Genomic DNA, 72,089 nt, shown 5'->3' on the forward strand with positions numbered 1-72,089 from the left:
AATCTGTAAGGGTATATACCTATATATTAAAAAGAGGGGAGTACACAAGGCAGCCAGAAGAGCAAGAGTTACCTTCGAGTTACTAAAGTGCCAGGTTAATGTTGAAGTGTATTTTCAACCTTTCCAAGAAAGTGACAGCATAGATGGGCAAGGCAAACGTTAAGGCAAAAACTTTAAAGAGGAAGAAACGTGAGATAAGAAGACAAATGCACAGGAAAACTTTATCTTGCCTTCACTGAGTTTTAATATGTCTAGGGAAAAGAAGCCAACACCAAGATGAATAGCATGTAAAGGAAATAAAATACAAAACCAGACCAAACCAAACTCAAACATCTTTAAAGGTTTAAGGGTACTAGACTATCCACAGCTGACAGGGCAACTGGAACACAATTACACAGGAATGATCAGTACTAAAGAAGCCTGCAGTACTGCAGCTTCTCTAGTGTTTCCCTGACTGGCTGCGGTGAAGCGAGGTTCTGTGTGGTCTTCCTCTCATGGTGCCGAGAGACACCTAAGAACAACACTGGAAGTGCTCTCAACATATAGTGACATTGGTGACCTTCTAGTCAGACCTGTCGTGACTTGCCCACAAAGTATGCAAAGGAGGAAGCATTGTACTTGTTTTTTAGATCTGGAAAAACTGCCAACATCACCAGGAGGCCCCTGCTCCAAGCCTGCTTGGCACTGAGGCATCCTCTGGACAGAAAACCTACAGCTGCTTCTGAGTGGACAACCGTGAGCAGAACATGGGATTTCACATTTCATTGGACTGCATTTGCCTTTCAGTGTCCTGCCAAGAAATAAAGCAAGTTCTTGGGTAGCTCAGAGGTAAAATTCCAGAGGGTGTTGTTTCCCGAGTCAAAACTCAGAGCTGTTCTCTAATGCTCTGGACAACTAATTTGATATAGTGACCAAGGACATGAGCCTTTGCCTTCCAGACTGGAGATGGTGCCACAGGTAGGCAGTTACAACTTTAAGGTAGTCTTGAGTGTGTTGGTAGAGAAGACAAAATCTAGCTTGCTTGAGGGGAAAACATAATTCCCCACCGAATAACCTTTATGCTCATAAACCTTGAGAGATAATTAAAAATGAGGGAAATCTCAACAAGACTTCTCTGGTTTTTATGTTAGGAATAGGAGCAATGACCTAGAATCTGATTTTCCTGCACCTGAAGCTGGCATCCTCTGCACAGCTTCCACTCAGTGAACTGATGCCCCAGCTCCCTGACCAAACAAACCCGATGTTGGCACCAAGGCCTTTGAGGGTTACCTGAAAGAGATGTGAACAGTTTCAGCCACCACCCAGAGCAGACTGTCAATCACACACAAATCATTGTTCATCCGGTTCAAAGCCCTTCTTCCGACTCTCTATACAATATGCACAATCTTTCATTTTGTGTATTTATAAACAGAAAAGACTCATCTTTCAAAGAAAAGACATATTCTGAGGCTCCATAAAGTGCAGCTAATTTAAGGCAGATTCATATGAAATATAAACAGTGACTTATTATCTCTATATATACACTTTCCAACTTTAAAAGATAAAGTCTCTTCCCCTCAAAAACAGGAAAGAGATAGAGGGCTTTATTATTTTTCTCCTGGCAACTTTTAAGTTACAAGATATTTCTGGCTTCAGGAAATCATAGATTTCCAAACATCATAAGTAAATTTTTTTAAAAAAATAACTTTTTTAAATAGCATTTTCAAACAAGTTAAAAGGTGGCAATGTGTCTGCTACAATAGTGTGAAGGGCTGGAAGGCTGATGGATAAGTCAAGAGGTTTTTTCTTTTAGGTAAGTAGATTTTAGGTAGTCCAGGGTACACATCCATTTCAAAATATGTCTGTCAATACTAGATACCTAAAGCTGCTCTTAGCTCTTGGAAGGAGTATCTCCCATCTCCATTGGAATCAAAGGCTCTCAAGCTCTCTGGTCTTGGCATGCCAGAACCTAGGGAATTCCAGATTTCTTGATAGGTCAACATCCCATCCACCGTATCTTGACCAGCCTTGTGGAATAAATCCTGAAGGTCTGTTAAATAGGAATTAAAAAGCAGACATTAGATGTTTGTGCACACAGTTAAAAGCAGCTTCAGCTATCTCCAAAGCATTAAAAGAAAAGCTACTTTGCCAGGTGTGGTGTCAAATACATTTAATGGTAGCATTTGGGAGTGGGTGGGTAGAGGCAGGCAGATCTCTTTGGACTTGAGAATAGCCTACATAGTAAGTTCCAGGCCAGCCAAAGCTACATGGTGAGATCTTATCACCGTACAAACAAACCTTTCCCCTACAAAACAAAACAGTTCTCCCAACTTTGCTTCAAAAAATGTTCTTTGGGGCTGGAGAGATGGATCAGAGTCAAGTGCTACGAGGGCATGATGGCCTTTCTGTATTCCAGCCTCGAAAAATGGTGACAGGATCCCCAGAGCAAGCTGGTTATGGAGACTGGCACTACCGACCAGCTCTGGGTTTGGCAACAATAAATGATTTTTAAACATTTAGTGACCAAATGTTAAATAAGAGTCATATGCTTAATAAGTCTGAGGTGTTTTGGGGAGTGTTAGTCTGCAGGACACAATTGTACTGACACATAACGTGTACACTTTGTGTGGATGTGCTGTGTTAGTCTGCAGGTCACAACTGACACATAACGTGTACACTTTGTGTGGATGTGCTGTGTTAGTCTGCAGGTCACAACTGACACATAACGTGTACACTTTGTGTGGATGTGCTGTGTTAGTCTGCAGGTCACAACTGACACATAACGTGTACACTTTGTGTGGATGTGCTGTGTTAGTCTGCAGGTCACAACTGACACATAACGTGTACACTTTGCACTGCATGTGCCCTTGTGCCACACACCACCAAATGCTGCACTTTGCTTTGGATTTGAGACTATTGTATGCTGTGAACTGCAGTGTTTTTATTGTATATAACCAAGTTTTCTCTTCTTATAGAAACATAATGGTTTGTAGAAAACAAAGGCTTTTAATGTTTTCTTGCCATTATTCTTTAGCATGTATAAAATCAGTACATCTTTTGATTGTGTTGTGTTAGAATGTTTGATTTTTAAAATTGCTATTTGAGTTGCTGACTTGAGTTTCCAATTTCTGAAATGGTCCTAAAGATACTTTTGCTATATTGTACTACATATTTATGTGAGCTGCATTCTCAGTACTGCTGATTATAAAATACAAAGATCAACCAACTTTGAAAAACACTGAAGTGTATCAAATATGGTTGGGCACAAATTTTCATATTACCTAGTAGGGCTCTTTCTACTATGTAGCATTGTCTTTCTGGATCCAGAAATTGAGTAAATCAAGAATCAGGGACTTGAGAGGGAAATAAACACAGGAGGGAGGAGGATAAAATTGGTAAGGATATCTGAAAAAGTCAAAAGGAATCATACATACTATTAACTACTTACCTAAACAAACCCTAAAATATACATATGTCTTGTGTAAATATACATATATAGTTTGAATGAAATTTTCTCATCTGGGCTGATAATGCTCTCTCCAAAAGCCAAAGACCACCCAGAAAAACCTCAACATCAGGCATAAGAAGTTCTCTTTTGGTTGGTCGGTTTTGTTCAAGGACTCCCCAAAACATACGGGCTACTGCCACTGCCCTTGGTTGCCCTCCCCCACCAGAGGTGGACGGTGGTAGTCCACATTGCTGAAAACACTGTGCACTTCAGGTGCAGACTCCAGAGGCCCTTGAGGTGGAACTGACCCAAAAGCCTCCTTCCTAAGGATTTGCTTTTTTGGTACCAGAGGTGCCAATTAAGCTTCCAAAGGAAGGAAGCAACCAAGAGTGCTACCCTGCTATGATGCCTACGAAACACAATGATGACCAGCACGGCACAAGAACCTCAAGAGCGCAGTAGTGGCATGGATACCTTGGCAGTAATCATCAGCTCTCTAACTCGACTTAATAATACCTGCTTAAGTTAGGAGGGAAATTATGCCTAGTATTGGAAACTTAGTCAACTACCTAGGCCTAGTAAAATCATGGACTTTGGAGGAGAAACTCTAACCAGCATAATTCCTAACAATACTCTAAAAATGTTTGTCCTTATATCTACAGGTAAGGGTAGTAGAAATTTCTTTTATCAAGGATAGTTCTCTTGGCAACAAGCAGAAAACATTAGTGAAAACTACAACCAATAAAAATGCAGAGTTGCGGAGCCCAGTCCCAGTGGGTACAAAACAACTCCCATATCTAAGGCTCAGGGAACACTGCAGAAGACACACCCATAAAGCCTTTTTTTTTTTTTTTCTTCTGGTTTTTCGAGACAGGGTTTCTCTGTAGCTTTGGAACCTTGGAACCTGTCCTGGAACTAGCTGTTGTAAACCAGGCTGGCCTCGAACTCACAGAGATCCGCCTGCCTCTGCCTCCTGAGTTCTGGGATTAAAGGTGTGAACCACCGCCCGGCTTTATAAAGTATTACCAATAAACATGCTTAAATATGAACTGAACAGGATAACAACAATAGACATGCCAAAGTGGATGGGGAAAGCCCATGAAGCTTCAACCATACAAAAGAACTCCAGGCAACCAGGGAGTGCAAAGAGAAGGAGAAATAAACTTTCCAGGGCCGAGCATACCAATTGGTTATTTTAGACCAAATGGTCACTCCTGAAAACACACACATATGAGTAACATTATACAGACTGAGCAGGTTATATTTAGAAACACACCCACACACATGCATGCAACAATTAATGAAAAAAAGAGGCCATAAAGTTGAAAGAGAACAAGGAGGGAAATATGGGAGGTTTTGGAGGAAGGAAAGAAAGGGAGGAGTTGATGTAATTATAATCCAAAAATAAAAGAAATTAAAAAAAGGAGGGACTCAAGATCACAAACTGCTTTATGACCACTAGCACAGCCGCCATCAAGAAACGTAGGGAAAGCGGATTGATTCATTATACATGGCTACTGGTAGACACATTTCCAACAATGGTTTGGCAGTTCAAGAATTATGTGACCTAGATGCTGAAAAAGCCTTTGACAAAATACAACATCCCTTCATGATAAAAGACTTGGAGAGAGCAGAGATACAAGGGACACACCTAAACATAATAATGACGATATACAGCAAGCCAACAGCCAACATCAAACTAGGTGGAGAGAAACTCCCAGCGATCCCACTGAAATCAGGAACAAGACATAGTTTGTTTATTCACTCTCTCCAAATCTATTCAATATAGTACTTGAAGTTCTAGCTAGAGTTAAAAAAAAAAAAACAAAAGGAGATCAAGGGGATACAAATTGGAAAAGAAGAAGTCAAACTCTCACTATTTGCTGATAATATGATAGTTTACATAAGCGACCCCAAAAATTCTATCAAGGAACTTCTACAACTCATAAACACCTTCAGTAATGTAGCAGGATACAAGATTAACTAAAAAAAAAAAATCAGTAGCCCTCCTGTACACAGATGATAAATGGGCTGAGAAAGAAATCAGAGAAACATCACCCTTCACAATAGCTACTAATAGCATAAAATATCTAGGAGTAACTCTAACTAAACAAGTGGAAGACCTGTATGATGAGAACTTTAAATCTTTAAAGAAAGAAGTTGAAGAAGATACCACAAAGTGGAAAGATCTCCCATGCTCTTGGGTAGGTAGAATTAACATAGTAAAAATAACAATCTTACAAAAAGCAATCTATAGAGTCAATGCAATCCCAGAGAACCTAGACAACAAAGGGAACCCTAAAAGAGACATACACAGATCTAAACTACATGGGACGTAGAAAAAGACAAGATCTCCTGAATAAACTGGGACCATGGGGATAATGGAAGAGGGCAGAAAGGGAGGGGAGAAGTAGGGAGGAGAGTAGAGAAAAATATATAGCTCAATAAAAACAATAAAAACTAAAACAAACAAAAAACCAGAATGGTTAATTAGGACAAGTCAACATTTAAACAATCATTCTGGCTGATACATTATTCTATAGAACACATTTTCTATAGAAAACAGTCATTTCTTTTTTTTAATTTTTTATTTTTTTAAGAGACGGGGTCTCGCTATGTTGCCCAGGCTGGAGTGCAGTGGCTATTCACAGGTGCGATCCCACTACTGATCAGCACGGGAGTTTTGACCTGAAAACAGTCATTTCTTGACTCAAAATGAAGAGGTTTGCTTTTGAATGTGATTGCTGTGTAAAGGCAATGATAAGTCACTGTGTTCCTCACAGACACCTGAGGACAGACAACTCATCAGAGCAGCTGAGCAGGTGACTGTGGGAATGATCAGGAGGCAGACTGTCTATACCTTGTTCATATAGAACTTACTTCGTTTAATGAATTCCCTGCTTTTCTCTTAGATTATTCTTTAAGACATCTGTTTCTACTGGCCACTCTTATGAGTAAGTCCAAACTCTAGGAGTCACTGGTGTTTAGACATTTGTAGCATGCTGGAGGACATTATATCATATACATTTGTACTTAAAAGTATTATTTATGATGAAAATGTTAAATATGTGTTTTAATTGACAAATTGTATGATAAAATTTAAAATTATACCTATGAATAAAACATCAATTTAATGAAAACAAAATAAAGAATTATATGACCTAGCAATTTTATTCCTAGGCACTGAGTCAGGAGAAAAACATGTTTCTATAAAATCTATGCACTCATGTTCACAGCAGCATTAGTAATTGCACAAAAGTGGAAACAGCTCAACTATCTGGACAGATGAACCACACGTGCATACACCATAATGGACTATTACTCAGTCATAGGAAGTACTGCTTCACGCCACAACATGAAAAGAGCGCTCTGATGAAAGGGGCATAACACGAGGCCATGTATGATTCCACGTCTACGAATGAAACAACCCAAATACATAAATCCAAAGAGACAGTGCTTGCTAGGAACCAGAATGTGGTAACTGGAGAACAATTTAAATATTTCTCTTACTTATTGATTTACTATTTGTATGTGTGTATATGTATACGTATACATGGCAAAGCACACATGGAGAGCAGAGGACAACTCGTGGAAGTGGGTTTTCTTTTCCCCACCATGCGGATCCAACTTAAATGGCCAGAATTGATGCTAAGTATTGAAGCATCTGGCAGGGCTCGGGAGGAAGAGCTGAGTGTGAGGCTTCATTCTGGGGTGATGGAAACGCTATGGTATTAGACAGTGGTGACGGCTAAATAGCCTCGAGAATTACTAAGGCCCACAGATGATACAGTTTAAAAAAGAACCACAGGACTCTCTGCCTGTCTCTGTATTTATTTTTTGTTGGTTGATGCCACTAGTCAATTTGTGTTTAAAAAAATAACTAAGGTATCAGTTTCCAACAAAAGCCTTTAACATTTACAAAGGATCTGAGCCAGGTGTGATAGTGTATGCTGTAACCCAGAGTTCAAGACCAACCTTAGGTATATAGAGTGTTGAGGTCAACCTGGGCTACATGAGACTCTGTCCCAAAACAGACAGACAAAACCAAAAATAAATAAATAAATAAATAAATAAATAAATAAAGTAAACCAACAAAAAATCCAAAAGGGGTTTAGAGGGATTGCTCAGTGGTCGGGAGTGTACTACTCTTCCAGAGGACCAGAGTTCAGTTTGCAGCATCCTTGTTGGGTGGCTCACAAATGCCTGCAGCTCCAGCGCCAGGAAGATCTTATGCCTCTGGACTTGGAGAGAGTACACACCATTAAGAATTGTGTAAAAATAAATAATGGAAAAATTTAGAAGTAAAAAAGAAAAAGGACTCGATTGAGTTCTTATGCTTACTTCATAATACTGAAGAAGTGAAGGTTTCTGGGCTGTGTTTCTTTAAAAGCCTTCCTGAATATTTTCCATTAGTTATTCAAGATCACACTTGGACCCCACAGGCCTCTTGCCATGTGGTACTGGGGAGGAATGAAAATGTGCCAAAGGGAGGAGGAGCAGTTTCTGTGCGAGACCTGCTCCACCGAGGATTTCCTACAAACTTCCGACAGGCCCTCTCACTGCTGCCACAGGCCAGCAGTGCAGCTGGTGAGGCCTCAGAGGCTCCTGGAGCCGAAGAGCAGATGGGATACTTCCTCCCAGTGCCCAACAGTACATGGAAAGTCTTTTTCTTTCTTTTTAAAGAAAATAACTTATTCGTGTAGTGTGGTGTGGTGTCACACTCCTTTAATCCCAGCAATTGGAAGGCAGAGGCAGCCAGCCTGATCTACAGAGTGAGTTCCAGGATAGCAAGGGCTATTATACAGAGAATCTCACAAAACACAGAACAAAAAATGACTTATTTAACTTTATTGTATGTGCACTGGTGTGAAGGTGTAAGATCCTCTGGAACTGGAGTTACAGACAGTTGTGAGTTACCATGTGGGTGCTGGGAATTGAACCCTCGTCTTCCAGAAGAGCAGCCAGTGCTCTTAACCACTGAGTCATCTCTCAGCCCCAGAAATTCTTTTTAAAAGAGAGTAAATACAATGACTGCCCTTACTCGCCAGAAGACAAAGGAAAACCAGAGGCAGGGGAAAAGAAGAGCATTTAAGCGTTAATGAATTGCAGCACGTAAGCAACTCATTCATTCAGTCACACAATCATGTCTACCAGGCTCTGACCTGCAGGTTAGGGAGTGAAGAGGACAGATACTTTACTCATGGAAGCTAAATTTTGTTTCTTCCCAGGGAATTTCAATAGAGTAGCATATGCAAAGTAGGAACAAACAAAACAAATCATAATGTATAGGAAGTGCCTACCCCAGACCTGGGACACAATGCACAGGGCATCTAAGGTAAAGTGAAGAGCCAGTGGAAGTATGTGACCAGAACTGGGTGATTTCCAGCCGGCCCAAGAACCGCAGGAGGCCTCAACCTTATAATGAAGAGTAGAAGGCCTTACTGGAACGAGGCAAACGTCATCCTGTGAAACTCAGCATTTTATGGGTATTTATTTTGCTCATTGCCTTCCTTGAGGGTCGTGAAAACAGTCAACTCTGACTTGTTTTGCTAATCTCACAGAATGGTTTTGGCTTTTTTCTGTTCTCTGCATTAGACAACATATCCACGAGCAAAGAAAAGACTTTCTTTGGAGACACACTCTTACTATATAGCACAGGCTGGCCTCAATTTCTTTATCTTTGTGCCTCAGACCCCTGAGTGCTGGGATTAGAGATGTGTGCCACTGTGTCTGGTTCAGACTGTATCTTACAGTGTATCCCCATTCTTTGACTGAACACCTTAAAACACACTGAAAGACACTATGGAGGCTTTGGAGACAGCCTCAGTTTGAATTCTGTCTCAAGCAATCATCTACTGATCAGATTTCTGTAGCTGGCCCAATAATGTGGGCTGTAAAATGTGTGTAATGTGTTCCTGTGTGGTATTATGTGCGGGTGTACACATGTCACGTGTGAAGATCAGAGGACAACTCCGGAGCCATCTCTCTGCTCCACCTTAGTTGGTTCTGGGGCTTGCACTTAGGTCACCAGGCTACAAATGCTGTTACCCACTGAGCCATCTCTCTGATCCCTGTTCACCATTTTTGTTTTTGAGAAAGTATTTCTCACTAGCTTGGAACTCAACAAGTAGGTTAGGCTGGCCGGACATTGAGCCCCCTAGGATCCGCTTTCTCCACATCCCCAGTGCTGGAATCGGAAGAGTGTGTGCCACCACACCTGTTTTTTGTTTTTTTTACACGAGTTCTGGGGACTGAACTCAGTCTTTACCACTCTCTGAGCCATCTCTCCAGTCCATTAGATAGGCTTTTGTTTTTAAACAAGAAACCATTAAAAAGCTATAACAGTTACAGTGTTGAACATTTCCATCATTAACGTTACCTTTGATGCTAGAAATCCCTGGTAGGGAGATAGGTTTTAGCTGGGTCTCAATTTGATCTCCAAGAACGTGTGAAAATTTTGGCAGCGTTGATGGATCTGATGTGAAGTTCTGTACTTGCTCTGTAACAAACATACACACTTTTATTATAATCAATTCTAACACCAAATTAAACTAGTATTGAAGACCACCTTTTAGGACAAGAGTACACATATCCAACTTGAGAGTAGCTGAGAGTTAAAGACTGAGGGACGTTTGTGGACAAGTCAGGAGGAATCAGTATTACATTAAGGTCTGAAACAGAACCCGTGCACAGGTTGCGTAGCCCTAATCTGAAATGCCCCCAAATTCAAAGCTTTCAGAGTACAGACACAGGCGGGAAATTCCACACGACTTCATGTGATGGTCACAGTCAATTAAAGGTGACCTAAAAATACAAATAAAATTAACACCAGGCCACATGTATATGGATAATGCATATATGAAATATGAATGATTTTTTTTCAAGATGGTTTTTCTGGGTAGCCTTGGCTGTCCTGGAACTCACTCTATAAACCAGAACTAACAGAGATCTGCTTGCCTCTGTTTCTCGAGTACTGGGAATAAAGGTGTGCACCACCACTGCTGAGCATCAAAGATTTGTGTATTTAGACTTGAATACTAACTCAAAGAAAACCTGCTAATACCCTCCAAAAAGGAAAGAACCCCAAATTGATAATACTTTAGGCCTCATAAGTAATAATGAGGATATTATTGGATAAGGAATACTCAAGCTATAGTACAGCTGCCATCATTTAAGCTAGATGCTAAGACTTTAGTTGGATAAGTCTTTTGACTTCTTGGGAAACAGGCTGTTAAGTCTGATCTAGGGGACTGAGCCATGTTACCATAAGATAATGTTAGGGGAAGGCCTTCAATGTACTTCTGTTTCTCACAGGAGAGAATCCTAGGGAATCTATCCTACGTCTCCAAAGCTGAAGAATGCTTGAGGCAGGGAGTTTAAAGCCAATACTGTCTAATACCGTGTTCTATCCTCACAGGGCCTAAATCAGTAGATGGTTAATTAATGCATCTGATAATATTGATTGTGTCCTTACCTACAGCCAAGTGGCCTACAAATGGAATAATTCCATCATTACATGTTAATGACTTTTAGGAGGACTAATATTTATTTTTAAGTAAATTTTAATGCACTCACAATAACAGAAACATAACATTTAGGGCTGGTTTAATATAAGCTATGACAGTAACATTTTTGCCTATAATTGGATGCAGACAGCATGGAGAAGTCTATTTCCAGCTAAACATTACCAGTTCTCCCCTTAATAGACTGGAGTACAAATCAAGTACAAAATGGGCTTTTGCTAAATGAAAGTGAAGTGCATCAGCCTCATCTCTGTGCGCTCAGGCATCACTCACTCGCTTTCATCAGTGCTGGCGGACACCGTCCCTACTCCCTGTGCGGGAGGCAGGCAGGCTGCCCAAGCCTGCGTGAAATATTCAGAAGCCAGCTGGCTGCTCACCTTCCTCTGCGGTCTCTGGAGGCCTGTTGCTTCCAGGTTTGTTTGTGAGAGCACTGATCAGCTGCAGTTTTTCTCGCAGCTTGGACACCTGAGAATTTGAATTATCTTCTTTCTGCCCAAAACAAAGATCAGAGAGGTTTAAGGTAGAAGTGACTCCTACCTGGAGACTCCGCTGTATTCCCAGAACACATTTTGCATGGAGAGTCTGGCCTTTACCAGGGTCCCTCTAAAGTCAATAATGGACGGGCAACTACTGGGCTGTCTTTGGGGCAGCACTGATGAGTGTGTAGCTGGATTTATGCTAGACCATTAAGGACACATTATGTTCTCCACGATCTGTTTCACCATGAACATCCCATTGATAGGGGAAGGCATGCACGTGTCAGCAGAAAAGAAAGATTTTCTTCTTTCAGTAAAGAAAATGTGCCCTTTCTCAGGTGCCTATGCTGCACCTGCTTCCTAGATGATGGGGGACACTGTTTCCTGGAGCTATTTTACACTAACTAAAAAATGGCCTCAGATATCACCTTATGACCATGTCATCTGAAGAAAACTTAAAAAAAAAAAAGGCAGAGGAACTCAGTCAAACCACAAGCTTTTACAGGATCCAGCCAACGCCCCTACTGTAAAGATCCAGCTGGTGGCAGGAACTGTCAGAGACAAGAAAAAGGAGTTGGGATAGTTCTAATTTAACTGTTACTCGAGTTTGCCTTCTTTCCAGCTATTTCTAGAATGGCATATAAAAAAATAGATTAATTGCAAAGAGAGAAGCCTGCTTTTCCTGTGGCTAGTGTCTGCTTACTGCATGAAAAGGCCTGGTCCTCTGTTTAGGAGTACCACTGCATCCCATTTCTCACATATCCCTTTCCTATCTTTACTCCTACCTTACTAGCTGCTGTGCAGTGGATACTTAGCTTATTTAGGGAGATACAATAGGGGCATATGAATGAAACTAGATGCTAAATGCTTACTGCCAGGAGAAAATGAGTCTGGCTAGGATGCTTTGATGAACTAACATGAAGAGATTGATCAACTGGCATAAGACACAAAGGATCTAAAAGTAAAGCGGAGAGATTTAGGCAGAAATGCAGTGTGTCCTGACCTGACAAAGTGTGACTTACTATGGAAATCATGATGTGGGATGTCCTTCTGTACACTGTATCCTGACCTGACTGTTGTGACTTATTACGGAAATCATGATGTGGGATGTCCTTCTGTACACTGTATCCTGACCTGACTGTTGTGACTTACTATGGAAATCATGATGTGGGATGTCCTTCTGTACACTGTATCCTGACCTGACTGTTGTGACTTACTACGGAAATCATGATGTGGGATGTCCTTCTGTACACGTGTTGCTTTTATTGGTTGATGAATAAAGCTGTTTTGGCCAATGGCTAAGCAGAGCAAAGTCAGGTGGGAAATCCGAACAGAGATATAGAGAGAAAGTAGGCGGAGCCAAAGAGACGCCATGTAGCTGCTGAAGGAGATAGACACTGCATCCTTACCAGTAAGCCACAACCTAATGCTGATGATACACAGATTAGTAAAAATGGGTTAATTTAAGAAGTAAGAGTTATTTAATAGAAGCCTAAGCTAATAGGCCAAGCAGTGTTGTAATTAATATACTTTCTGTGTGACTATTGGGAAACAAGTGAGTAGTCTCTGCCTATAAATTGCATGCCAACTGTGAGGCAACTACATCCACATAAAAGCTGAGAGAGCTTGGGATGGAAATTCTAGACACAAAAGAACAGAGTTAAGCACAGCTTCTTGGTAGCCGCAATTTTTTCAGATAGGCTCTGTTTGCTGGCAGCAAGCAGAGGCGCAGCTCCTCTAAGAGAAGGCTTCCTGACTCAGCATTCGCAGTAAAAACTGCACGGCTTCCCACTCTTAGCATGAACTCTGGCTCCATAATGAGGTCCTGCATTTAAATGGGGGTTGTAAGCATCATGCTACAACCTGCTTAATGATAACATAGACATGCTGCGTCCCTGGAGCTGGGGCAATGAGCAAAGCTTGCAGGAAGAGGCAGTGAACGTACTTCCACCATATTAAAAGGCCAAGAGAGGCAGAACCAGCATCCAGGACTGCCGTGATCACACTGCTTACCATTTTAAAATGTTACTTGTCAGAAAAGGATTTCAGATACATAACAGGACAAATTCAGACATAAAAGACCTCTAAATGAGACACCGTGTGTTTAAAAAATGTACGTAGGTTTGAGAGAGAGAGGAAAAAGTATATTATATAGACAGTTATAAAAAAAAGTAAATAGTTTTAAAAAATAAAACAAAGTCTTTACAGTGACAGCAAAAGTAATATAAAAAGAGTACAGACAGTCATAGATTAAAGGAATAAAAAAAATAAGCCACATTAAGATGGAATATATAGTCTGGATTATGCATATTATTGTATTTTCTTTGAATTTTTGGCTGCAGAAAGTTATATGATTGTGGGGGCTGCTAAATTAAACCAACATATATATTTTAAAAGTATCTTGACTTGGAAATTTGAGTCTGAAGAATATGTTGCTTTGGAAAAGAGGCTCTGCTTTTGTTTCTACAAAGGATGGGAACCTGTGGATTCCATCCAAACTAATGTGGTTTGATGGAACAAGACCCTCCTGACAGGTCTCCATGAACCCTAAAAATACTTCTCCCAACAAAGAACAGGAAGCAGTTTGGAGAGAACAACTCCCAAATTCCCAAAATTACTGTTTATAAATGTTTGTTTTCATTTAAAGGGGGTTGATTATAAGTGATTAATGTTCAGAGTCAATATCTAAAAAAAAAGTGGGGAGATATAGAGATGAATACTTTGCATTGGTATGGATCTTGTCTATTGATACAAATTTAAGGTTGATTTTGTTACACTGTGTTTATGTATTTTTGCTCTTGTTTAAGGTATTCTGTTTATGTAGCTCATTTAAAATGTATATTTAAAAATACAGAATAATAGATAGTTATCTGTAATAATCAAAATGGTAGTCATGTTAGTCAGGTTTTCTGGATGTACAGAGACATATTTCAAATGGATAGGCATTCTTCATATCTTTCAAATACCTATATAATATGGCATTTAAAATGTTTTAAGAATTTAGACTTTTTTTCAACAGTGAGACATGTCTGCTTCTGGCAGCACCAATTACTTCAGAGAGGTTGATAGGCATTGAAAAAACTCATTATGGAATTTGTCTTCAATGTGACAAGGCTAGCCATTTGGGTAAGAAACTGCTCTTGCCTGGACTTATTTATGGCATGCTGTATGAACTGGACATGCAGGACCCAAAGAAAAGTGACTGCTAAACATTACAAAAGATGGGATGATCCTTCAGGGTTCCAGACTCACAGAAGAAACTGCTAGACACTCTTCTGCAGAATACAGAAGAAAGTGACTGATGAACTGCCAAGATAGGCAAAACAGCCTTTCAAATTTCCTGCTTCATGAAAAAAGTTTGCCAAGTACTATGGGCCTGTAGGTTGAAAAAATTGAGTGACCACCCAGGCAGCAAGATGTCTCTGCCAATTCTAGAACTTTGGAAGTTGCTTACAATGCACTTCCTGTTTACTTAGGTAATATTATACCCTTCTAGGGTCTTTGATGGAGTTGAAAAATAGATAGTTATAATTATAGTTTTCCTTAGTTATGATAAAAGATAAATTAGATATGAAACTTTAGACTTACAAAGATAGGATATTATTTTCCTTAATTTGACAAATGTATATGCACTAAATATTATAACTGTAATTCATGCTTGATACCTGTTTTGTTATATGTAATTTTACTATGTTAAAGTTAAAACCTTCCTTTTTATTTAGATAGAAAAGGGGAGACGATGTGGGATGTCCTTCTGTATATGTTGCTTTTATTAGTTGATGAATAAAGCTGTTTTGGCCAATGGTTTAGTAGAGCAAGCTAGGCAGAAATCTGAACAGAAATACATATACAAAGAGTAGGAGGAGTCATGGAGACACCATATAGCTGCTGAAGGAGACAGATGCTAGAACCTTACTGGTAGGCTACAGCCTCGGGGTGATACATAGATTAATAAATGGGTTGATTTAAGATGTAAGAGTTAATTAATAAGAAGCCAGGGCTAATAGGCCAAGTAGTGTTGTAATTAACATAGTTTCTGTGTGATTATTTGGATCTGAGCAGTCAGGAAATGAGCTAGCAGTCTCCATCTACACCTTGAGTTTACACATCCCTATCTTTACTCCTACCCCACTAACTACTGTGCAGTGGACACTTAGTTTATTTAGGGAGATACAATATGGACATATGAATGAAACTAGATGCTAAATGCTTTGATGAACTAATATGAAGAGACTGACCAAATAGCATGAAGTTATCAGACGCAAAGGATCTAAAAGTAAAGCCGAGAGATTTAGGCAGAAATGCAGTACTGTGTTCTGACCTGACTGTTAAAGTGTGACTTACTATGGAAATCACTACTAATTTCTAATAGTAACCATCTGTTATTTTGTGTGTGTGTTTAACCTTTAAATATGGCTCTTACAATCTTCTTGTCATTCTCTAAGTGAGGTTTGAAAAATGCATAGAAACAGTTTAAAAACTTAACAAAAACCCATGCATCAAAATCTTAAATATACACAACTTTATCTAGATAATTGCCAAGGATAAAACTGCTAGCTAAAATCACTAAGGATGAAAAAGTAGATAGAAAGCTTTCCATCAAAAGCTTCCATAACATGACCAGCCAAGTTCATCTCCTATGAACTTCCTATCCTCTGAACTCAAACACTGTGTGCACCTCAGATGACGCTGTAGACACTGTCACTCTTCCTGCTTTCCCTTCATCTCAGCAGGTCTTAAAAGGCCCACGAAAGTGTTGAGAATGCAATCTAAATGTGAAATGAGTTTTAAGCTGGACACCATTTTTAGATTATCTATGCCTCTGTCCCTTACCATTGGTTTAGATAACTGTGCTAATAAATTTTTGTCAAGTAGATAGAAACTAGAGTTTCCTGGGAAGAGGGAACCTCAGCTGAGGAACTGCCTCCGTTAGACTGGCCTGTGAACATTATACAGGGCATTTTCTTAATTGCTAATTGAGGAAGGAGAGCCCAACCTATTGAAGGTGGTGAAATCCCTAGGCAGGTGGGCCTGAACTGTATAGAAAAGGAGCTGAGCAAGCCAGAGGAAACAAGCCAGGAAGTGGTGTTCCTCCGCAGTTTCTGCTTCAAGCTCTTGCTTTGGCTTCCCTTGATAATGGACTGTAATCCATATGATGTAATACACCTTCCTCCCGTGTTGTTTTCAACCATGGTCACAGTAATAAAGCAGACTAGGATAATAACTGTCTTAGCTTAAAAGCCGTTTCCTTAGGAAAGCCCACCTGATCCCTACGCTTACCTGACTTGTGATTAAGAATCTGTTCAGTTTTGTGGGCTGTCCCACAAAAGGGGCCACATATCTGCCTTACTCACTGTGGCCATCCCAGCTCCCAGTAAAGTGCTGAGCACAAGGTAGGTGCCTGATGTCCTATTCATTCACTCACTAATATCCCAATGTACTAACCGCTCTGCCCTGGAATTTATCACAGGAGATCAAATGCTCCTCTTAGAGGGAACAGCTTACAGATTCTGATGCATTTGTTTTACTTTATGGGAGCTTCCTGTTTACTGTTATGCTTTGGGCCTTTACAGAATCAATTCTGTTGCTCACCAAAGACTTTCTTTTCAGAGTGGCAGCCCTATTACTCATCTTAGAGGGTAACGAAAAGAGAAGAAAAGGTTAAGGAGAAACATTAAAACTTGAATGACATAAAATACTTTTGTGTGTTTGTATGGTGTACATATGTGTTCATATGAATATGTGCATGCACGCGTGTGTGTGCATAGGCAGAGGCTGATAATCATCAGTCACTGAACCTAGAGCTTGCCATTTTGAGTAGGGTAGCTGGCCAATGAGCTCTAGGAATCTGTCTGTCTCTGTTCCCTCCAGAACTAATGGGTTTCAGATTCATGCCACTGTGCCAGCTTTTATGTGGGTGCTGGGGGTCTGAACTCAGGCCTTCATGCTTGTATGGCAGGCACTTTATCAACTGAGCCATCTCTCCAACCCTGACACTTAACACTTCTTAAACAAATTGGTCAAGTTTATTGAAAGGATCGGAACCACTTTAAACGCAGATGGCAAAGGAGTAGGAGAACAGAAGAAAATGAAGACGGGCACAAGAAGACAGAGCGGAAATAGAGGCTTCCAAACATTTTAGTCACAAACTTTAAAACTGAAGTATAAAAGGCAACAGAACTTCTACCCAGATCCAGGCTTGGTCTGATGCTATTGGAAGAAATAGCAGGACAGATGGCTACTATTACCAACTATCTTTGCTGGATTAAAAATAAGAAGGGGGTTGGGGTGATAAGTTCTCACAGTAAGCCTTGAAAACCCTGCAAGGCACATTATTCATCAAATCATTCAAAGTTCTCAGCTCCTACTTAGCTTAGCTGAGTTCAAAAGGGCTTTAAGAACTAGGACTCCTTTAATCTTCACAGCTTTGTAGTAAATTACACACTCTTGTAAAGCAGGCTGGCTAGGCGGAGGGGGACAGGTCTCCCTACCCCACCTTTCAAAGCCATACTCGGGCAGCTTGCCAAAGCTCGCTGTGGCAGAGCCAGCTCAAGCATTCCTTACCATGTGCCAGGGCTCGACTTTACATGTGGGTTAGCTTCCAGCTTTGGCGGTTACTTGAATTTACACTACAGTTTTCTGTATTTGGTTTCCATCAAAAAAAAGTATCATGTCTTTGCTCTATTGTACTTTTAAAAGTGAGACCTATCTCTGTTAACGAAACGATCCACATGAATCACATACAGATGAAAAACAAACACACTCTTTTCATGAGTATGAAAAGCAGTGACCCTCAGAGCCAGCAAGTGTGCACCACCACCACCTGGCCTGACTTCACCTCTTAAAAAATGTTTTAATTAGCAAATATTAGTTCTACATCATGATGGGTTTCATTCTATTTTTACCCATATACATAATATATTTATCAGCATCACCTCCATCCACTCCCCCATTAGCCCTTCTGTGTTCCTCCCACGCCTGCTAATCTCCTCCTCCCATCTAATTCCCCTTTCCTCTCATGTCTTTCCTGTGTGACCCAATTGGTTTCATTAGGGTTTGTTTATAGAAGCAAATTCATCTGTTTTAAATGATTTTCCTAATATTATATGCAAAAGGTTTCCTCTAATATGCAGACAGGAGCAGGATGAATCTGAAAGCCAAGTTCAAGGTTAAAAAAAATGGCACAAGATTGTTATATCTACCACTTTTACTACTTCTAACACCTGAAGAGAAGAGAAAAGAAAGGAAAGGGAAGGAAGGAAAAAGACTTCCTTTGGAAAAACATCAAGTTTCCCTACCTGATGGGCCATTGGCAACATTGTAAAAGACTTCATTCCTGCCAACAAGTTGTAGTAAGTTGAATGATTACACTGACCCTCGATCTCACCCCTTTCAGACACACATGTCCTGTGCACTTCAGAGAGCTATTATATGGATTTAAGCAGACATAAGCACAGAACAAATGCATAGCCTCTTAAGTATGCCAGACCCTGCTCACACAAGGAGGGGGATATCATCTATGTACAGACAATACACACCAACACAGAGCATGCCACAGCAGATCTGAAAAGGCTTACCATACTGGAGGTCAGGTTTGCTCTTTTTTCTGCCTTGCTCAGTGCAACCACATCACTTTCTACCAGGCTGAGTCTCTGTGTCAGGCTACTGAGTGTCTCGTTCATCCCCTCGAATTTAAGGTCACTCTGTCTCTGGTGTCCCACTACAGTACTGTTGATCTCTTCTAAGGAGTTTTGAAGGTACAGGATATCCTAGGGTGGAAATAAACAAATTTGGGATCCCAGATACTGCAGCTAGACAAGCAGGACAGGAGCAATGCAGCAACCGTTATTTGCATCAAGGAGTAAGGAACTTTTCCTGGCTGCGGAACTGCCTGAAACTGCTTTGCTCTTTCTTCTATCAACAGTTCGCCCTCTCTTGCATTGCTTGGCCTCAGCTAGGCAGGAAGGGGAAGAAGAGAAGTGACTGCAAACTCCCAGTCCAATCCCTCAAAGCGGCGAGTTTGGGAATTAATTTCCTGATGTTTACCTCACTTGCTGGCAGGAGAGCATATTGGGTTATTAACTGAAGTCCCATTAACTTAATTGGTCAGAACAAAACTACCTTAGGAACAATACCAATTACTGAATTGGCTCATGTAACAAAAGCACAGCAAGTAGTGCATTATTTAGTACAAGATTCAATTATTTTTATTGACATCGTCTAGTACTGATTGCTACTTAAAAAGGAATGATGACTATAGGTTTTGAAGGGCATTAAACTCAGGACAGAAATTCTTCTTAGAGAAGCTTTCCTTTATTTTCTTTAATGTGATTCTGAACCCAGTATCCCTGCCTCTTCCTCTCCAGCCTTTTCCCTTTAGACTTCAGAAAACACCAGTTTCAAGGATATGTTTCTCAACATTCTTACCAGAGTTTTCTAAGGCTCAAACCAGCCATCACTTTGGATTTTGCCTAGATTGCTATTTGCATATGTCTTTTCTGCTCAGTTCTCAGACAGGAGGGTGATGTATGAGGCACCTGCTGGGGCACTGTATGCTAAGCCCACATTCCTCAAACTGCCTCTATAGCCCACCCAAGCAAAAGTACCTGTTTTGAACTTTCACTGTGGGTTTTATTGTCAAGTTCTGATGTAGCTGAAGATGATGGCATGATTTGGTTGCTTCCATTAGTCTCCTTTAAGAAATGTTAACACAAATGAAAGTTAGTACATAGGCAACAATTAACTACTAGGTTACTTAACCATCTTAGATGGTCCCCGAACAGTCTTGCCTCCCTAGGATGTAGCCATGGATTAATCTACAGTAGTTCCCCAAAGCTTATATTATGAGCCATATGAAAGGTGTCATGGCTATCATGGACTTCTGAGAGTGTTCAGCCTGAAGCAGAGGCTGGATAGCAGCACCCAGATTACTCCAGGAACCTGAGCTCCTCCTAGTATGCCTCTCAGTTTCCTACTGGGATGAATTCTTTTGAAACTCCTCTCTCCTCTCCCCATTACCTGTAGCACAGCCAGTGAATGTGCACACAACTGCTTTCCTTTAACACACGCTGATGTCTGTGTCAGAGGTTGACTTGTCCCTCTAATCCCTGCTGCTCTCGTCTCTCTTTGCAGACACTTAAGTATAACATGCTTAGATATATTTTCACCCTTTACTGGGGGAAAACTATAAAGCTGATTCTTTTGCAGCCCACAACTATGGTTTAGTACAGTGTGCTAGTAGGAAGATCACTATTGGCAGTCATGGGAAGTTAAAAGATGCTGATCCAATTACAACGATGTAATTGGCAAAACAGTGTTCCTTAAAATCTGAACTCCTAGGTATTTATTAACCTTGCTTTCATACAAATTGAAGGTAAAATTAAAAAGAAAAAGATGTAACACCCATGGTTCTAGGAAGCAGAAGGTATACAATTAGGAAAAAGTATTTTACGAAATGGGTCATTACTTGAGAGCACCTGCAAGATAAAGGAAATGGTGAGTTATGTCTTTATTACCATGGGTCACAGAGGTTCTCAGTTACCATATTTACCAAAGACCTAGTTTTCAATCCTATTTACCTTCACGGTTTGACGTACAGATGGCAGACCAGTGAGTACACATTGCTTGTTGGAGAGTTTTTGTTTTGTTTTGTTTTTGTTTTTTTAAAGCAGGCAGAATAGGATCTGCTTAGTTCATTGGGATCATGACTCTGACACAGGAAACGGTGAGCAGGCGCATGCTGCCTTTCTCTCATGTTAACAGATCTTACCATACTGCTCTGCAGTGATTCCAAGGTTTTCTTGTGTTCATCCACAGTTTTCTGTATCGCCTCCACAGCCAGATGGACACTGTTTAAAGTATTGCCAATGGAAGCTACGCTCTGAATAGAAAAAGAAATGTAGGAATATCAGTTTTCCCTTTTAAGAGCTTTACTAGTAAGTATAACAGACATGCAATACATTCACATATTCAAAATGCATAATAAATCTGTGAAACTATTTCCATAATAGAAGCAATAGACATTACCCAACCTCAATTTCTTCATGCCTCTATGTAACTTCCCAAGACAACCATTTATTCACTTTCTGTTACTATATATCAGTTTGTATTTTCTAGAACTTTACATAAATAAATATATACTTTAAAAAGCTTTTTTTTAGTTTGTCTTCTTTTACTAAGTGCAACTGAGATTCATTTATGTCTAAGCTGCTCAGCATGTTACATGCCATTGTATGGTTTTTATCAACTTGTTTATTAACCAATCAATGGATGTTTAGCTATTTTCAGGATTCGACTATTACAAATAAAGCTGTGATAAACATTCATGTGGAAGTCTACATGCAGACTTGTGCCCTCATCTCCTTTTATACTTTCTCGTTGTCACAATACACAGATCCACAGCTGTGCAGATCTGTCTTAACTTACAAACTATCTTTTAAAATGGTTGTGTCATTTTACAGTCTCATTAATGGTTTAAAAGGGTCCCCACTGCTCCATACATCCACAAATACAGGTGATGTTAATTTAAAAAATTTTCCATTCTAATGGCAGTGTAGTGGTATGCTATGATTTTAGTTTGCACTAAAGCACTAATTAAATATAAATCAGTATTTTAGTTCTTTCAACTATAGTCAAACTATGAATTCCATGTAATTTATACTGAAACAATTAGCAAAGACAGACACATTCGTTCTTTCTATGAATAGTTTCCCATATATAAAAATCAAGCCATTTTCTCAATTAAGAAAATCCACAATCTTCCCTAAATAAAATACATTTTCCTAAAAAAGTATTTATAACAGTCAAATACTGGAAAAGGAACACTAAAACAATAATCTGGGACTCACAGACAATATGCCTACCCCTAAACTATGTATGATAAACACCCTGCAGGCAAGCAGATAACCAGTCAAGGCTGTTGACTGTCAACAGTCACAAGCATTAAGCGATGACTTTTGAGCAAAATTGGGTGGTATGATTTTTTTTGGCTCTAGGAAACCCACCTGGCAGTAGAATTTTGTCAGCAATGACTGTAGTTAGGCAACGACTTAGTGTTAAGAATATTTCTTAAGATGAGCCTCTCTGTCGACGCAAATAATTCCAATCAGACCAAATAAAAATGCCCATGTTTAATGCAGCGCTCCCGGGTGGCACCAGGAAAGCATGGCAGAGGAAGAGAGAGAAGGGCAGACCACACAAAACCTGGAGACCATGTGTTCATCTCTGGGGGGCAGTTTAAGTAGCCTGTGGGAGTGGTCTTGACCTTCCCTGGGGAGGAGTCACCCTTTGGCAGGCTTTCTTGGAGGTGGAGTTTGGACTAAGGCAACTCTCACGGGAGGGGCTTGAAATGGAGTTCCTGCCCAGTATTCCAAAGATGGGTGCCAGGGGCTGGGATGAGGTTTCCAACTATAATATTCCAGACTCTGTATAAAGGGGTGTTAGGAAGCTGGGGTGATGCTTTTGACCAAACACTTATTTTGCTCATATTAGTCCTAAAGAACCCAAGTATGCAGAGGGCATGGTTCAGAAGTCATCTTTAAAATAAATTAAGAAATTATGCCCATTTGTATGAGTGTATGTGTAGGTATGTGCATGTGAACGCAAGTGCCCATGGAGGTCAAAAGATGTTATTGCATCCTCTGGAGCTAGAGGTACACGAAGCAAACTGTGGGCCTTGGCAAGAGCGGTATGTGCTCTTAACTGATGATCTATCTCTTCAGTTGCCATGAGTTACTTTTTAAAAAAATCCAAAAGAATGTTATTATTTGGTGGGTTTTATCCTTTTATTAAGACATACTGACGATTTACAATGTGACAACAGTACTTTTAACGAAAGTTATTGTATTGTTTTGAGGTGGTCTCATATAGCCCAGGCTTGCCATATAGCAAAGGATGACTTTGAACTTATGATCTTCCTGCCTCTACCTTCCACATGCTGGGATTATAGGCCTGTATCACCACAACTGGTTTTATGAGGTACTGAGGATCAAATCTAGGGCTTTGTGCATGCTAGGCAAGCACTTACCCAACAGAGCTGCATCCCCAGTCTCCAAGGTAACAATTTTTTTTTTTATTTTTGTTTTTTGAGACAGGGTTTCTCTGTGGTTTTGGAGCCTGTCCTGGAACCAGCTCTTGTAGACCAGGCTGGTCTCGAACTCACAGAGATCTGCCTGCCTCTGCCTCCCGAGTGCTGGGATTAAAGGAGTGCGCCAACACCGTCCCGCCCAAAGTAACATTTTAAAATTACACTGAAACAAGAATTCAAGGAAATAGGAGTTGGTAACATTTTCAATATTTAAAAAAAATCACATAGCATAAATGAAAGCTAGCTAGGTTTTTGTTGTTATTGTTTTGTTGTTTTGTTTTTTGCTAGCTAGGTTTTGGAGATAAACTACAATTTCGAAACTGAAATATAGTTTAAAATAAAAGCAGAACCCAGCAGGATTTGCAAAGAGATAACATTTGGGGTTGTCTCTAAGTTACTATGCTACATAAACACTGTTGTTGCAAAAAGCTGCCAGACACTCAAAGACACCTACTGTTAGAGAATCCTCACTGGCTGGCTGGGCCTGTCAGGACACAGGAAGATAGTGAGCTCTTGTTCGGGGGTTGTTTTTTAGGAAAGCAGCTGACAGATCACGTAAATCCTAGAATGAAACTCTGAAACTAGTATTCCTACCAACTGCAAAGTGCCTGGTACACACTGGAGAAAGCTCCACAAGTGTTTATTGAATTAACGAGAGCAAGAACAAGCCAGTTTCCTTTTCTGATGTAAGTCTGCCAAGTTGCTTCTGTAAGACTACAGAGGCCTGCTTTTTCCTTCTCGGTCCTTGGGAACGATGGCAAGAATCTGCTTCATTAAAGTTGCCTCAATCTTTTTAATTTAAATGTTGAGAACAGATGGCCATACTAATGAGTAGCAAATTACAGGGACTGAGCACACAGTGCTGCGGCTGCAAAACATCAAGTCTTATTTCTGTTTGTGGTTTAGCAATTTTTCACCCCGTGTAACAATCTAGGTATTTATGGACCGAGTCTGGCATATGATTGAATCAAACATCACAGGCTACTTTTTAAAAAGCCAAGGACCCTAGATTTAAAAGAGTCCACAGCTCAAGGGCTCTTATTTCTAAAACCCTTCTTTCGTTTTTTGTTATGGTGGGACGCTCTTGTGTTCAATTGGAAACCATGTTCTCCCTTCCAACCTCTCCCCACTCTTCCCATTCAGCTCCAGGCATTCCTGAGTCTCATCCTTCTGGATCCCACTTGTCTGCTGTTAACTACACACCAGGGCTCTTAAACAGACAGAAATTATCAACTGCTGTTTGCACAGGCACTGAGTCTACAGTGTACATACAAGTGACTGTTTAGGATGTCTACAGACATCTTTAGAAAATAATACCAAACTGTTTCCAAAGTATTTTTTTCTCAAATTATCCCCACCAGTGTTTAAAAGTGCCCTTTGTCACATAACTGCTCCTCAATTTCTAACTTCTGCAGTTCATCCTAGATCATCTTTAAACAGCAAAACAAAACAAACAACTCAACTCCTTCCCAATCACGGAAAAGTTGGTGTTTAGAGCAACTCTCATCCATGACTGGTCGGGGCTCCTGAAGACAGTGTAACGACAAACTGAAAAGCAAACTGCTACCTGCTACATGGTGGTTCCAGCAGAGCAACTCGAGAACACACACAGACAAAGGGTGATAAACTGTAGAAACCATAAAGTAACCTGTTGAAAATTAAAGTCCCAACTAGCAAAGCTGATTTGAACCCCACAGGACACAATGGCATACTTCACACTGCTCTTTTGGAGCAGCTGATGTCAAATGCCAGGTTTTCAAAGTGAACTCTTAATTCCAGCATTAGGTAGTGTCCAAACATAGCACTTACCTTCTGAAGTCCCTCTACAGTGCTAGGCAGGCTAAGTAAGTCTGCAGCCGACTTGACATTGGCTTTCAGGTGGTTTACCGCAGAACTCAACAGAGAAATCTGAAAAGGATTAATAAACAAAGAAAACAGAATTTGTAGAGTATGCGCTTCCTTCACAAGCTCTATGCTCACAATGTCAAGGTCCCTGTCAGCTCTCGGGAGCAGAGGAACTATAGTGCTTTGGGAAGAGCTGAAAATCAGGAAGCAAGAGGCAGAGCCATGTGCCATTCTTTACCTTGGTCCTAGCAGCTACAGGGCCCAAACTCTTAAATAACTCAAAAGAGGCGGTGATTACCATACAATCCTTCAAGAATTGAACAGGAAAAAACTGATGATCAAGGACCACTTCAAAACTTCACTTTGGTAAAAGAGAACACCTATTTAACTGAACTTTTGTTCCTGTCCGAGTGGGAACATATATTATAAAGTAAAAGCCCATCATCACAAAATATAGTCCACAGGAACTGTATCCTGACAACTTGAATAGCACTTTCAACTACTCAGGGACTTGGTTTTGGTTTAATAATGTGATTAATATTTCAAACTCAATAGCTCAACCAAAGCATTACTTTGTACCCTGAAGGAGCTCAATAAATACCCACTGACTCACTGAAAGATGCAATGAATGTATTAAAACAGGAATTGAATCAAAATAAAATGTGGCTTCCTTTCTACTGGTAGGATTTAAGTATCTGGACTCCTATCTGAATGGGGTCTGGGGGAACCTGTGAAACATGCAATTTCAGGCTCTGAGTTCACATTCTAGTAAGTCCTGCAGTGTGACTCAAACACTCTTCAAAAGAGTCTTGGTGCCAGACTGCTTTCTTATTCTAAATTTTAGGATGAGAATAAAGGTCTACCAATAACTGTAACAAAGAGCAGCTTCATAAACACCCAACTTTCTGGGTACTTGTGACAGGCCAAGCAGTGGTGGCACCAGAGGATGTCACAGCAGGGCCAGATTCCTTTTCATTCCTTCAACAAGTTCTTGGCATTTGCTTTGTGCTGACACCTTAGCTGCAACCCTAGGGATTCAGCCAGAACATTCTGCTAAGCTGCTTCACAATTCCTGACACACAGAGACTGAGATAATGAAGGGTTACTGTGTTAGGCCACTAAGTTTGAGGATTAAATGTAACCCAGCAACAGATGATCAATATAGGTCACAAGAGTTAAATGACACGTGACTAGTGCTCGGTACAGCTACCTGACACAAATGATCAAGCCAGCGGCATTTCTTTAGGAGGGAAATTGAGTGCTTACACATGTCATCCTCTTTAAGAGTTCTCAAACACACGGATCACTCACTAATGTGCTAACTCTATCCATTCCAAAACAAAAAGGTGAGACACCTCAGCCCACATGAGAAATACTTTTAGAAAGCTATAAACCTCATAGAGTGGCAATTGCATCAGGAAGGATTTTTTTGTTGTTTTTTTGCCATTCCTTTAAGAAGCTATGGACAATACTGAGTAGTCAGAGAACACAAGCAAACAGGCATTCTCGTCCATCGTTCATGGGAATGTGAACCGGAAAGGGATTGTTCTGAAGGAATAGCCCTCAAAACCTGAAATGTTTACATATTTTGTTCAGTGCCTTCATTTATAGAAACCCATTCTGAAGATTACTTGTGCACAAGTCTTTATCTGAACCAGCGGATGTATAGATATATTCATGAACAAAGAATGCCGTAGTACAGCACATGCCGCATGTCTCCGTTTATTCACATACAGACTTGATATATAACCCATAAGCTGATTCATATTCAAAGCTATGATCATTTTACAAGTACATATGAGGTGCAGACACTACTACCGACACGAGACAACTATGTATAAATGTGAAGGGAAGGGACTACTCTCCTAGGTATGTTTTACAATTATTCTACATGCCCTACTATGTAATATCTTTCAGATACTAGTGAAGAAACTCCTTTCACTGACAACTGGCCAGATCCCAAAGGGATAACACACTGCGCTCTAGGTGATCTGGGCAGAAACTATTCTGTCCAACATCTTGAAGCTACGGCAGAGCTAGTCACAAGTATCCTAGGAACATAATGGTCTCAGAGAAGGCAGTGTGGCTGCTGGAAGCTGCCATTTCACTTAACACTAGAGAACTAATGAAAGCCAACCCAGGAGGACTAGGTTAGGTCGTCGTCTCTCTGCGTCACAAACACTGTAGGTCTAGGCTCTGGAGCACCCGCTGCATCCCTGAGCAGTGCTAGACTGCTACACAGCTGTGACCTTGGGTAAGCTCTTTTACCTCTTTTGAATCTCAATTTTTGTTTTCTTTCCACTAACCTCCACCCTGAGACAGAGTCTCTCTGTGAAACAGCCCTGGCTGTCCTGGAACTCACTCTGTAGACCAGGCTGACCTCAAACTCAGAGATGTGCCTACCTCTGCTTCCCGAGTTCTGGGATCAAAGGCATGAATCACGAGCATCCAGCAAGTTTCAATTTTCTTATTTGCAAACTGGGGTTAACACTTTTTACATCATGTGACTTAGGACATAGAGAAAGGAGCTCATACATGCAGTACAGCCAACAGAGTGGCCTGCACAAAGAAAACATTTAATGTATAACAGTTATTACCATCAGCACCCATATTTTCATCACTATGCCTGAGGCTGACTACAGAGTACAATTTCTTTTTTTTTTATTTTATTGATTTTTATTGAGCTCTACGTTTTTCTCTGTTCCCCTCCCTGCCTCTCCCCTCCCTTTCAACCCTCTCTCAAGGTCCCCATGCTCCAAATTTACTCAGGATATCTTGTCTTTTTCTACTTCCCATGTAGATTAGATCTATGTATGTCTCTCTTAGGGTCCTCATTGTTGTCTAAGTTCTCTGGGATTGTGATTTGTGGACTGCTTTTCTTTGCTTTATGTTTAAAAACCACTTATGAGTGAGTACATGTGATAATTGTCTTTCTGGGTCTGAATTACCTCACAGAGTACAATTCCTAATGCAATTAGATGCATATGCAGTCGACCAGTACACAAGTGCTTAAAAGAGAGCAGCAGGAGCTAAGAAGGGCACCTAAGGTCCTCGACAGTGCTTGTTGATTTACGTTATCTCTGGCTTCTTTCTGTGCCCAACTAGGGCTATAAGGAAGGACTAAAATTTCCTCCATACGCAGTCTTTTCACTTATCTCTCCCTTTATAAATGCAGCCCATTCTTGTTAGTGGGTACTTATCTTCTGAAAAGCTACAGCCAATGCTGAGTTAGTGAATGCTAAGCCACTGTTTCTAGGTGTGGGGGCTTGGTTCCTGTGAGCTCCTCCGTCACGTTTTTAGTAACTTATCAATATAATACATAACCTTGTTTAACACGTGTTTCTGTTTAAACATCTTAATTAATGATACTGCTGACTTATTAACACTGAACACACAGCTAAGAGCACTGAAAGCGATGCCTAAAAGAAGCCTACCTACAGTGAAATCAACAACAAAGGCCACAAAGATGTGAAAAGTGACAAGAAATATACCACAGAACCCAACCTGCTTACAGCACGAGAACAGAACAAGGAAGCAGGGCGCTGCCTTGCTCCCCTCCAGCTGTCAGTGTCTGGGGGTGGCTCAAAGTTGTTGCTGCTGTGCATACATCAGCGGATGACCAAAAAAGCCTCATACTTACAGATTTTGAGGTTACAAATAGATTTTAACATGTAGATAAAATTATAAAGATCAGCTGTTCTGTCCTACTGAGTGTAGCTGCCTCTCTTTCTCCACCTGGTCCACTGTTCCCTTCAGGGCTTAGCCTAGTGTTTCTGGGAAAGCTGATCCCAGTCTGGGTTGGACATTCATTTAAGTATGCCCTCAGCATTTGAACCATATGCTTCGTGTCAAACTGTTTACTTTCCTATCTTCTAATTGTCTGTACGATCACTGGGGTAAGGAATTGTATCTTTTTTGATTCTAAACCTATTATAGTCTGAATGTTGTTGCTCTCTTAATAGTTTCATGTTTAAAATCTCCAAGGTGGGGGCAGTAAGAGGTGGGGCCCTCCAGGTACAATAGGGGAGGGCTCTACCCTCACGAAGAGCCCAGTGATGCTTCTTTGCCCTTCTGCTAATGAAGATGTAACAAGAAGACCCCATGCATGAAGCAGACAATGAGCCTTCATTAGAGACCAAATCTGCTGACACCCTGATCCTGGACTCTTGAACCTCCTATTGTTCCTATTGTTTATAAGTTACCTAGTCTAAAGCATTTCGCTAGAGCAGTCTGAGAAGACTAAGACGGAGCCAAAGGTCCGACTCCATAAAAGCAGCTCTGTGAACATTTGTTCTCCACAGTATGGGAGGCCCTTATACTGCCAGGAGGAGTGGGCATGATATCAGAGGCTTCATGAATCAAACAGAAGTATAAATGAAGTTTCACGTACTAGATTAAAAACTTTCAAGGTAAAGTTGGATTTTAACTTTCCCAACCAGATGGCCTTCTTTCCCCAGTCCAAATTAACCTCAACTTACGTGGTGTTAGGAATAGTTCTTGTTAAGCGAAAGAATAGATTTTCTTGTTGTTTAAGTAACTTTCAATTGTTTAAAAATGCCACTAGAAGCACCTGAATTGACAATTACCATTAGCTATAGAAACACGACTGAATATTATTTTTACTTTTATTCCTACTTTGCCGCAGGACAAATGCTGCTGATTTGACTAGAGCACCAGATGGACAGCGGTAACTTTAGAAAAGCCCTCAGACTGCTAGGCTAAACAACCTTCAACTCTGCTCCACCCGCATCCATCCTCTGGGTCTAGGCTAGCAGAGGACTCCTCTGCACGAGGTTGCTTTTATAAATCAACCCAGCATCTTGCAAAGCATGGGGCTACCCACCTGCAAAGCATTTCAGTCTGACCTTCCCCAGTTCCACACACAAAGCCCTAGGGCTTCTTACACTAGCCAAGCATGGGTTTTCTCCCTGAGCAGTCCTAGAACGCCAGTGTGTGAGGAGGGGATGGGAAATAGACAGCTGATGTTGGTCTCGCCATGCAAAGCAATCTCATCCTTGTCTGTGATGGTTGACTCTGTTCTGCCACGTGGAACCCACAGAGTGCCCAGGAGAAATGTTCGTTCTCTCAGAGCCTCAGGGCTTCTCTCACCTGACGTCATCTCTGCCCATACTGCGCAGGTGCTGTGTGAGTGCAGGGCCACAGCTGACTCTAGTCTTTGTGTATGAAAGGAACGAATATCTGCTTTTCTTAACTGCTGAGAATAAATGATAACTAGTAAATAGCAGTTGCTACCACCCATCGATTATTTCCTGTGTGATTAAAAATAAAATAAAATAGAGGCAGAGGTAGTGGCTCCTATAATCTTAGCACTCAGGTCAGCACGGTATACACAATGAAACTCTATCTCAAAACCAAAACCAAAATAAAACCCCCAAATAGGAATGAGCAGGAAGTACAATGCCATAAGGCACTGAACATTTTCCAGGTGAGCCACTGCTTTCAGAACATTTCATTTTAGCTACTAATGGTGCCTTAGTCTACTTCCTGTGGCCACTGTTAAATACCAGAGCGGGCGACTTACAAACGGGCTCGTGTAGCTCAATGAAGAACACGTGACTGCATCTGATGAGGGTGTTTTTGCTTCAGCACAGCAGCGGGGAGCTTCACGTGCATGCGATAAGGACAAACACGTGTGATAGATAGCACGGGCTTCTCTTTTTCTTCTAGGACCATTTAGAGGTAATTGCTAATTACTCACGAAAGGCTCCACTTCCATATACACTTGACATGTGAACTGGAAGACACATTCAAACCCCAGCATCTTGTCATGCATTTTTACTGGGCAAGGCAGACATTCTTACTGTGGGTTCAAGGCAGTCTTCAACACTAACTATCCTTCTCCCAAAATGTGGCTGAAAGATGTAACTTGATAAATATTTACAGGTCCTTTTATTCTAGCAGGGCTTCCTACTGGCTCATTCTAGTACTCTGTGGACTCCATCCTCAAAAGATTGTTCTCTCAATCGCAACAAAGATGACAACCCTAATTTTAAGTATGTTGCATGTCTATCACTCATTTGGTACTTGAGTTTTCTTCTCAGTGACCATATTTTTTCCCAACTAAACTAAAAACAATAACAATAAGCCAAATTAAAACAGCAATAGACAAGTCAACCCAAAACCCAGACCTGAGAATGGGGCTAAGACCCCAGTGGAGTAACTCTAACTGTGAGAATCGTGGTCAGCATCCTTAGACTAAACACTGATTCTCTGGTAGAATCCTTCTTTTGGAACAGTGCCTACCGAGCTATGCACAACTTTGAGGCAAGTTTGTCTAGACTTGCTTGTCTGGCCAAAGCATTTACCCGACTCTATGGGTGTTTCTAAGCTAGTCTAGCTGACTGTGAGCTGTTGTAGATCTGACTTCCCGCCTACAACGTTACAAGCCAGTGCTAAACCTCTAAGTGTGTAAGCTCTCTGAAACAAAATGCATCTACTAACAGTAGGTGATTCCCTTTCCCTGGTAATTAGATGGTACTTCTTATTTGATACCTACACTACTCTGTAGAAGAAACTGGCTCAAGTACTTATAACTCCCCCTCGGTAATGCTCTACCTCTGTAGAACTCCGTGCATGTGTAAGAAGAATTAACATTTAAATACTTGGTAAATGCATTTTAAATTTTGGTAAATAATTACTATTTTAACATGTTCTGCTCACAACAGGCAAACTCGAATTTAAGAAGACAAAACCTGAATTTATAAATTTATACTAAATGCCAATAACAGCTTACACAGGAATAAAGTCACACTTTTGCTACCTGTTTGTTCATTTCTGTGATGTTGATCCAGACTCTGCTCAAGCCCAGCTCCCCAGATTCAATCTTCTCAAGTTGTTTTTGTTTGCTGAGAAGTTCCTCATTAAGTTTGGGGATTTCCTGGAATGAGCTTTTCTGATTAGATTCCACTGAAAGCAAAATAAGAACAATTTTAAATAAATATCACATTCCCTCTGGTCCCAAGATGGAAGAGAGAAAAGGATCAGAGGGCAGGAAGAAGAGGCATTAGTGAGATCACAAAATGCAAATTCTGAGATGATAATGACTTAACTCAGTTACCTAACTACAATGGAAAAAGGAAAAGGGAGGCCAGAGCTATGCTGTTATTTACATACATGTGTGTGTGTTTAATTTTATTTATTTGGTTTTTTGAGACAAGGTTTCTCTGTAGCTTTGGCACCTGTCCTGGAACTTGCTCTGTAGACCAGGCTGGCCTCGAGCTCATAGAGATCCGCCTACCTCTGCCTCCTGAGTGCAGGGATTAAAGGTGTGTGCCACCACCGCCTGGCATAAATGTGTATTTTTAACACTTGTAATACTAAACCTTAAGTTATGTTACTTGGCTCAATGACAGAACTCTTGTTTGGCATGTGCGAGGCACTGGGTTCTATCTCCAGGACCACAAAACAACAAGGACAACGAAGACAGGTGTCCAAAAACTATAACCAAAACCATGAGCAGAAAGGGTTAGATGATTTCAACTCTACAACTTATTATTATTTTGAGTAAATTACTCAATTTCTTTTGAGCTCAATTATCTGGAGTAGTGTATAAGATCCCCTTTCCAAGAGTGTTAGAAGGACGTGAGAATGGCTGGAAAGCATTAACACAACTGGACAGGCATACAGTAGGTGATAAATGAATGTTAAGTCTGATCAGTTTCCAGATTAGTCAATTACAACTTACAACTCCTACCCGTGGATGCTCAAGGTCATTAGAAACTACATCTCTAAATGTTTATTTTCTTCTACTTTCAGCTGGCCGACTGTCAGGTAGTATTCAGATACCGATATGAGAGCTAAGGTTTTTATTTTTTTCATAAATAGCAGTGTTTTCATAAACGAACCCAAAAGCTCCAGAAGAAAGGAAGACAAACACGTTAGATGACGTGGAGGGGGACATTAGGGCTCGTGAAACGGCAACTCCTGTGTGGTTAAGGGATTCGAAGCCTGAGGCAGAGGCAAAAGTGCATTCTCGTCTTTCTTTAAAAAGCATTTTTCCTCTTAATGGAAAATAAAATATTGATAATGGCTGTTCCTCCAGAATAAAACCTACATCATTTTTCTTCAGGTCACAGACTTCCTGATTAGTTACAATATATATATTTTAAAACCAAACACTGGATACAGGGCCAATATAAAATCATTCATTAAAACGAGAGCTCCATGCCTTGTGAAGTCTGTTCTGTATGTGCATTCAGAATAGCATCTTAGGCACTCAGGAAGCACCTGTTACCTAAATTAGCCTGGTCTTTGCTGGCCTGCCAACCACATTTCTCAGTTCTCTACCCCCCTGTTCAGTCCAACAAAGAAAACTCACAAAGTAAAACACCAAGACATCAAGCACACTTAGCAACACAACCCCACGGAAACTGAGGACAGTGGTCACATCCCTTCCCTTTAAGCAAGCCCCCTGTGGAACAACTCAGAATAATGAAATTAGGTATTTTCATTTATTTTTTAGAAGTAGCTGCCAAAGGACTGCATTCTAAATAACAGACTTCCCTAAGTGCTTTTAGTGTGGCATTTGATTTACACGTTTGCAGAACATATCCATCTCGGGCGGTAAGAATGTTTCATTGCTCATTCTAACTAATGCAGCTCTGTGTCACTGAATTGCTTATCCAGTTTCCGCTGGGTTGTAAAGAAGAGCCCATCCCACAAATGCCTTCCATGCTCAGGAGGGAGAGTCTCTCTTTCCTAAAGTCTCTATGCAATAAATAGAATTTAGAGGTGGAAGAAGTAAGGCAAAGACATAAATAATCCGAGTTACAACTATCAGCTAATGAACACATAAAGCTGCCAAGCTCGAGTCTTGGATCCTGAGGAGTCTATGAGCCAAGAGGGGCTCATAATCATTATCTGACGTGGGCTTTTTAGGAGAGACAGGCCAAGTTAGGCACTTCTGTTACATAAATGGAAGCATGGCAAACAAACAACTCGTGATTACTTATTCATGTTCTTTCACCATGGAAAGCAACTCATTTAAAATTTAATATGTGGAATCTCAAAAGAATCTCAAAAGAAAAAAAGAAAAAATAGTTCTTATTTTTTCATTTTTTCATGATTAGGAAATGGAAATTTCTAGATATACTCTTCAAACACAACATAGACAATGTCGATAGTAATGTTTTGTATTCATACAATACCCTTATAATTTGCAATAAACTTTTATGTTAATTATCATCAAATGACATGTTACTGAGCCTCCACTGTGTGCCAGCTCTGTGCTTGCCACTGTCTAATACAAAAGACTTCAAAGTTCTCAGTCTAGAGGTGAAGGGAGGATTACTATAAATGTTGACAGATATGATCACAGAGTAATGACCAAAGTGCTTTGGTGGCAGAAATATATCTGTGTGTCACAGGTAAGAAAATATAGGCTCAGATAGACAGTGATTTAATTTAATTTACAGTGTTGTAATTTTACAGTGAGTAACGAGAAGCAGTCAAACCACGCGCTCACAGGACCAATCCTCTTTTGGTATGCTCAAGATGTCGGGGGCACATCTTTGTGCCTCTAGTCACACAAATGCATCTAACATGTTGTACAAAAGATCGAGTCACTACTTTCCCTGCACGATCCAAAAAAGAGGATATGCCTGATATACAGGTACTTTCCTTCTCTTCCAAGTTCTTTTCCTTTTCTCTCATGTTTCATCACTGACAAAGAGGAAGCACTGGAGATAGAATTTTGCTTTGAATAACTGTGGAAGTCTTTTGAAATAACTCTTTCTGGAAAAAGGAATACTGAATTAAGTTTCAAGGCCAGGGGCTGGGGAGATAGTTTAGTGGTTAAAAGCACTGGCTGCTCTTCCAGAAGACCTGCATTCTGTTCAGTTACAAGCAAGCTCACAACAGCCTGTAACTCTGGCTCTGGGGGATCTGACAGTCTTCTGGCCTCTATGCACTGCATGTGTGGTATGCAGACACATGCAGGTAAAATATTCACACATTAAAAATGCATGGCTTAAAGAAAAAACGTGTTTCAAGGACTCCAGGATCAAGCTATTCCTTGACAGCAAAGAAAAGGTAAGCAAGCCATCTGCTTTGCTTTCTGTTCAGGTACTTTCTCAACACTCCTGCTCTTTGCAGCTTCCTTGGATAAAAAACAAGGGGCTCTGATTTCTCAAAAGGCAGTAAAGTTAAGCAAACAGCTGGTCTTATCTGAGTCAGTGAGCTCCACTGTTTTGTTGAATTAAGAAGAAAAAAAACTTACTGAGATGTGTTTAAAGTAGAAGCATACTTTTAAAAATATAATTATTCAATGTAGTAGAATTAGTCTATCTAGTTAAAATAACTGTTCTTTCTTTAAAACAAACAAACAAACAAACAAGCAAACAAACTAGTGAGCAGTTGGGCAGTGGTGGCGCAGACCTTTAATCCAGGCACTCAGAAGGCAGAGGCAGGTGCATCTCTGGAGTTCAAGGCAGCCTGGTCTACAGAGTGAGCTCCAGGACAGTGTGGGCTGTTATACAGAGAAAACCTGTCTTAAAAAACCAAAACCAAAAACAAAAGAAATAAAACACACGCACACATACACACCTAGCGAGGAATCAGCCCATAGCAGTCCAGCTTATGGCAGACTATGCCAGACCCCAGTCTTCCCTACTTCTGGAAGTCCTTGTTTATCTTTCCTTCTCATTCTTGTGTGTGCTTGTGGTGGTGGTGTTCTTGTGCCATAGCATGCATGTGGAGGTAAGAGTGTACCTCACGAGAGCAGTTCTCTCCTTCCACCACCAGAGAATGAACTCAGGTCATCAGGCTTGGTGGTAAGCACCCTTACCCACTAAACAATCTCACTGACTACTGGCATTTCCACTGTGGCAAATCAAAGCCAACAAAACAACTGGATTGACAATTCCAGTTTTACTGCTTTACTCGGCTGGCTACTATATGCAGTTTGGGCTCCAGGAAAATCTTCCTCAATGATAGGAAGCTGACCCCCAACAGTCCAGGCATATGGAGTCACATCACCTGAAAGCACTATTTTTAGGGGCTAGCACTAACAAATGCTTGGCAAATATTTAAGTGACTATCAGGTCTACTCTATGTCTCACATTTTACAAACAAAGAGATCCATGGCAAGCCCAGCTAAGGTATAAGTTACCTTGGTTTCCTGTAAATACAGAATAGCTGCAGAAAGGAATCTCCAGAGGGCAGAGCTGAGCAATGTATGAAATGTAAACACATAATCACTGTGTGATCAAAGCAAGGTGTGGCACAAGCCTAGGTCAACTAATCATTGAGAACTGACGGGGCAGAAAGGTTTGTCAGTGTCACGGACAGTTCAACACGGTTTCCAAGTTATGATTATTATTTACATACAAAGAAAATACAGGCATAAAAATATCTGCGATATTGCAAAAACAATAAAACACACTGAGAAACTCTACAGAATGATTCAAAGTACATATAGGTCAGGATGATTCTGGCAAAGGATTGTGGGCTTAGCCAATCGCATCCCTAAACCAGAAATTCAGAAGGAAATCAAAGTGGATATTAAAACATTTAAAAAAGCATCATCATGAGAGACACCAATAACACTCCAAGGAGTAACTGTCCCTAGGTCAAGTTCAAAGCTCAAATGGCTGTCAGTCAAGAGAAGCCGAGTGAAGGAAAGCAGGAGGATGTGATTTCTAGGCTTAATATGGCTTTCCCAGGCTTAGGAGGCAAAGTAAGGGCTCAAATTCTGGTTCTGGAGCCAGAGTTCTTTGAGGAGCTTGTGGTCAGTTTCCTGGTGTGCCTACTGCTATTGAGGTCTGATGGAGGAAGGTCATTGGCTAATAAAGGAACTGCCTTGGCCCATTTTATTGGTTAGAAGATAGGTGGAGTAAACAGAACAGGATACTGGGAGGAAGAGGAAGTGAGCTCAGAGTCTCCACAGCGCTCCTCTCTAGAGCAGACACCTGAGAGAGACGCCATGCCCCGCTCCTGGGCAGACACACGCCATGAAGCTCCGACCCAGGATGGACATAGGCTAGAATCTCCCCGGTAAGCGCACCTTGGGGTGCTACATACAGATGATTAGAAATGGGCTAAATTAATATGTGAGAATTAGCCTAGAAGAGAATGGGCCAAGCAGTGTTTAAAAGAATACAGTGTCCGTGTAATTATTTCGGGGCATAAGCTAGCCGGGCAGGCGGCTGGGGTGTTGGGGACGCAGCCCCGCCGCCGCCCCATTACTACAGAGGTCTGTGATTAAGCTGAAACTCGTTCCTTAGCTTAGAAAATCAACTCTTGAAATCTAGAACCAAAAATCAGACTGTTGTTAAAAGGAGAAAATTTGTTAAGTTAAACCTGGTTTAAACCACTCCGCAAACACAGAAAAAGCAGTTTGTATATATAAAACTGGACTTCATCATTAGAACATAGGACGTTTTCTAACGTGAAAAGTATCTTAACCAAAAACCTCATTCATGAGACAAATACATGTCTCATTCATGAGTTGTGTTGTACTCAAGGTAAGGACCGTTATGATTACTGTACTTTTTTGTGAATGTGTAATGCACTTCAAAGGATCAAAAGAGTTTCCTAAAACTTTAAAAAGGTGACATGCATGGTATCTGAAGTTTTTTCCCTTTGTAACAGATGTCATAAACAAGCATCCTATGGGAAGAAGTCTACTGGCTAACTATTCGTTTTTGCTTTGTGCTTGAATACCACACACACACACACACACACACACACACACACACACAATCAGCTTTTCCAACATCTACTGAACTTTTCATAGACTACTGATCCAAGCTGTACAGAAGGGATTTGTGGGCCCTTTTTTGACATTCGTGAAGCTTTCATAGGCCCCAGAAGAGTAATGTAGTAAGCAGGCTATACATATGGATTTGGGCATAAAGGGCAAGAGGACCTGGTAAACACTAAATTGCTAAACAAGCTACTTAATTGTTCTAAGCTTGTTTGTTTTTTTTTTTTTTCCCAAGACAGGGCTTTTCTGTGTAGCCTTGGCTATCCTGGAACTTCTTTAGTAGACTAGGCTGGCCTTGAATTCACAGTGATCTGCCTGCCTCTGCCTCCCAAGTGCTCTGGGATTAAAGGTGTGCACCACCATGCCCAGTTATTTTTTTTTAACTTTTTATTGCATATTCATTCATTCATTCATTCACTTAGTGTGCATATGTGGGTGGGTTGATGCGTACATGCCATTCATTCATTCACTTAGTGTGTGTATGTGGGTGGGAGGATGAGTACATGCCAGTGTGTCTGCGGAAGTCAGAGGACAACTTGCAAGAGTCAGTGCTCTCCTTCCAGCACACATGATCCCTGAGACTGAACTCAGGTGATTAGGTTCAGTAGCAAGTGCCTACACCTGTGGAGCCATCTTACCTACCCAGCTTCTATTTTTTTCTTTTTTCCTTTTAGAACACAAACAATAATACTCATCTTTACCAGCATGTGTATGGAGATAGATAGATAGATAGATAGATAGATAGATAGATAGCATGCAAAAACAATGCCCACATCAGAGGACTGTTTAGGGGGATGGTTCACTTGTGACTTGGCACAAGCAGACAGTCCACAAATGGTGGCTCTCACAGTGACTGCTGTCCAGTCCCATGTTCTTACACAGTGTTTCGAAAGAGGAAGTCATCTGACAGATGCTTCCACATTTCAGTCAACAGGTCCTGTGAGGTAGAAGGAAACAGCTCAGTGTTTCATCAGCCGCACCATAATGGGAGCTCAGGCTATAGGTGGGGTCTAAACAAGGCTCTGGGCTCCTGGTCTACAGGTCTTCTTCCTCTTTGCACTGAGTTGACTACAATGTCGTAATTTCAGACTCTGGATGGCACATAGCATGGAATTTGTTCACAGATTGAAAAACAAATAAGTGTTACTACAGTTGAGCTGACAGTTCAGGAAGTCTATAGAAGAAAATGGGTGATTGCCTCCCAGAATGGGCAAATTCCTCACTCAGCATGGACCAATTTTTGCTAAAACTTGAAAACCACTTGGCCACTTACTTGTTCTAAATTTTTCCTTGAGGGCATCCAGATCCTCCTTGAGAGCCACCTGCATCCACACCAAGCCGACACAGGCCACAACACAGGCCGCGAGGATGACAAAAGCACAGAGGGGATAGCAGATCTTGCAGCATCGTAAGTAGTCTCCCCTGCCACCAGAATACATTCAGCGTGAGCGAGAACGCCGTGGTGAGACCAGCTTTACTGGCGGCAGTATGTGTTGCCATGTGACTATCTTCTCTATCGAGTAACCGGGAGATTTACCAGGGGACACAGGATGATACATTCATATCTAATAGCAGGAGGTTGAAAATGACTGAATAATATGACCTATGGAAAGTCTTATTGGGTACAAAGGTTTCAAACCACACAGGGAACAAGGAGTTCCCATGGCTCATGGGAAGTATCTGTGGGCTCTGGATCACGGCTGTCAATTCTGGAGGGAGGTCTTTGGTATTGAACTCAGTCTGGAAAGTCTGAAAAGGCCTGGGAGGTTGAGGTAGAAGGATTGCACGTTCTATGAGAGCTTGAGCAAGTTAGTAAAATCCTGCTTTATAAAACTGTGGGGGGAGTTTGCTTGGTGGTAGAGAATGTACTTTTCTACTACACATGAGAACCTAGTTCAGTCCTTAGTACTAAGGAAAAGAAAGATGCTGGGTGGTGGTGGTGCATGCTTTTAATCCCAGCACTTGGGAGGCAGAGGCAGGTGGATCTCTGAGTTCAAGGCCAGCCTGGTCCATGGAGCTAGTTCTAGGACAGCCAGAACTGTAGGGTTGTTACACGTATTACACTGAGAAACCCTGCCTTGAGAAAACAAAACAAAACAAAGAGAGGATGGAAAGAAGGGTAAAAATGAGTGTCTATGTAATTCTATTCTTGCACTGTAATTTGCCTATCTCTTTCTCGAATACGTGCACATTTACCCCAGGACACCTTGTTTCATTTATTAAAACTTCATAAACTTTTGACCAAATTTTACAGCAAATGGAAGGAAGGAAACAAGACCTGTTGGGTTAAGTGGATACCTGATATTCTTTAGGCTGCTGCCTTAGGAAGACAGAAATAGAAACATGCTAGATTTCACACCAAACTTCTCCTAGCCTTCAGGCCTAAACTAACCCCACAGGGTATCAGATGACCTTCACAACACAACACAAACCCAACAGTCCTTAACTACTCTCTGACAAAGGTAAGGAAATCAAAGTCTTAACAAAAAGACACAGCGATTATGAAAAAAGACAGAGATTTGAACACACTAAAAGACCAGAACCTTTTGGCTCCCAGGCCCTCTGCCTAACATTTGTTTCCATATCCCAACAGAACCCCCTTTTCTTTCAGTCTGGTCTCTGACAGGAGCCCAAACACTGGGGTTTCCTTTAGCTGTCTCACAAGCCCCAAATCCTCAAAGCTCATCTGTTTAGTGGTTGGTTTGGGGAAACACTGCCTTTTGTTTTTCTGGTACCCTCACCCTCCATACTTGCAAGGTTCACACTGTCTACAGTATGCCCCTCACCATATTCTCCCATCACCAATAAATATCAAACTCATTAAGAAAATACGAAATAATTATCGGTCTTAAGATCCCTTGACCTACTTTTTAAAAGTGCCTCACCTCCAGGGCCTCTCTTCCCTGTCCATTAGTAACCTTTTACTCCTTCTTGGGCTACAGGGCCCATTCCCCAAGTTCACACTTCCACCCTGGATTTGGAGATCTTGCGAGACATTAGATTTGAACTTGCCTTCTCCAACACCTTTTCTCCCTTACCGCTTTCCCAAGGACGCTCCTCTCCTCATCCATTTGCCCAGCTTAGTGTAGGAGGCCTTTTGCCCATCTCAGCCTTCACCAACCACCCTTCCACTCACTTGACAAAACGCGAGCGATTTCCAATCGCTCCGAACTCCTCTTCTTCCTCCGAGCTGGTCTCCGACTCTGAGTCAGGGGGTTCCGTGCGAAGCAGGCGGTGGCTGCTTGGGCCTTTCTTGGGCTTCTTTCTCCGACTGTCACCAGCCAGGCCGATCAGCGCATTGAGCTCTTTGCGTTTTTTCATCTTTTTGTGCGGGGTGAGTGGAGCGCCCACTCCTGAGCTGCCAGGTTCGTACCCGACGCCCAACTCTCTCGCTGCCTTGGAACTGCCTTCCAGGGTTGGAAATCTTGGGCCAGAGCCCCCTGATCACTCCCACCCAGAGGTGGGACTGACCAGATCTACTGGGGTCTGGAGAATGGAGCCCAGAAGAAACTGGACAGTGATGAATTGGGGGGGGGGGAGGGGGGAAGTTACATAGAGATGGCCAAGGAACTGGTGGTCAAACGGATAAATTCCTGACGAAAGGAAAATAAAACAACCCGCTGAGTCAAGAACAAGACTCTTAGCCCTGTAGGCAGCCAGTATTTCTAGGAGTACTCCAGAAGCTGAGAAAAGATACACAAAACTAAGGTACTCTGGCTCTCTGGGACAAGATTTCCAAGGCAGAGAGAAAATAAACTTGTTCTCGAATGGGAGGACAGAAGACTTTGCAGAGCAGGCAGTGGGTACTCGCTAATCCGTGGCTGGAGAGGTGGCGACAGGAGGACACTGCCACTGCCTGGGCGCCTAAAAAACTCCCAGGCCAGGAAGCCGGCTGGGATTAGGGATGATCACCTTTCTGTGACTTCTGTCCTGAGTTTGAAAGACCGGCGAAAGAGGAGCCGGAGCCTGGGTAAACTCCAGCCCTGCTGCCGGGCCTTGAGGGGCGCGGTGTTGAGGGGAGACCACCGCTCGGCCAGCCTGGAGTGCTCCGAGGGTGCGGTGTTCCCCCGCCGGCGACTTCCGCAACTCACACACGCCGCGGCCAGCCCAGCCGCACCTCCGGCCCCTGCTCCGGCCGCGGCTGCTCTGGACGCGCAGGCGGTGGCGGCGGCGGCGGCCGCAGGCTGCAGACCCGGGCCATCGCTCCAGCCCCAGCTCACTTCCCCTTTGGCAGCGGCCCCGGGCACAGCCTCCCAGTAAACCGCACCCCCATTGGGCGCTCCTGGTGACGTCAATCCGGAGGGCGAGAACGGTGCTGGGGAGGTGGAGAGTTAAAGGGGCCGCGGCTCTGGCCCGGGTTGGGTCTGGTGTCAGGTCGGATAGATCCCGCCCCCTGGACCCGGGACCGCGGGAGTCTGCAGCTCCTTCAGCGGAGGCGAGGCGGAGTTTTGCCTGCCGAGGGGCAGGGACAGGGACAGACTCCCGACGCTCTGTCAGCTGAAAAGTTCTTCAGAGGCTCCACCCCTCTTAGGCTGTCTAGGCTTGCAGTTTTAATGGCCCAGCTGAATAATTCATCCATCCGTTCATGCATCTATCAATAAATGTTTATTGAGAGTGACATTTCAAGCCTGTTCTAGTTCTGGGGATGCTGCAATAGACAGAATAACCAACGTCTTTGTGTTCCTTGTATTTTATTTTAGCAAATAAAACACAGACTACTAGTAAAGTTAGAATACCAGATAAACAGCGATTTTTTTTTGTTTTGTTTTTTGTTTTTTCGAGACAGGGTTTCTCTGTGGATTTGGAGCTTGTCCTGGAACTCCCTTTGTAGACCAGGCTGGTCTCGAACTCACAGAGATCCGCCTGCCTCTGCCTCCCGAGTGCTGGGATTAAAGGCGTACGCCACCAGCGCCCGGCTGTTTTTTTTTTTTTTTTTGAGAGAGGCTTTCTACATAGTCCGGGCTGTTTTAGAACTAGCTGTATAGTCCAGGCCAGCCTTAAATTTGCAGAAATCTGTTTGCCTTCGCCTCTTGAGTGCTGGCTGGGATTAAAGGTGTGCATTGCCATGCCTGGATTAGCTATTTTTAAATTATAAGAGCCCTCCAATATCTATGACAACCTCATTTTAAAAAATAATTGATCTGGGCGGTGGTGGCACACACACCCTTTAATCTCAGCACTTTAACTTTGACAAAGTTATGTAATTTATTTACTAATATCTCATTAAGAAAGACATAGAGGCTATGGTGCTGGCTTGAAACCAGTTTTAGGGGGTTCGAATCCTTCCTTTCTTATTTTACTTTAACGAAGGTTGGCTCTTCAAATGTATGATATGGTGGGGGACAACCGTGAAGTCATTCTAAATTTGTGGAAGCGTGTTCCACATTAAGTACTTCTCATTTAGAAGCAAAGGCTTCTCAAATTATGAAAATTACAATTAGAACTGCTGTTAGTGAGATAAAGGATCCTATAGATGAGACTGTATTTCATGTTGTGTAAGCATCTGGGTAGTCGGAATAACGTCGTGGTATGCCTGATAGACCAAGGAAATGTTGTGGGAAAAATGTCATGTTTACCCCTACGAATATAATGGTGAAGTGGGTTTTAGCTCACATATCATCTAGTGTATACCCTGTAAATAGTGGGAATCAGTGTACAAATCTGGCCATAATAGCAAAGACAGCACCTATGGAAAGAACATAGTGGAAGTGAGCAACTACATAATATGTGTTGTGAAGGACAATGTCTAGGGAAGAGTTGGATAACACAATACCTGTCAGCCCTCCTACTGTAAATAGGAAAATAAATCCTAGCGCTCATAGAATTGCAGGGGATCATTTGATATTACCCCCATGTAGGGTTGCTAATCAGCTAAAGACTTTTATTCCTGTTGGGATGGCAATAATTATTGTGGCCGATGTAAAGTAAGCTCGTGTGCCTACGTCAAGTCCTACTGTGAATATATGGTGGGCTTAGATGATAAATCCTAGGAACCCGATAGATATCATAGCTCAGACCATACCCATGTATCCGAATGATTCTTTTTTATCTGAGTAGTAGGTTACGATATGGGAGATGATACCAAAGCCAGGGAGAATAAGAATATATACCTCTGGGTGTCCAAAGAATCAGAACAGGTGTTGGTAGAGGATGGGGTCACCCCCTCCAGCTGGGTCGAAGAAAGTGGTATTCAGATTACGGTCTGTAAGAAGTATTGTAATTCCTGCGGCTAGAACAGGGAGGGAAAGGAGCAGAAGGACAGCAGTGATTAGGACTGATCAGACAAATAAGGGGGTTTGATATTGTGTTATAGCTGGTGGTTTCATATTGATGATTGTAGTAATGAAGTTACTTGCCCCAAGGATTGAGGACACACCTGCTAAGTGTAATGAAAAAATGGTTAGGTCAACTGATGCCCCAGCATGTGCTAAATTGCCAGCTAATGGAGGGTAAACAGTTCAGCCTGTTCCTGCTCCGGCTTCTACTATTGATGATGCCAGTAAGAGGAGAAACGATGGGGGTAAAAGTCAGAAACTTATATTATTTATTCGGGGAAATGCTATATCTGGTGCTCCGATTATAAGTGGGACAAGTCAGTTGCCGAAGCCACCAATTATCATTGGCATAACTATGAAGAAGATTATTACGAACGCGTGGGCTGTGACAATTACGTTATAGATTTGGCCATCGCCTAATAGGGCGCCTGGTTGACCAAGTTCTGCTCGAATTAGGATGCTAAGGGCTGTCCCTACTATCCCTGCTCAGACCCCAAATAGTAGGTATAGGGTCCCGATGTCTTTATGATTGGTAGAGAATAATCAGTGGTTAATGAACATAGGTAAATGGCTGAGTAAAGCATTAGACTGTAAATCTAAGCACAGAGGATAAAGCCTCTTTTTACCAAGCCTTAAGGTGATAATCACATCGAATTGCAAATTCGAAGGTGTAGAGAACTGAATCTACCAAGGCTTCTCCTGCCCCCTTCCTGATAGGCGGGAGAAGTAGATTGAACCCATATTAGGGTGTTTAGCTGTTAACTAAAAGTTTATAGATTTGAGTCCTATCAATCTAGTAGAGGATTTAGCTTAATTAAAGCAATTGATTTGCACTCATTAGATATAAGATGTAGTCTTGCAGTCCTTATCAGAAGTTAAACTTTGTGGGTTTGCTTAGTGCTTTGAAGGCTCTGGGACTAACTATCCTAAACTTCTGCTATAGAAGTAAGGGAGATAGGGGAAGTATCAGTGTGCTAATGATTATTATTGGTGATAACATGTTGTTGCTTTTTGTATGGTCTTGGTGAATATATATTTTGGAGTTGTTATTGCTTGGGAAGGTGGTTAGTGAGGTTGAATAAATTAGTCATGTGTAAAAGAATAGATTGATTAGGGTGGCTATTGCTATTAATGTGGCTAAAGATAAGTTATTGTTTTAATGAGTTCAGTGATAATAGCTCATTTAGGTAGAAATCCTGTGAGCGGTGGCAGTCCTCCCGTTGATAATAAAATTAATGAGATTATAGGTAGGGCTATTGGTATTTTATTTCATATGAGTGACATGGAAGTGACTGATGTAAATGAGTGGGCGTGGAAGATAAGAAATATGGGGACAGTTATAATGATGTAGATTAGGAGATTTAGGGTTGTTAGTGATGGGTTGTACGGTAAAATAGAGACTATTCATCCTATGTGGGCGATGGATGAGTAGGCTAGGATTTTTCGTGTTTGTGTCTGGTTAAGTCCATTTCATGCTCCAATCAATACTGAAATAATGGCTGATAAAATCAGTAGATTAGGGTTAACTAGTTCATAGAATTGGAACAGGATGGATAGTGGGGCGATTTTTTGTCATGGAAGAAGAATAAGTCCTACGTTAAGTTTGATATCCTGTGTGACTTCTGGAAGTCATGAGTGAAGGGGGCTAACCCTAGCTTGATTGCTAGGGAGATAAAAGTTATTGTTATGATAGTGTTGTTGGTTTTGGGTTGGAATGTCCATAGTCCTAGTTGGTTTCGGGTTGGAATGTCCATAGTCCTAGCTGTTTGAAGTTTATAAGGATGGAGAGGAGGAGGATTATTGAGGCAGTTGCTTGTGTGAGGAAGTATTTAGTCTCTGCTTCAGTGGAGCGGGGGTTGGAGTTGTTGATTATGAGTGGAATAAGGGCTAGCAAGTTTATCTCTAGCCCAATTCATATAACAAATAGATTGGAGCTCGATATGGTAATTATTGGCCCTGTTATGATAGTTAAGTAAATAATTGTAAGTGTGATTGGATTGATTAGTACGGGAAGGGTTTAAACCAACATTTCCGGGGTATGGGCCCGATAGCTCTATTAGCTGACCTTACTTTTAGAATGGGGTGTAATGGGTAGCACGGAGAATTTTGGATTCTCAAGGATAGGTTCAATTCCTATTGTTCTAGAAATAAGAGGGTTTAAACCTCTATGATTTACTCTATCAAAGTAACTCTTTTTTCAGACATATTTCTAGGTGTAGGGTAGAATACTTGCTATGAAAATTGGGGTGGAGATATGTCATATGCAGAAAGCTAGAGTTAAGGGTAGGAAGTTTTTTCATAGGAGGTGCATTAGTTGGTCGTATCGGAATCGTGGATAGGAGGCTCGGATTCATAGGAAAAGGGTTGTTAATACTAGGGTTTTTAATATGAAGTTTATGGTGTAGAGTTCTGGGTTGACAAAATCATGGAATGGGCCTATAATACAATTGTTGAAAGGGCATTCATTAGGATAATATTTATGTACTCGGCTATGAAAAATAGGGCGAAAGGTCCGGCGGCAGAGGAAGGCCGATCTCTGGGTTCAAGGCTAGCCTGGTCTACAGAGTGAGTTCTGGGACAGCCAGGACTAACATAGAGAAACCCTGTCTCGAATAAAAAATCAATAAGCAATTCTTTTTTATTTATTTATGCATTTATCTGAAATTCAAGTTCAATATTTTATCTGCCTATTCACTCCAGCTTGTATTCCAGCATGAAACAACAGTAGGCACGCACATTACATGTTAGAAGTCAGCGAGTGTGATGAGGGAAACGGAAAAGGAGTGCTTTTTATTTATTTTTTAATAAAGGGCTCTTTGGGCAGAGGTCCTCAGGAAGCGAGAGAGTGAGCAATACAGTGGTTTCAGGAAGGCACAATCAGAAAGATATGGTTCAAGGCCAGCCTGATCTACAAGAGCTAGTTCCAGGACAGGCTCCAAAGCTACAGAGAAACCCTGTCTCGAAAAAAACAAAAACGAAAACAAAGCAACAAAACAAAACAAAGCCCCAAACAAACAGAAAGATATGGTTTGGCAAAAAGAGTGTTAGGAAATGAAGTTAGCGAGACATCAGGGTTTTCTTACAAGAGTTTGAGAAATCATTGAGGAACAAACTCTGATTTTTCAGTTTATAAAAGATGGCTACTATGTGAAAAAATGGAGGAGGAGGAGGAGGAAGAGGAGGAGGAGGAGGAGGAGGAGGAGAAGGAAAAGGAGGAAGAGGAAGAAGCAGAGCAGCAGCAGATGGGCAGGAGGAGAAAGAGAAGGACCCAGGAGTTTCTCCAGCCTGGCTAGAGATGAAGAGGTTAGATGGGGGTGAGAGGGTGGTGGAGTGGGGAGGGTGGGGGTGGGGGGTGGAGGAGTGGGGAGGCTGCGGGAGTGGGGGGTGGGGAGGCTGGGGGTGTGGAGAGGGTGGTGGAGTGGGGAGAGTGGGGAGTGGGGAGGGTAGAGAGTGGGGAGGAGGTTTGGGGGTTGGCAACAGTGGGGATGGCTAGTATTCTGTATGTTTCTTGAAGACAGAGCTAGGATATTTTTTGGTGGATTAGATGAAAGGGATTGAAAAAAATGGGTGGGAGGAGCCATGGGTGACTCTGGAGGCTTGCTGTGGTGCAATGGAAAGAACCTTGTCATTTGTTGAGAGGGAGAAGGTTTGGGACAAACTCAAGAAGTCAAGCTGATATCCACATTTGGAATCCAGTAGACTGCTTGATCTTTCCATAGGGAATTCTGGGCAGGAACTGTGGCCTGAAATATGAGCTAGAAACTCATCAGACGTCAATGATATTTATGACATAGTGCTTTGAGCTACCTGGAAGAAAATGGCAATCGTACTACCCTTGCTAGAAGATTCTCGCCTACAGCTTAGATGTGTGTCTTGATTTGTCTTTAATTGTTTAACCCAGCGATATGCACCTAATTACAACCACCCAATATATATGCGTGGCAAGTTTACATAAGTGAACAGGGTTGCACGGATCTGGGGCTTTGCCATCTTGCGATCTGGGGTAAAATCCTGCCTGTAATACCGGCTCTGTCCAGATGGCGGCTGCTTGACTTTCCTGGGCTGTGCCCCTACTCTGTATCTGAAATAAGCATCGACTTCACAGGGTAGTTGGCAAGAGATGGTGACTGGTGACTGTGGTGATGCTTTTGTGGTACGGTCGCTCCATTTTTATTGTTCGTTTTTGTCTAGAGCTGCTCTGACCAAGTATAGCAGCTAGTATCCATATATGCCAAAGGTACAGGCAAATGGACTTCTTAGCTCTGTTAAAATGAAGTGAAAACATTCCATTTGTTCCCTTGTCATCACCGGCTCATTGTCTAGTAGCTGTATGTGGCCAGTGGCTATTGGGAAGCACAGGCTCATCTCATTCTACCATCATAAACAGTTTTACGGGTCAGTTCTTCCCTGGTGATTCCCTGATGGCTTACCAACTTCATGAACCATTTCATAGACACATCCTACCTATGGTCACCAGAGGTAAGCGAGGTACCGCTTCAGGGTGGAGGGCTTACATCCTTAGATGTAAGATGTCACCTCCTTAACGAGGGAATTGTGACGGATCTCAGGACAATGGGACAGAGCCAAGGATGTTCTGGTGGAGCCGGTCCTTCTGCTGAGTCTGCTTTTGGTTTCTCTGCCTGTTTGCTCTTCTGTCTATCTCTGTTCTGGAGTCCACGCCTCTGTGTTGGGCAAACATCCCCCAGGATCCTGAGTCACCATCTAAACACGGCATGCCTGCTAGTTCTTCTTTCCAGAGCACTGGGCTACTTCTCTGGTCACTTTTCTCAGAGATGGGACCCTCATGTTCAGGGATCAAGCCAACAACCTCAGAACCAGGGCTCCTGTCCTGAGTGGTCCATGCTGCTCTGCTTCACTGCACTAGGACTTTGCAGTGACCGTTTCTCCTTTAGGGATGCTCATTCTGTCACCCCAATCCTCTGGATCCCTGTTGGCTGATTTAAAACTTGTCTGAAAAGCCATGTGTGTGGTGATGGCGATGGTGTCACTGCTGTTCTGAGGCCTCAACATTCTTGTCTGTAAAATGGAATCACTAATATTTCTTGCCCAGTCTTCAGCTTTAGTGCTCTCTTGATGAAGCAGCAACATAAAAATGCTTTATATGCCATGATGTGTCATGTAGGGTGGGTGACTGTTATCTGCCACATGTTTCTGGCAGTTCTGGGCTGGGGGACGAGGGGCAAGATCATTGTGGTCAAAATCACAGCCTGTGCAAGTGGTGAATCCATCCACACCTGAGAGCCATGCTACCTTGGAAGACTCCTCAGAGGGAATCTTTTTCATTTGGGAAAGGCGAGAGTGGACAGCCTGCCCAGGATCCTAGTCACAAACTGGATGCAGGTCTCTTGATTCCTGGGCAGAAGCTCTTCAAGATCTTAGAATCCTCCTCCCAGGACTTCATCTGAATGCTGCCATTGGCAGCTGTGTGATCTTAGACAAATCTCTAAGCCTTTCTGAGCCTCAGTATCTATTTCTGTCAAGTGGTTTTAATTAATAACACTCACAATTAGCTACATAAGTTATGAGGAATAAAACATTTTTATTTCAGGCTTTAGTTTTAATAAATGGAGACAAACTTTCCTCTTCCTGTAGCTTTTCTCGCGCCGTCAAGCTGTTTATTGCTCTCTGTTTAGTGCTGTCGCCCTGGTGATGTGACTCGGGCACAGAGTGTGGACGGTTACAGGACTCTGTCCTGTGCCTCGGCAGACACACCTTCCCTTTTTCTCCCTCTCCCTACACCGAGGCCCCACAGGAGTAGAAGGAAGGAGTGTCTGGGGAGCAGGGAAGGTCTATCTCAGAGGGAGAAGTTTGAAAGTGATAAAAGTCAGCTCTTTGTGCGAGCCAAGGCTTTAAATAACCCTGTGCACACACAAAGCACAGTCAGGGATACAGTAATTCCTAGATGGTCACACAGAACACTAAGCCCCAAAGGTAAGGTCCTCTGTGTGCCTGTGCTGGTCACACACTCATCAAGCAGGTCTTGATGGTGCCTAGCCCACAGGGTAGCTGTGCCAAAGTCATGTGTCTGGTACATTATAAATGTCCACAAACATCAGCTGCTCCGTTAATGTGAATATAAATTATTAAATATATTGTCCATTCATCAAATGTGATTTTGATGACACTTCCATTGTGGGGATACAACTCTGTTTACCTAACATAAAGAGAAACTGCCTATGGCTGCAAAATCCCTGTTGGTGTTATCTTTCCTGATGCTTTGCTATGGTCGTAGCGAGAGGAAGCACTAGAGAGGAACATGTTTGAGTACTTAGGTATTAGTCCCCACAGTAAGTGAATCTTCCTTACATAAGCATCTTATCTTTGATCTACGATGCAAATAAGACTTGGGGGGGCACACATACAACAAATCAGTGGTTGCCTCTGAAGCCTGACTTTTTGCACCTGGTACAACAGAGATTGTTGCCTGGTACCTTTGTCTGCAGCTCATCTAAATATATACCAGCAGCTGAAGCCTCTTACCTCTCCTAGGATGGCCTCAACCCCCTCTCATCTTTTTCCCCTTCTGTGCCAACAGCTGCATCCTCTGCCCAGATGATGGGCCTAAGGACAATGGGAAGGGGAAGAACTGAATGGTAGGAAAGTGACCAAGCACTAAGCTAAATAAAGGCTTCTCCCATGGACCCCCAGGCAGCTGGAAGCAGCAGCTGGTTCCCAGAATTATTGTGGGCCGGCAGGAGGACTGCCCTATTCTAGGTACAATCTTCTTTGAATTGCTGCAAGCTTCTGGGCCTCTTTTCAGCATTAGCTATGGTCTCTCCATCTATGAACTGTGCCTTTGGCATCTAGAGCAGAGTCCAGTTGGGGAATCGCAGGGGCTGCTTGCTGAAGTGAGAAACTGGAGTAGGTGTCACTAAACAATGTCCAGGTGTTGTTGTTGATCTTAAAGGTCCCATCGTCCTGTGGACCAACACGTCTTGCTCCGAGTGAGCTTCTCCTTGTTTGCTTGGTCTTAGGAGCTGCCCTGAGGACACTGGTGCCCTGCATGTGCTCTAAGGAAGCACATAAGGTCCCAGCCTCACAATCTCAGGGTTTAGAGAGTGTGTGTGGACAGCAAACCTGTCGTGGCTAGGCTTACTTTAGGATGAGTATATAATTCTGGGAGAAAAGAACCCGTATCAAGGCATCCATCCAGCCTGCCTGGCCTTCACACCTGGCTTGTCCCCTGGGACTTGGGGCTACAGATGGCAGACAGCACTGGGTGCTCATCTCAATGACCTTAGGCACATTCCTCTTCCGCTTAGAGCCTGTTATCTCATCTGTGTGTTGGAACAAGCAAAGTTCCTTTCCTGGTAGTGTCTGTGGCAAGAATTTAATTGAAGTGGTAGGCATGAAAGCCCCTCCCTCCATGGGGGGGGTGGTTTGCTAGCTACAGTTAGTGATCTGGGAAGGAGGGAGGCAGACTTCTGCGGAATCTCATTTGAACCAGGGAACTTGGCACAAGCTAGAGAAAAGGGGAGTAGGTAGAAAGGGAGGGCTCTTTTAACTGAGGAAGGTCCTGACACTGTGTGTGTTTGTGTGCGACAGTGAATGGTGGGGGACCACCTGGGCTCCTGAGTTCTTTTCTGAGGGAACTGCACTGATTCTGGGAGTCTAAGCCCCAGTTCTCTGTCATAAATAACATCCTCTCTTGAGGAGACTTGAGTCAGGGAGGCAGGAATGCAGTCCTCTGCTGCCCTCTGCTGCTCTTCTAGGCAACTGCACATCTCCGATTAAAATAATTCCTATCCACTTGCAGTGAAAACTCTCTCAGTGGGTCTACCACATGGGAAAAGGCTCCTGCTGCTTAAGGCTCCTGGTGTGGCGCGGTACAGGGTGGAGTGGTGGCAGCGGCAGCAGTGTGTGTATGTGTGTGTGTGTGTGTGTGTGTGTGTGTGTGTGTGCGTGTGCACGTGTGTGAAAGAGAGACACATTCACCAAAAACAGAGGTATGAACAACACTGTGATATGAAATACAGGAAGATAGGGATGGCATCAGGAAATTTTTCAAATGGTAGCTTTTATTCTTTATTCATTAATCACTTTATATATTCTGAACTCTAATCTTTCTTCTGATCTACAAAGAGAAAAATCACACAAGATCCTTGCCTATGTGGTGCATATATTCCAACAAAGAAAAATAATTATTAAATGAGATGGATAAATACATAAGTGGTAGATGATGAGAAGTAGAGAAAAATGAGGCAGAAAAGGAGGACAGTGAGTATTGCCAGGAAGACTGCAAAGCCTGAGGCAACACTTGAATCAAGATCCAAGGGAGAGGAAGCTTAGCTTCTGACACTATTGAACAACAGGTGCAGGGTTTTCAGTCTTGCAAAAATAAGTAGGAATAACTGGAAAACACACCAAACAGCCACCTAGACATTGGGCAAGAGTTAGCATAGGAGTGTGGTATCCAGGGGAGGAATGAAGTAACCATGGTAAGAGCTGTGTGCTCATTCACAATGCTCAGTGTCCAATACAATGGTAACGTGAACTCTAAGGAATATGGAAGACATAACCTACAGTTCTGAGAAATGCTGTGTGGTGTTTTACTCTTTTGGCCTTTTGAGGGGATCACCACCCATCTCCCAAATAAATCACACACAGAAGCTTATTCTTAGTCATGAATGCCCAGCCTTAGCTTGGCTTATTTCTTGCCAGCTTTTCTTAAGTTATCCAGACTACCTTTTGCCTCTGGGCTTTTATCTTTCTCCATTTCTGTACACCTTTCTTTACTTCTTTTTCCATGATTTGCTGTGCAGCTGGGAGCCTGGTCCCTGATGCCCTCCTCTTCTTGCTCTCTTGTGCCTCCTCCTGCCTCACTCCTCCTTCTAAATATTCTCTCTGCCTGCCAAGACCTGCCTATCCTTTCTCATGTCTTGCTATTGGCCATTCAGCTCTTTATTAAGACCATCCGATGTTTTAGACAGATAATCACAGCTTCACAGAGTTAAACAAATGCAGCATAAACAAAAGTCATACACCTTAAGGCAATATTCTCCGAGAGAGAAAAATCATGCCACAGAAATAGAGATCAAGGGTAAAGTGCTTACCGTGCAAACAAGAGGAGGAACTGAGTTCAGATCCCCGGCATCCATGCAAATAGCTGGGCATGGTAGCATGATTTTTCTCTCTTGGGGAAAGCTTTGCCCTGAACAAAACTATGTATGAACAGAAGCTATCCATAATGTTGGAAATAAGGGAGGGGGTGTCCTAATGGGCCTTCACTTCTGTCTTAGTTAGCAGACAGAAAAAACACCATGACCATGACAACTCTTATAAAAGAAAATACTTAATTGAGGTGGCAGCTTACAGTTTCATAGATTCGGTCCGTTATCATCACTGTGGGGAGCATGGCAGTGCAGGCAGATGGAGTGCTGAAGAAGTAACCAAGTGTTCTACATCTTGCAGGCATCAGAAAGTGGTCTGAGTGTTACACCAAGTGAAGCTTGAGCAAAGGAGACCTCAAAGCCCACCCCTACAGTGACACATTTCCCCCTACAAGGCCACACCTACTCCAACAAAGCCACACGTCCTAATAGTGCCATTTCACTTGGTGCCATTTTCTTTCTTTCTTTCTTTCTTTCTTTCTTTCTTCCCCCCCCCTTTTTTTTGGTTTTTCGAGACAGGGTTACTCTGTAGCTTTGGAGCCTGTCCTGGAACTAGCTCTGTAGACCAGGCTGGTCTCGAACTCAGAGATCCACCTGCCTCTGCTTCCCGAGTGCTGGGATTAAAGGTGTGTGCCACCACCGCTCGGCTGCCATTTTCTTTCAAACCATCATAGCTATCAAGCTAGGGGCATCGTGAACAAGTTTCTAATGATAGAATTGGGGTCAGATTGTCAATTATTACTAGCTGACATGCTTTTCTTGATAGGATTGGTTGATGACAAGAGGTGATGATTAATTCCTTGTACCCATTTTTGCCCTTAATTTCCTGATATAAAAAAAACTATTGATGAGTTACTGGTATGTACCCTAAAGATTTAAAGTAGAGCTGACTGATTCTTTTTCATATATAAAAGTTTAGGTTTGTGATTCCTTTAAGATTCCTTATGAGATTATCTTTCAAGATAAGTAATAAAGTAATTGGCCTTTTCTTTTTAACTGCAAAGTGCAGCCGGCTAGTAAAAGACCTGGCCAAGAATACTTTGTTTACCCACACAGTTGATCTTTAATGAGTTGCTTGCATATGAATGTACATTGGGTTCTTACGATAATTTGTTTTTCATCTGTAATACATAATATGTTAATCATGTAAGAGATATGGAAAACATGCTGACTTTTTTTTACCATTTGTTTTGTATTAATAGTAATTATTCACTTGAAAAACAGAAAGTAACCACATTGTAATTTTTTTATTGCCTGAAAGATTTCCCTGGGGTATATAAACTGTAAAGAAAAGAATAAAGATGGAGTTAAAATGGATTAGAAGGAAAACATCAAGAGAAGCAGAAGGGCTATTTCTGGATAGAGATAAGAATATAGAATGGAGGATATAAAAGAATAATAAAGAAAAGGTTTGAAGGAAACCATCAAGAGAGTGTGTGTCTTTTTCCCTAATCACCTCAGATAGAAAAATCTTAGTATACTCCAACACCATGGATTCCTATTGAGCCCTGTGCTGCTGGAGGCTGGCCCCCAAGACAGCAACAGATTAGAGTATGGAGGGCCTGCAGACAGGCCAGGAGGTCAAGGAAGAAGCAAGAGAAAGCATATTGTAGGTTAGGTGAGGTAAAAGGGTTTTTGATCTGGAACGTTCCCTATTCCCAGGGCTTCTCCAGAGTCAAAGTGGAGGGACCTGTCCTTGGTGCTGATGTATAAACCCCAAACCTGCAATTGTGTTTTCCATCTCAGGACTGAGAAAGAATCAACAATCCAGCATCACTATTGATGATGACGAGTTGCCCAGAGACTTTAGGACCTGGTAACATGGTTTAGAGACTTGAGGAGTTTGTAGTGATCTCACTTCTTTGCATATTCTCCATTCACAGTTATTTGGATGGAGTTCAGCTAGTCAGAGGGACTGAGAAAGGGAACAGGGGGGTGCGGTGGGGCAGGGAGGGCTCAGACATAATCACTTTCCTAGGCTTCAGCTATTACTATGGGTGGTTACTTTGTCTTATTTCTCATGATGCTTAGTTCCCATTCAGATCAGCAGTGATTCTCAGCCACCCATAGGCTCAAACTGACATTTTGTCATGGTATGTGAACACCTGTTTTTGGGATGCCTTCCTTAGATCCTCCAAGGTTGATTAGGTGTCTTTTCTTATTTCCTCTAATTGACACTATGAACAAAACTAGCTAATCTTTAGTCTTGGCTCTTGAAGTATCTCCACTGGTCCTTACATAGATCTCTTCCTTTGACCTCCCTCCCCTCTCCTCCCATTCCTTTCTCCGGTCTCTTCCTTTCCTTTCCTTTTCCTCCTCTTCACCCTCAAACACACACACACACACACACACACACACACACACACACTCACATCACTTCAACCAAATCCAACAATTACTATCAACCATAATTTATGTTTGAGCATTCAGTACCTTTCCCTATGGCAAACACCATCCTAAAGTTTGCACCTGCAATTTCTTTCATTTAAAAATAAATACCTAGTATTTTTGAGTTTTAGATGCTAGTGATGTTTATTAAAAGATCATCTTGTTGTATGCAGTATTCTGTGACTCACATTTTTATTTCAGAATGCTAGCAATATTGATTAAGTTGTTATGTTCATTCACTTTTTCTGAAATGTATTCTTTTATGTAAACGTATCACTATTTTCTTGTCAATGGACACTGATGATGTTGTTGTCACTACTTTGTTACTGTAAGTAGACCAGCTAAAGTAGGATTGTACATGCTTCCTGGTACACATATCCTTTAAGAATGTATGATTTTATTAATTCTTTGAGAATTTTATATGTACATACAATGTATTCCTTTCTCTAACTCCTCCTAGATCTATCCCTTACCATCCACCTGCCTTTCAACTTCATGAATCCCTTAAACTTAAAAAAAAATTGTTGTGCTCTATATAAATGAATGGGGAGCCACCTACAGGGGCATGGTCTACCCACCAGGACCACATCTATTAAAAAAGACAGACCCTCCATCCCCTAAAAGCCATCAGCTACCAATAGTTCCTTACTAGCAGCCAGGTCTCATGAACCCTCCTGCCTCCATGCTGAAATGCTGACTGACTTGATCTTGTACAGACCTTACACAGGCAACCACAACTTTTGTGAGTTAATGAGGGCATTGGTCTTGTCACGTCTCTAAATTCTCTTTAATCCTAGTTATTCTTAAACTCTGGCTTTTGCAATCTTTCTGCCCCTTTTTATATGATGTTTCCTGAGCCTTGGTGGTAGAGAGTGTGGTACAGTTGTCCTACTTGTGGCTGAGCATGCCCTAGGTACTTATTCCTGTCCTTTTTGTTGCATTCCTACAATAACCAGCCTCCACTACAGAAGCTTCTCTGATGATGTCTGAGAATTACACTTATCTATGGGTATGGAGATACAAACCAGGGCATGAAACAATGTCCATTTAGCAAATTAACAGTAGCACGTTCACCCCTCACATCTATGAGTTTCCAATTCATGTATTCTTGGGCATGTTTACAGTAGCAGGCATTCATTCCCTCTTGTAGAGTGGGTCTTAAATCCAAACAGAGAGTTATTCCTATTACATTCATGCTACTATTGCACCTATGGGCATGTCTTGCCAGGCCAGTTCTTACTGTAGCACACAGGGTTTACAGCTGGCTGAAAATGCTGGTGACTTTTCTCTCATGGTAGCCTACCTAGCACTTCTGATACTATGAAAGCTAGCTAGCCATGAGGAAACTTCCTGATCGGTGCCACTCTGAGAGGATATGGAACCTTTAGGAGGTACAGCCTTGCTGGAGAAAGGGCATCACTGAGGTTGGTTCTGGGGGGCTATAGCATCATTCCATTTCCTGCTTGCTGTCACTGCTACCTTTCTGCAGTGGAAGATGTGATCTCTCAGCTTCCTTCTCTGACTGCTGCCATGACTCCCCCAGTGTTGTGGACTCTTCCTCTGTAACCTTAAGACAAAACAAATGATTTCTTTTATATGTTGCTTTTGGTCCTGATATTTCATCACAGCAAGAGAAAAGACTTTAATACAGAGAAAAATATGAAAGATTACGTCTGAGTTCAAATCCAAGCTCTGTTTCTTTCTGGCTATGTAATATTTGGTAAGTTGCTTAACTTCGTTGAGTCTTGGTTTGCTCATTTACAAAGGAAACAATGGTTGTATCTATCTTGCGTTAGGAAGAGAACTAAAGGAAACAACCTATGCAAAGTGCACAGTACAGTGTTCAATAGGTACTTCTTATTATTCTCAAATGTTCACTCTGGGTCAAGATTTACTGCATACCATAGACTTAGAGGCAGTTACTCTGTGTTTTCAAAGAACTTGTGGGCTACTAAAAAAGACCGACAGTAGTCGGACAAAAGCTGTACAGTATCAGCAGTGCTATGAAGGAAGTGTAAGGGTTGGAGAGCGGGAAAGAGAAATTTTAGCCCTAATAGCTGAAGAAATGTTCAGAAATAAATTATAATAGTGAGAAAAAGGAAGCTGTAAGTTTGTGCACACAATTTTTGCCTACATAAAGTGAAATAAAACAAAAACCTATATAAAGATTATTAAAATTATTAGCAGAGTATAGCAATGTAATGTAGATATAAGGTTAATAGACAAACATCATTGTATTTCCATATATCAGCAACAAAATCTTACTACTGAAAGCAGTATTTAAGTCAGGGAGTGTGGCAAAGCCCATAATCCCCGTGCTAGGGAGAGTAAGGCAAAAAATTATGAGCCCCAGACCAGACTAGGCTATATAGTAAGATCCTGTCAAAATAAAGGAAGGGAGGAAGGGACAGAGGTGATAGGAAGAGAGGGAGGATGGGAGGGAGAGAAGAAAGAAAACATATTTCCTCCCATTCTGTGTACTGTCTCTCCACTCCACTGTTTCCTTTGTCATACAAAATCTATTTAATTTCATGTATCCTATTTGTCATATATATGAGGAATGAAAGCAGAGGGAGATTAGGGGAAGGGAGGAGACTATCAGAGATAGGGCGGGGAGATTTAAAGGGAAAAATGGGAAAGGGATGAATAAATACAGTCAAAGTACGTTATATACTTGGAAGAAATTGTCTGTATAAAATTCAACAGGGTGTAAAATGAAAATACACTCATAAAATATTAAAATTAAAAGAAGAATAGGGAAAGAAGCAGGGAATAATATCTAAAAGAGGCCATCTGTAGCAGGAAGTCAATTACTGTCACCCCCAACTCAAAATGTTCTTACGTCTCAACAACTAAAACCACCACAGGCTGAAAGTGTGAGCAGTCGAAAATGCACCAGACACCCAGCCTGCGGAGTGTCCTGGTCTAGCAATAGAGTACACCACAGACTTTAACACTTGTGATCCCGTAGCTGACAGGAGCTGGAGCTTACTGTCACTCCCTGCTATCGATAGAGAACATCAAACCACACAACACACCTAGCCTACTGAGTGTCCTGGTCTAGCAATAGAGTACACCACAGACTTTAACACTTGTGATCCCGTAGCTGACAGGAGCTGGAGCTTACTGTCACTCCCTGCTATCGATAGAGAACATCAAACCACACAACACACAAATCCGGGATGTGATCTACACTAGATGGACATCACTCTCCCAAACATCTGAAATTCAAATTGAAGGACAGCTAGCCTGTACTTTTAAAAAGATATTATCGGGGGCTGGAGGGATCACTCAGTAGATATTTTTCTCTGTAATAATGTCTTTTCTCTTGCTGTGATGCTTCCCTCCAGCAAGGCTGTGCCTCCTAAGGGTTCCATAGCCTCTCAAACAGCACCACCTAGTGGGGGACCTAGTGGAGTATTCAAACACAAGGGCCTGCATCGTTCTCATTTAAACTGGTGCAGCCAGAATTCTTCACTGCTTTGCAGTGAGTTAATGAGTGGCGAAGGGCTGCACGAAACTTTATACTGCTGCTGGGTAGCTGGAGCTACATGTGCTACACCACATCTACCTCAGTGGGGGATTTCGGTAGCCAGCAGAGAGATGATGCTGGCTTTAGCATCTTGCAACTCTTTCCCCAGTGGTGCCTACTCCTTTTGGTCAGCAGATGGAAGCACTGAAACGTGGAAACTTCTGGTGTAGCCTTGTTTAGGTTCTTCCTTACTGAATGTGAGCAGAACTCCAGCCTTGTTTTAGGCAGGTAACAAATGACACATTTACTGAACACAGTGTATCCAAGTCATAATCACAGGTATCACACATAGCCTGGCTTAGGTTCCTCCTTACTGGATGTGATCAGAACTTCAAAGGAGTTTTAGGCAGATCATTAATAACCCATTTACTGAATACAGTGTATTCAAGTCATAATTACATGTATCAGTTTAAACTTTTAACAACTTTGCCTGGCAGGGTGTTTTAGAGAGTGTCAGTTGCCTGTGACTTTGTAGTTAGCATATGATTAGCCTGGGATTTGAACCAGGTTTTCTGATTCTCAAGGATTATTTCTGCCTTAGTAGACCCAGAACAAATGTTAAGTGACTTCATGGCACAGAGTATGCCTGAAGCCTGAAATCTGCAACCTTCAGTTCCTTAGAACAAAAATTGGAATTCTTTCATATCTTCAATTTTAAAAAAATTCATGACCCAGTGAGTTTTATCAGTGTTGATTACAGGACCACGGCTGAAAGATTGCTTACAGGAGCATGGGTACCTTACCAACAGCTGAAGAAAATCTCACCCCCTCATCAATTGTTAATTACATACAACTCCTCAGGGAGGGACAGGGCACCATGAATCCCTTTCCCTTCTAAGCCCTGTGTTGAAAGGCCCAATCTTACGTAGTTGTTGTGTAGGTAGTCACAGCTGTTGTGAGGTCAGGACCAGAACGCAGTGTTCCACATTGATTCTTTGCCCATTATATTTTTCTTCTGCGTTGTTCCCTGATCCTTGGGTGGGTGGAGGTTGATATAGATGTTTCCTTCCTGGCTCAGTATTCATTCAATAGAAATTTGTACTTTGTTATGAGTCTCTGCAGTCACCCCTGAAGACTGCAGGAAGAAGCTCTCTGACAAAAGCCGACAGCTGCATTCCTCCACAGACATGAATAACACAGTTATTTGAAGCGAATTTGGTAGGCACATCCTGTCCATTTCGCCAAAAATCAGCTATTGCTTCCCCAGTAAGTCATATGACTTCCTCAGTCAAGAGGTTTTGACCCAGTTTAGGGCATCATAGCTCAGGAATTTTGTTTTATCTTTGTTTTTAGATCTGACTGCCCATTAGTTACTTTAAAAAACTTATTTTTTTATTGAAAATTTTTTCTTACAATGTATTATGACCATGCTTTTCCCCTTCCACAATTCCTCCCAAATCCTCCCTACCTCCCTACTCAACTCCATGCCGCCCTCTAAAAAACAAACAAAAGCAACCATTTACAAATAAGAAACACTCCCCGCCCCATGGCAGAAATATAAAAACAGAAAACAAAATATACGAGCCAAAGATCAGTGAGATAAAAAAAATGCCCAAAGACAACAAAATGAGACAAAGTCTCCAAAGATAATGTTGAGTTTGTCTTGTGTTGCTCATCACTGCTGGGCATGAGACCAACTCTGAAGTACGGTTAGTACAGCCAGGGAGACTCCCCTGGGGAAAACTGATATCTTCCCTTTGCCCCTGAGTATCAGTTGTAGATATCTATTTGGTTAGGCTTAGGATCTTATCTGGGCTGAACTTGTGCAGGTCCTGTGTGTGCTGCCACAGGATCTATGAATTCATGTGTATCAATTGTGTTGTGTCTGGAAGACAATGTTTCCAGGAGTTATCTATCATCTCTGGCTCTTACAATCTTTCTGCCTCTTCTGCTTAGACTCTTCAGCCCTTAGCCGAGAGATTTAATGAAGCTATCCATTTATCAGAGTGCTCCGAAGTCTCTCACTCTTTTCTTGACTGGACTCAGACTTAGAAGTAGATGCTCTCAGCGAGGACAGCCTATGTCTCCCCACAATCTGTTCCTGGCATTTTCTCTGACTTTCGCCATTCCCTTTGCCAAAAATTTAACACATTCAGTGGCTTTCTTCTTGTTTTTCTTAGTGTAGTTTCTTCAGAGCAACACATTAACATTTGTGTTGCAGAATCTGTAGAATCACAAGATGCTGGATCCTGGGGACTTTAATCCTGGGCTTCTCACCTTTTTTGTTTAAGGCTTTCTGAAATATATTGGTGGACATCATCTTCTTTAGAGAGATTGAAAAGATTTAGGATTCTTCTAGCTCTTCTGATCTCCAGCTGCTGAGATACAGCAGTATATGTCAGTCTAGCAATATCCTTCATACATATATATTACACACACACACACACACACACACACACACACACACACACACACACAGAGAGAGAGAGAGAGAGAGAGAGAGAGAGAGAGAGAGAGAGAATTGAGAAGACTAAAATCAGCATCAGCCATGCATCCACGAACGGACTTGGTGTCCTCTCTCCAGTCTTCTGCAACAAAAAACTTCCTTACTCAACAGCAGGCTCACCTTGCTTCATGGGAAAACCTTATATGTCCTTCCCACGGATTCAGACCACACAGCCATATCACCCTTCATCCAGAGAATCAGCAGCTACTTCTGTGGCCGTGCACTTCTTATAGAAACTACAAAGCTTGCTTTTTGTCATCCACTTGAATGTGTTTCTGATGGCTGGTGCCTGGGAAGGAGATATTCCTCTTATCTTGACATAGCAGGTCGCCTAGGAGGCACTACAAAAAAGTGGCTCAGGAGTTTTGATCACTGGAGAAACCATTACTCATCCTGGGTCTGTTTGGCAGAACTCCAACCAGTTTTCAAATCAGTTCTAGAGAACATTCTAAGTCTGGAAGTTGCCTGCCTGCTTCTGCAGGGATGAACTCTGGGGCATCATACACATTTGTAGACTTAGAGTAAACATCTGTGCACCAGTGGAAACCCAAACTCTGCAGAGTTTGATGCCCTGGGATAATCATTCATGGCACAGGGCAGAAAGTCACTGTCTAAGTGGTGTCAGGCAAGCAAAGCGACATTCACGACAGGGTTTCCTCAAGGCTTCTTGTTCTGACGTCACTGTGCCCTTTGGTTCTCAAAGACAGTCTCCTGAGATCTGTTTCAGTGCACGGTCGGGGAAAACCAGCACGCCTCTCTCCACCTCTATCTTTTTCAGCACTCTTTCTACCAAGAGTTGAGGTCCAGGGCTAGAGCAATGGCCCAGAGCTTTAGAGCACTGGCTATGCTTCCAGAGGACCTGGTTTCAGTTCCAGCATCCACACTGTGGCTCACAATCCATCTGGAACTCCAGGTCCAGGGGATCTGACATTGTATTCTGACCTCCAAGGTCACCAGGCATTCACATAGTGCACATAAATACATAAAGGCAAAACTCTCACATATAAAATGATTAATTATTTGGGTTTGAGATACTCTTTGGAATTTGCAGTAAACACAAGGAAAGCACAGATGCTGCTGCTAGGTTAGGAAACTATGCTGCCATGAAGGGCATACGATGAAGGGCATACCATGTTAGGATCTCTGTCACTGGATACTTGGATTTTTAGTCTAGTTGCCATGTGATGAGGAAGGCTAGCTTAAACAGAGAAGACAGGTATAGGTCCTCTTGCAGCAGAGGTCTCAGCGGGACATGTATGCAGTGGTGTATGAGTGAGCAAGCCTTTCAGAGGACTCTATTCCCAGCCACCATCTAACTGCCATTTCTCTATGGCCTGGGACTGCTGTCTTCCTCTGTTGCTCAACAACAACAACAACAACAACACATACATGGAGAGAGAGAGAGAGAGAGAGAGAGAGAGAGAGAGAGAGAGAAGAGTTATTGTTCCTCTTTAGTCTGACAAAGCATTTCCATACTAGGTAATACTAGGTAAGTGTGTGGTCAGCAGTAGGGGATCTGGAACCATGGAATAGGGTTACTGCAAAGACCAGAACAGATAGGAACTTTAACTCATGTGCATGAGAATTTACAGACAAGCCATACCAAGGGGGAATTCCTTATAGGTCTTGTCTCGGGTGCTTTGGGTAGTGTCTTGGGCTTCTCTTCCTATCCTGCCATACATTTAGTTGTATTTATTCTTAATTTTAATGTATAGAGCCATAAAAGGTTAGATTCTTACCCATCAACTCTGGCTACAAGTTAGAAAGTGAGGTTTCTCCACATTCAAACAGACGTTCTTTTCCCAACTCTCTTCCTCCAGGCAGCAGAAACAAACTGCAAACTCCCCAAGGTCTCCATACTTCTTGCCAGGTGTTGTAACCTGTGAGAGAAGCTTGAGTACAACATTACAGACCCAATGACTTTTCTTTTTCTTTTCTTTTTTTTGAGACAGGGCCTCATGTACCCCATGCTAGCCACTGATTTATTATATAGCCAAGGACACTCTTGCTGAGACTAGGGAGGTGCACAATCACCCCTGGTTTGTATAGTTCTGGAGGTGGAACCCAGGGCTTCATGAATGTTAAGCAAGCACCCTGCCAACTGAGCTATACTCTCAGCCCCCAGACTAGGGTGTTTTTAAAGAACAGAAATGTATTTTTCATAGTTCCAGATGGTAGAAGCTCAAGATAGAGACATTATCAAGTTCAGCATCTGGTGAGTTCTTACGTGGTGGGAGGGTGAGGGAGCTCTCTGAGCTTCCTTTCATAAAGGCTTCTGTGTCGTTATCCCACCCCCAAAGCCCCAAATCTGAATACTACCACATTGCTGACAAGGTTTCAACCTATGAATTTGGAAAACACAAACAGTAAGTTATAATGACTCGAGTCAACTTCTAAGAGTCTCAGCACTGAAACGGGGATTCAAGTGTTGTCAGGGATCATCCAACTGTACATGGCTCTATTTCATCCTTAGCTTTCAGTTCATGGAGGTGGCTGTTTCTTCATTGCTCAGTTCCAAGCATGAGGACTCTCCCAATCTGACTCTCTCCCAGATACCTCAGAATCCACGTGGGAGCATGGAGCACACTGCGAATTCTCTGCTACAGAATGTAAAGGTGGTGTAAAGAATGTTTCTTTTGAACTTAATGGATTTTGTCTCTTCCTTCTTTTTCCTCTCCTCTGCGGTGTATTAAGTTCTGTTCTGGTCTTTACTGTGGGAAAGTGCTTTCACTGTTCCATGTATTTCTCCAAATCTGATATTTGGGCTTATGCTCCAAATCTTCAGGCTTAGACTTTTGAATCCTCAAATCGAGAACTTCATTCACTTTGATGGCAAAGCCCTGCAGGACGAGCCCCCAGGGAGGGGCTGTGATGGAGAAGAGGGAAGTAAACACCACAGCTCATTGTTTGCTCCGTTCTCAGCTAGTCTGTGGCCAACGTAACTTCATCTCTAAATTCTTTCTCTTATTTTGTTCTCTAACTGAAAGAATGTTCTCATCTTAAGAACAAGGCCATTGTCTTCGTAAGCCAGCTGGATAAGATTGCAGATTAGAATACCATTTTCCTTTCTGCTATGTATTTACTAAGCTGTGCAATCAGAACTATGGTGTACACAAACCCTTAGGAATGTTAGAACAGGGACTGTAGAGAGGCTGGTTAGGAGCACGGGTAGTAGAAGGCATCTTGATGGGACTGCTGTCTTAGGTGGGGAGAGTGTTCTAGTTTCAGGCTATTCTGGGTCTTCTCCAGGTGAGAAGGATTTACAGGGTACAGGAGAAGAGGGAGGGCACCAAGTTGGCTCTCAGGAATCAGCTTGTGGCAGGCCTGAGAAGCAAAGGGCTTGGTTCTTATCCCAAGGGCATGAGGAGTGAGCCCATCAGAAAATTCTAGGCTGGGTAATTTGCCTAGCTCTCTCTCTCCAGGTATTTGTTCATTCCATTTCCCTCACATGAAGTGCCTACTTTTCTTCCTTATGTGGGAAGGATTTCTGGCTTTGCTGGGCCTAGCACTCAGTCTCCTCTCTTGCTACCCATGTACTGCTCTGTATTTTCACTACGACCACCCCAAACTTGCAGGCTCTCAAATACTTTTTTCTCTGTTTCACCTCTGAGCCTTCATTCTTGCTGTCTGTCCCTTTTCTTGGGAGGGAGCATCTTCCTGCTGCCTTCCCCCTTCTGGCTATCTCTCCCTACTTTTGCAGGTTTCCACTCTGTAGCCCTGTCCCCAAATCAAATCCACAGGCCGAACCACATTCTTTCTCTTTGTGCTTCCCTATCCTGTCTCAAGTGTCCCCAGGCTGACCTTTGAACTGCAGGCTTAATTCCCTATTCCCGACCTGCCTGGGATGGTAGTTTAGCTGTTCCTTTGTTCGATTGCTGTGAGCAGGTGGGTGGAGTTGGTAGTCCCGGGGCCCTGAAGTGGATTTCCAACTCAAGGTTCAGGACATGCGTAATGTAATAAGATTAGCATGTATATAATTGGACAGTTACAAGTGAAGGCATGGACTCTGGGAGGGACGCAAGCTTCATTCTAACTTCTAAAGGCATAGTCTGTCTCAGAGTCAGACGACCTGAGAACTATCCTAGGACCGATCCTGATTTGCTGTGTGGTCTTGACAAGCTCCCCCTCTTCTTTTGAACCCTGGTTTTCTACTGTAGAGCTGTTGCCTCAGTTCCTGGTTACTTGTGTTATCTGTGACTGCTTCTAGGTGGCCCTGCTTTCATCTCTCTCATCAGGACAGCTTCCCCATTGCCCAAGGCCTGCCAACTTCTCAGAGAAGGTTCTAGCGTCCCCTCTGTCCCCCTCAGAACATGCTTCACCTCTGCTAAGCTTTCACGCCACTACTACACCTGGACATAGCCAGCGTTGCACTGTAGCTCACACGCCACATGCATGTTTGGATCCTTTTCATCTCATCCCCCATTCTGCGCTGGGTTTTGTTAATTATTATTGTTTAAATATGTACTTTATTTGTGTGTGTGTGTGTGTGTGTGTGTGTGTGTGTGTGTATGTGTATGTACCAGAGTGCAGGAGCCTGCAGAGGTCAGAAGAGGCTTCAGATTCCCTGATGATGCAATTTCAGGTTGTTGAGAGCTGCCGGGGAATGCTGGGAACTAAAGCCAGGTCCTCTGCAAGAGCAGCAAGTAACCTTAACCATTGGGCCACCTCTCCAGCCCCAGATTTTATTTATTATCTTTTACTTTTGAAAAGTTTCACCAGATTTGAGTCAGGTGACTTTTCCCGGGACAGGGCTGTAGATGAAGCAAGGAAACAGAGGTGCTCAGAAAGCTCTCGAAGCTTTTGGAAACTTGACTAAGCCTCAGTATTGCCCATTTACCCAGCAGCCAGAGGACAGGGTCAGGGCTCACAGGTGATTACACACACAGCTACTTAGCTGCCTGCTAGATCTAAACAGGGGCAGTGTATTGGGTGTGGATACCACAAATTTATTTATTAATTTTGGGAAATACTTGAGAGCGGAAAAGAAGAAGCAAGTGACAGATGACAACAGTCAAGAGACAAAGTTATCCTGTCTCCCACTGAATCCCCTTTCTCTTTCTTTAGCTCTAGAGTAGGTAATTCATCTTTCCATAAAGTTCTGACTGTAAGAGTTGTGCCTTCCTTAAGTGGATATGTCTGATTTCTCCAACCAGCGTGATTTAGACTAAGCCATGTGGATTTAAGGGATCTGAAGATTGGCCACCCAGGCATGTGGATAGAGCTGGGAAGGGAGTGGAGTACCCAAAGGGGAACTTGTGTCCCCTGGGATGCTCATTAGTTGCTAGAAATGGAAAGGCACCTGGCATTTTGGGAAATGGACAAAATCACATCCCTGGGCTGGGAAAGAACTTCACAGAAGAATATTTTGTGATGCAATCTCAGGTGCTCTAGTTAATAATTTTATTTTAAGGCAGGGTTTCCCTTTGTAGCCCTGGCTGGCCCAAACTGGTCCGAAACTTATAGATATCCATTTGCTTCTGTCTTCGGAGGGCTGGGATTAAAGATGTGAACTGCCCTCAAATTAATAATTTTGAAAACACTCCTAATCTTTTTTTTTGTATTTTGCTTTTAGTTTATCATTAAAACCAACTGTTTTTCCCCCCTAATATTTAGTATGTATCTTCTCAAAATCCTTTATTCTTTACCACAAATCTGTTCTAAGCTCCTTCCCCCCAATTTCAGATCAAGGTGTCCCCATTCCTGTTTGAGAAAAATCCTTCACATGTGCTATAGACTCTGCCCCCCCTTCCTTTCTTCAACTGTGCCATTAGTTGTCCCCCTTCTATGATCCATTTCATCTTCTCTCCAGTCTATACTCTTGTCCAAGTCTCTTACAAGTCCCTGAAACACCCTTGCCCGACACCACATTCCTTTCACCCACATCTCTGCATCTTACTGCTTATCTACAGGTCTTTAAGATGTTTTCTGTAATCTGATTTGTCTTTTTGTTTCAATATCCTCCACTTAGTTCCATTATTACACTGACATGATGCTCTCCAAGACTGATGACTTTTTTGACTATAATATTATTGCATCATCCCCTCCCTTTCTTCCCTCCAAACACTCCCATATACCCCCTTTCAAATTCATGGTTTCTTCTTTTATTAATTGTTGTTACATAACACACACACACATATATACATATATATGTTCCTAAATACATAAATATATTCTGCCCATTCTGTGCATTTATATTTGTATGTTTTCAGGGCTGACTAATTGGGATTGGATAACCAATTGTTGTTTAATTCTAAAGGTGCGGTAGTGGTATGTATACTTTGGTGGTAACCAAAAGCTCTCTAGTTGGATTTAAGACCCACTGAACAAGAGGGAAATCATGCCCTGTACTGGAAACCTAGCTAACTACCCAGGGCTAGTGACGTCATGGATCTTGAAGGAGAACCCATAACCACCACTTTACTAACCTGGCACAATACTTAAATATTCTAAATATTTGTCCTTCACACACAGATAAGCATAATTTTCATCCAGAATCAAGACATCTTCTATTTGTGCCAGACGAGAACCATTGTGGAAAACCACAACTAAAGCGCAGAGTTGTGGAGCCCAGGCCCAATGGATACACCTACAAAACAGCTCCCACTCCTAAGGCTCAGGGATCATTGCAGCAGACTGGGTGGAAAGATGGCAAACGACAGAGGACCAGGGAGTTTGCTGTGAGACGACATCTCTTAGGAATGTCAAAATCACACCCCCAAAGTCTCACCAATGTGACTTCTTAAACATAATCTGAATAAGAACAACACCAATAGACAGGCCAAATGGATGGGGGAAAGCCCCTGAGGCCTCGAGGCTGCACAAAGAACTACAGGCAGCTAAGGAATGTTGAGAGTGGGGAGGACCTCTATATCATGAACTCTAGGGATATTTTTCATCCTGGCAGATTTCTTGGTGGCTCTGTACCTAATTTTCTTCTTTCATTTAAATAATATTTATTGTGTGTTGGGGATATAGCAAGCAATTGGAGAAGGAAGTTATGTTCCCACCTCTCATGAATTTAAAATTCTAGTCAGGGAGACAGATATTGAGCCATCCAGGAGAATATGCTGTTTTGGCAAAATGTGAGAAACCTTGTGCAGGCCTTTAAAACAGCTAAATCCAGTTATGTTTAGGAACCCATAAGAAGTTTCACGGTGGAAGTGCTGTTTACAATGTCAGATCGCTAGGGCTTAACAAAGACAGGAACAAGGATTCCTGGCTGAGGAAAGATCTTGGGGTAAGGTCTGAAGCCAGGCGGAAGCAGGTGCCCTGGGAGACCTTCAGAGCGGATAGTGGCAGAGCCTGGGAGAGTGGAGTGGGCAGATGAGGCTGAGGGGAGCAGAGCATGAGGCTACCACTCCTTGTCCTCAATGCTCAGAAACATTTTTTTTTTTTTTTCAGCAGAGGAGTGATGCGATTAACCAGCTTTCTGGAAATACCATTGGGTAAAGTAAGGACAACACCTCTGAGGGAGGCAAGCATGGATTTGGAAGGACCCATTAGGAAGACCACTGCAGTAGTTCTGCAAATAGGACATGTGTGCACTTAGAAAGAAGGAAATGGTTTTGCGAGCTCTATGGGAAGCCCAATATATGGACTGTGTTAACCCCGGATTTAGAGAAAATCCACACTCTACTCTGAGGAAATGATTGGAGAACAGGGCCGTGTGCTGGTTAGTTTTATGTCAATTTGACACAAGCTAGAGTTATTTTGGAAGAAGAAGGTGATGCGGGAGTCCCCTCTGTGTGCTGTGATTACTATTAATGAATAAAGAAACTGCCTTGGCCTGTTGATAGGGCAGAATTTTGGTAAGTGGGGAGGACTGGACTGAATGCTGGGAGAAAGAAGGGCAGAGTGGTGGATCCGCCACCGGAGATGTGCTGAAACTTTGATGGTAGGCCACAACCTCGTGGTGATATACATATTAGTAGAAATGGGTTAAATTAAGATGTAAGAGTTAACCAATAAGAAGCTAGAGCTAATAGGTCAAGCAGCAATTTAATTAATATAGTTTCTGTGTGATTGTTTTGGGTCTAAACTAGCCGGGCGGCCGGGAAGAACCAGTGACCTCTCCTCCTACAGAAGAAACCTCATTTGACCAAATGGCCCCACAGGAATCTGCGGGGCACATTTTCTTGACTGATGATTTTTGTGGGAGGGCATAGCTCACTTTGGGCAGTACCACCAGTTGGAGGATGGTCCTGGGTGCTACAAGAAAGTAGGCTGAGCAAGTCAATAAGCTGCACTCCTCCATGGCCTCTTCATCAGCTTCTGCCCCCAGGTTCCTGCTCTGTTTGAGTTCCTGCCCTGACTTCACTCAGTGATGGGGTGTGATCCAAGAGCTGGAAATGGAAATAGATCACTTTTCCTCCCCAAGTTGCTAATGGCCATGGTGTTTTACCACAGCAGCATAAACTGTAACTAAGACAGGACATTTCCTGAGATGTGGTGGGCAAGTTTACATGGAATTTGGTTGGGGGAAAGTATGTTGACAAGTGCACTTTGTGATATTGCTGGGGAGTTGCATGCATAGGGTTTGGAAGAGCGGCTCAGGTGGGAGATATAAACTTGACAATTATTGGAATACTAACGGGAATGAGGAATTGCCTCTAGATAGAAGGCAGAGGGAAAGGGCAGGAGTTCTGAGACCAAACCTTGAGACTACCAATATTTAATGACCTTGAAGGGTCATCCTTTTTTTTTCCCCAGAAAGGGTTATTTTTTGTGGTGGTCCTCAATCATTATTGTCTCCAGGAATCAATATACTTGTTTAGTTTATGCCACATAGTACCAGGTCCATAGGTGTCTGTCTGACAGAATACATCAGAATTGGTGATACGCCACATCTGAGACAAACAAAGACATCTTGGCTTTCTCTTGGTTGTCCTTTCTTGTGATTTTTTTCCCCCCTTGGACCATCTCTAGTCTGTGACTATGCTGTGAAGATCCCTAAAGAGGATGCCAGAAGTTAGGAATCTTCATGACGTCTCCTGCTGACAGCCTCATTGTACAGAGATTGGAAGTAGATCCTCCAGTCCTTCCAGAGAGTGGTACACTCAGCCAACAACGTGTTGACAGCTTTGTTAGAGACCTCAAACTAAATTTCACTTCAACTGCCCTAATTGTGTCCTTTTTTTTTTGTTTGTTTCTAGCTGTTGGGTTTGAGGAGAATGTGTTCTATGTGTTATACAGCCACAGATTACTTCAGAGAAAGAGACCAGGGAACAAACTAAAAGGAATAGCAAGAGAGGTAGGATGATTGCCTGCTGCTTCTGGAGGGAGAGGTTACATACTGGTTAATACTTTATGTCAACTTGACAGGAGCTTGGGCAGCCCAGAAACTGGGTCAGAGTTTATTTTGTGTATGTCAGTGAGGGTGTTTCTAGGCGAGATTAACATTTGAATCAGGAGACTCAATAAAGTCTGGTGGTGAGTCAGTTGGCTGAAGAGAACTGACTCACTCACAGAAAGGTGGACTAGGAATTGAGCCTTTCCCTCGACCTTTGGTTTTGAGCTGCTCTCGAGCTCCTTGATCAAGGGGCTGGAATTGCACCATCCCCTCTCTTGGTCTTTGAATTATTGCTTGTGAATTAAATTGAATCACAGTGTGAACATCAAACAAATAAAAAGTGTGAGGAAATCTTTACCAGCAACACATCTGAAATAAGCTATTCCCTTTTGTCTTTGTTTTGTTTTATTTTTGAGATAGGTTCTCTCTATGTAGCTCTGACTGCCCTGGAACTCGCTCTGTAGACCAGGATGTCCTTGAATTCACAGAGATCCACCTGCCTCTGTCTCCCAAGTGCTGGGATTAAAGGCACGCACCACCACTGCCTGACTAAGCAATTCTTTTTTTTTTCTCAATTAGAGCAAGCTTTATTTAATACTGGCCAGGAAGGTGGACACTGGCCAGGTCCATTCCTGGGATACCCAGCGTATGGCTACAAGCTATGGTTGCAAGGTGCCTATGAGGACCAAATTGAGACAGTGATGTACTTCCTACCTTCTTCTGTACCTGTTGAGAGCATGCATACATCCTGACATACTTCCTGCCTAAGTATGCCCAAGCACATCTGGTGAAGTTGGGCCAAACAAATTTATTTAGGGAAGTGGAAACATGTAGCTAGTTATATGAACCTCTGACATCTCAGGAAGTATCTGTCCTTAGGCAAATGCGGCATACAAGCTAATTTTAGTCCTTACAGTATGTCATCGGGATGGATTTGAATATCTCAAA

The 72,089-nt window shown here is 42.3% G+C and overlaps 1 protein-coding gene across 1 annotated transcript; it reads right to left on the minus strand.

Moving 5' to 3' along the window:
* Positions 1-224: 224 nt before the first annotated feature.
* Positions 225-42,319, minus strand: Efcab14 (EF-hand calcium binding domain 14). The gene is made up of 10 exons (XM_041651931.1): positions 41,217-42,319; positions 39,354-39,502; positions 32,138-32,283; positions 25,321-25,419; positions 21,196-21,306; positions 20,033-20,119; positions 19,004-19,195; positions 11,328-11,439; positions 9,807-9,926; positions 225-2,029 (listed from the first exon to the last, which is right to left on the minus strand). Exons 1-10 carry the CDS (start codon positions 41,399-41,401, stop codon positions 1,851-1,853), a joined length of 1,380 nt encoding a protein of 459 aa, XP_041507865.1. The 5' UTR covers positions 41,402-42,319; the 3' UTR covers positions 225-1,850.
* Between the last annotated feature and the right edge of the window lie 29,770 nt (positions 42,320-72,089).

Source organism: Microtus oregoni, unplaced genomic scaffold (assembly GCF_018167655.1).
Source record: "Microtus oregoni isolate MIOR12 unplaced genomic scaffold, Mior012 000005F_ref0000423, whole genome shotgun sequence".
Classification (NCBI taxonomy): domain Eukaryota; kingdom Metazoa; phylum Chordata; class Mammalia; order Rodentia; family Cricetidae; genus Microtus; species Microtus oregoni.

Bases quoted from the DNA above. Each gene is read 5' to 3' on its own strand.
- Efcab14 (XM_041651931.1), bottom strand. From the start codon at position 41,401: ATGAAAAAACGCAAAGAGCTCAATGCGCTGATCGGCCTGGCTGGTGAC. The intron at 20,120-21,195 runs GTAAGATCTGTT...CATTTCTTAAAG, and splicing joins AATCACTGCAGAGCAGTATG to GAGACTAATGGAAGCAACCA. The intron at 11,440-19,003 runs GTAAGCCTTTTC...TGTTTTGGGCAG, and splicing joins CAAACCTGACCTCCAGTATG to AAAGAAGATAATTCAAATTC.